The sequence below is a fragment of the Oncorhynchus tshawytscha genome, linkage group LG28, assembly GCF_018296145.1.
Source record: "Oncorhynchus tshawytscha isolate Ot180627B linkage group LG28, Otsh_v2.0, whole genome shotgun sequence".
NCBI lineage: Eukaryota > Metazoa > Chordata > Actinopteri > Salmoniformes > Salmonidae > Oncorhynchus > Oncorhynchus tshawytscha.
The window spans coordinates 22,004,889-22,076,977 of record NC_056456.1 but is presented as its reverse complement, the minus strand read 5'-3'; the positions used below and the strand labels follow the sequence as shown (position 1 = coordinate 22,076,977).

General features: G+C 41.3%; 1 protein-coding gene and 1 long non-coding RNA gene across 9 annotated transcripts; one reads left to right on the top strand and one right to left on the bottom strand.

The window, feature by feature from the left end:
• Positions 1-28,914: 28,914 nt before the first annotated feature.
• LOC112226922 lies at positions 28,915-30,856 on the bottom strand. Its single transcript, XR_002949796.2, has 3 exons — positions 30,771-30,856; positions 29,268-29,309; positions 28,915-29,051 (listed from the first exon to the last, which is right to left on the bottom strand). It is a non-coding gene; the product is annotated as an uncharacterized LOC112226922 (long non-coding RNA).
• Positions 28,928-46,616, top strand: LOC112226921 (E3 ubiquitin-protein ligase RNF152). 8 transcript variants are annotated; one of them, XM_024391594.2, is made up of 5 exons: positions 30,980-31,121; positions 31,961-32,023; positions 32,306-32,444; positions 41,660-42,989; positions 46,217-46,616. In XM_024391594.2, the coding sequence occupies exon 4, from the start codon at positions 41,863-41,865 to the stop codon at positions 42,388-42,390; it is 528 nt and encodes a 175-aa protein (XP_024247362.1). In that variant the 5' UTR covers positions 30,980-31,121; positions 31,961-32,023; positions 32,306-32,444; positions 41,660-41,862; the 3' UTR covers positions 42,391-42,989; positions 46,217-46,616. The 8 variants fall into 8 exon arrangements, with proteins under 8 accessions (XP_024247361.1, XP_024247358.1, XP_024247359.1 ...); XM_024391593.2 differs by lacking the exons at positions 30,980-31,121; positions 31,961-32,023; positions 32,306-32,444 and adding exons at positions 28,928-29,068; positions 29,209-29,428; XM_024391592.2 differs by lacking the exon at positions 32,306-32,444.
• Positions 46,617-72,089: the final 25,473 nt, after the last annotated feature.

Genomic DNA, 72,089 nt, shown 5'->3' with positions numbered 1-72,089 from the left:
AACACTCAGCTGTAATTGCTGTCAAAGGTGATTCTAACATGCATTGACTCAGGGGTGTAAATTCTTATGTATTCAAGATATGTTTTTATTTTTCATAAACATTTGTGTATATCTAGTGCATGTGGACACCCTTCAAATTAGTGGATTCGGCTATATCAGCCACACCCGTTGTTGACCGGTGTATAAAATCGAGCACACAGCCATGCAATCTGAACAGACAATGTCAGTAGAATGGCCTTACTAAGGAGCTCAATGGCTGAGCAGCCGCAAACAAGCCTAAGATCACCATGCGCAATGCCAAGCGTCAGCTGGAGTGGTGTAAAGCTCACGCCATTGGACTCTGGAGCAGTGGAAATGCGTTTACCATCTGGCAGTCTGACAGACGAATCTGGGTTTGGCGGATGCCAGGGAAACGGTACCTGCCTGAATGCATAGTGTCAAGTTTGGTGGAGGAGGAATAATGGTCTGGGGCTGTTGTTCATAGTTCTGGCTAGGCCTCTTAGTGCCAGACAAGGGAAATCTTAATGCTTCCTATTTCAGCATGACAATGCCCCTTTGCACAAAGTGAGGACCATACAGAAATGGTTTGTCAAGATCGGTGTGGAATAACTTGACTGGCTCAACCCAATCGAACACCTTTGGGATGAACTGGAATTCATTAATCGCCTGACTTCACTAATGCTCTTGTATCCTGTCCCACGAGGATTCAGCGTGGTTGACCAGGTGTCCTTGAACATCTGTGATGCATACAAATCCATCCCTAGCCCCCACTTCAGCCAATCAGATCACGTTTCTCTGTTCCTACTCTACGCCTACAAGCAGCAACTCGAGGGAGCCACCAACACAGAGAATAGTGAAGAGTACGACAGAGGAGGCAGACTCAATGCTGCATGATTGTTTTGAAAATACTGATTGGAATATGCTCAAAGATCCATCCACCCAGGACAAATCCATCAACATTGAGGAATAAACAGCGTCACTCACAGGCTTCATTAGGAAATGTGTTGTTGTCGCCACAACAATCTGGACATACCCCAACCACAATATCCGTACAATGCTGAGAGTGGCGCTTGCAAGGCAAATCAGGGCGGCAGGGTAGCCTAGTGGTTAGAGCGTTGGACTAGTAACCGGAAGGTTGCAAGTTCAAACCCCCGAGCTGACAAGATACAAATCTGTCGTTCTGCCCCTGAACAGGCAGTTAACCCGCTGTTCCTAGGCCGTCATTGAAAATAAGAATTTGTTCTTAACTGACTTGCCTAGTTAAATAAAGGTAAAAATAAAAAAATCTAATTTGATTGGTCACATACACATGGTTAGCAGATGTTAATGCGAGTGTAGCAAAATGCTTTTGCTTCTAATTCCAACAGTGCAGTAATATCTAACAAGTAATCCAACAATTCCCCAACAACTACTTAACACACATATCTAAAGGGGTGAATGAGAATATGTATATGGATGGCCGAGCGGCATAGGCAAGGTGCAGTAGATGGTATAAAATACAGTATATACATGTGATATGAGTCATGTAAGATATGTAAACATTAAAGTGGCATTGTTTAAAGTGACTAGTGATCAATTTATTAGTGTCCAGTGATTGGGTCTCAAAACAGTATATATATATGTATGTGATATGAGTAATGTAAGATATGTAACATTATTAAAGTCACATTATTTAAAGTGACTAGTGATCCATTTATTAAAGTGTTCAGTGATTGGTTCTCAGTGTAGGCAGCAGCCTCACAGAGTTAGTGATGGCTATTTAACAGTCTGATGGCCTTGAGATAGAAGCTGTTTTTCTCTCTCGGTCCCAGCTTTGACGCACCTGTACTGACCTCACCTTCTGGATGATAGCGGTGTGAATAGGCAGTGGCTCGGGTGGTTGTAGTCCTTGATGATCTTTTTGGCCTTCCTGTGACATCGGGTGTTGTAGGTGTCATGGAGGGCAGGTAGTTTGCCCCCGGTGATGCGTTGTGCAGACCACGCCAACCTCTGGAGAGCCTTGCAGTTGAGGGAGGTGCAGTTGCCGTACTAGGCGGGGATACAGCCCAACAGGATGCTCTCGATTGTGCATCTGTAAAAGTTTTTCAGGGTTTTGGTTGACAGGCCAAATTTCCTCAGCCTCCTGAGGTTGAAGAGGCGCTGTTGCGACATACTGTCTGTGTGGGTGGACCATTTCAGTTTGTCTGTGATGTGTGCGCCGAGGAAGTTAAAACCTTCCACCTCCACTACTGTCCCTTCGATGTGGATAGAGGGGTGCTCCATCTGCTGTTTCTTTCCTACAGTCCACGATCATCTCCTTTGTTATGTTGATGTTGAGTGAGAGTTTGTTTCCTGACACCACACAACGAGTGCCCTCACCTCCTCCCTGTAGGTGATCAAGCTCACTATTGTTGACTTGATGATTGAGTTGGAGGCGTGCATGGCCACGCAGTCGTGGGTGAACAGGGAGTACAGGAGAGGGCTGAGCACACACCCTTGTGGGGCCCCAGTGTTGAGGGTCAGTGAAGTGGAGATGTTGTTTCCTACCTTCACCACCTGGGGGCGGCCCGGCCCGTAAGAATGTCCAGGACCCAGTTGCACAGGCAGGGCCTCCAGCTTGATGATGAGCTTGGAGGGTAATATGGTGTTGAATGCTGAGCTGTAGTCAATGAACAGCATTCTTACATGGGTATTATTTTTATCCAGATGGGATAGGGCAGTGTGATGGCTATTGCGTCATCAGTGGACCTGTTGGGGCGGTATGCAGTGAATTGGGTCTAGTGTGGCCAGTAAGGTGGTGGTGATATGATCCTTGACTAGCCTCTCAAAGCACTTCATGATGACAGATGTGACTGCTACGGGGTGGTAGTCATTTTGTTCAGTTATCTTTGCCTTCTTGGGTACACGAACAATGGTGGCCATCTTGAAGCATGTGGGGACAACAGACTGGGTTAGGGAGCGATTAAATATGTCTGTAAACACACCAGCCAGCTGGTCTGCGCATGCACTGAGGATGCGGCTAGGGATGACGTCTGGGCCAGCAGTCTTGCGAGGGTTGACAAGTTTAAATGTTTTACTCACGTCAGCCACTGAGAAGGAGAGGGCCTTGAGATAGAAGCTGTTTTTCAGGGCCTGGATGACAGCAGTCTTTGTGGGAACAGCACTACTGGAGGGTTGAGGGCGGTGAGTTGCCATACCAGCGATCCGCGACCTTGGCACTGTATTATCCTCAAAGCGGGCAAAGAAGGTGTTTAGTTTATCTGGAAGCGTAACATCGGTATCCGTGATGTGGCTGTTTTTGTTTTTGTAGTCCATGATTTCCTGTAGACCCTGCCACATATGTCTCATGTCTGAGCCGTTGAATTGCGACTCCACCTTGTCTCTGTCCCGGCATTTTGCTTGTTTGATTTTCTTGCGGCGAGAATAACTACACTGTTTATATTCAGCCATATCTCCAGAACTCTTTCCATGGTTAAATGCGGTGGATTGCGCTTTCAGTTTTACGCAAATGGCACCATCCATCCACGGTTTCTGGTTAGGGTAGGTTTTAATGGTCACAGTGGGTACGACGTCTCCAATGCACTTATTTATAAACGCACTCACCGAGTCAGCGTATAGGTCAATATAGTCCTCTGAGGCTGATCAGAACATATTCGCGGCTTCCGATTGGTCAGACCGGTGTTGAATGGTTCTCGTCCCCGGTACATCCTGTTTGAGTTTCTGCCTATAAGCCGGGATGAGCAAGATGGCGTCGTGCTCAGATTTGATGAAGGAAGGGTGGGGGTGTGCTTTGTATGCATCGCGGAAGTTAGAGTAGCTAGCAGTGGTCGAGAGTATTAGTCCTACATGTCGTGCAAACAATATACTGATAAAATTTAGGGAGCATTGTTCTCAAATTTGCATACGAGTAGGTACGAGCTCCCAAAATCCATTAGGCATGCAAAAAGACAATTGACTCAAACTTGAATTGATGTTCAACAACTCCGACTCATCATGTGGCAAGGACAACAGACTATCACAGACTACAAAAGCAAATCCAGCTGTGCAGTGCCCACCGAAGTCTCCCTCCCAGACGTGCCAAACACATTCTATGCTCACTTCGAGGCAGACATTACAGAGCCAGCCAGGAAGACTCTCGCTGCTCCGGACAACCAGGTGCTTTCACACACTGACTCTGACGTGAGGAAAACTCAAATTAGTGAATACTCACAATGTCGGCGGCCAGATGGCACAATGCTGCCGGCCGCATCATCAGAGTGTGTTCTGACCAGCTGGCAGGCGTCTTCTCAGACATCTTCAACCTGTCCCAGGCTGAAGTCCCCACCTGCTATAAGGAAACCAACACCATCACAGTGCCCAAGAAAAACAAGGTCAATCAATGAATCACATATTTTTAAAGCTCTATTTACATCAGCAGATGTCACAAAGTGCTTATACAGAAACCCAGCCTAAATCCCACAAGAGCAAACAATGCAGATGTAGAAGAACGGTGGCTAGGACGAACTCCATAGAAAGGCAAGAACCTAGGAAGCAACCTAGAGAGGAACCAGGCTCTGAGGGGTCCCCTTCTGGCTGTTCCCGGTGGAGACTATAAGAGTACATTAAGGCCAGATTCATTGTTCAAGATGTTCATAAATGACCAGCAGGGTCACATAATCAGTGGTTATAGTGGGTACAACTTATCAGCACCTCAGGATTAAATGTCAGTTGGCTTTTCATAGCCGAAAATTCAGAGGTCGAGACAGCCGATGTAGTAGAATGAAAGAGAGAGGGTCAAAACAGCAGGTCCAGGTTAAGGTACCACGTCCGATGAAGAGGTCAGGGTTCCATAGCCACAGACAGAACAGCAGAAACAAGAGCAGCAGCACAACCAGTTGGATTGGGGACATGAACAGCCAGGAGTCATCATCAAGCCAGGTAGGTCCTAGGGCTCAGGTCCTCCAGGAGGGGAGAAAACGAGAGACAGGAGAATTAGAGGGAGAATACTTAAGATCACACAGGACACCAGATAAGACAAGAGAATTACACCCAAGAGGACAAACTGAGAGAAGACAGAGTATAGCCCACGATAATCTCCCCCCACCGCACGAGCCTGAGGGGGGCCCAAAACCGGACAGGACGATCACGACAGTGGCTCAACCCACTCAAGTTGAGTATAACGAAAAAATCCTGGCAAGACGTGACACACTCCTCCTAGGGACAGCATGGGAAAGCACTAGCAAGCCAGTTACTCAGCCCCTGTAATAGGAACAAAATCCCAGTGGAGAGAGGGGACCCATCTAGGCAGAGACAAGGGTGGTTCATCACTCCAGTCTGCGTCTCTCGCATGGATTGGCAGACTATTCCATAAAAATGTAGGTAAAGCCTTGCCTTCATCTGTTTACTTAGAAATTTTAGGAACAACAAGGAGACCTGCATCTTGTGACTGCAGTGTACTTGTAGGTATGTTTGGCAGGACCAAATCGGAGGGATGTGTAGGAGCAAGTAATGTAATTATTTGTGGGTTAGCAGTAAAACCTTGAAATCAGCCCTAGCCTTAACAGGAAGCCAGTGGCTAGCACCGGACCTAGAACTAGCATCTCCGTTTTGTCCAAGTTTAAAAGTAAAATAAATGCCGCCATCCATTTCCTTATGAAGCGAGGCGACCCTCCCTGTCCCCAGTCCAGCTCACTGGTCTTCATAGAGCTACAAGGCTAGTGGGTATAGTAAGATGGAGCTGACAGAGGGTCATATCGCTTCTAGTCCTTAGGAAACTATGCAGTATTTCATTTTTTTGGTATTATTTCTTATATTGTTAGCCCAGAAAATCTGAATTGTTATTACATACAGCCGGGAAGAACTATTGCATATCAGAGTGACATCAACTTACTAGCACTACGACCAGGTATATGACTTTCTCAAAGCGGATCCTTTGTTCGAACTATCCAAGGCATTCAAACTGATTCCAGAGGCTGACCCAAAACAATGTCGCCGCAGAAGAGTTAGACAGAGCGGCTTTCTGGTCAGACTTCGGAGGCGCGCACACCACCCACCGCTTCCGCGTATATTACTCGCTAATGTCCAGTCTCTAGATAACAAGGTAAACAACATTATGGCAAGGGTTACTTTCCAGAGAGACTTCAGGGATAGTAACATACTCTGTTTCACGGAAACATGGCTGTCTGGAGACTGTCAGAGTCGGTACAGCCACCAGGGTTCTTTGTGCGTCGCTCCGACAGGAATAAACATCTCTGCGGGAAGAAGAAGGGTGGGGCTGTATGTTTCATGATTAACGACTCATGGTGTAATTGTAACAACATACAGGAACTCAAGTAATTTTGTTCACCTGACCTAGAATTCCTCACAATCAAATCGTTGGTTATTGTCACAGCTGTGTATATCCCCCCTCAAACCGATACCACAACTGCCCTCAAGGAACTTCACTGGATTCTATGCAAACTGCTGTGGGGGTGCTTTGCTGCAGGAGGGACTGGTGCACTTCACAATATAGATGGCATCATGAGAATAGAAAATTATGTGGATATATTGAAGCAACATCTCAAGACATCAGTCAGGAAGTTAAAGCTTGGTCGCAAATGGTCTCCCAAATAGATAATGACCCCAAGCATACTTTCAAAGTTGTGGCAAAAAGGCTTAAGGACAACAAAGTGAAGGTATTGGAGTGGCCACCACAAATCCCTGACCTCAATCCTATAGAACAGAACTGAAAAAGCGTGTGCGAGCAAGAAAGCCTACAAACCTGACTCAGTTACATCAGCACTGTCAGGAGGAACGGGCCAAAATTCACTCAACTTATTGTGGGAAGCTTGTGGAAGTCTACCCAAAACGTTTGACCCAAGTTAAACAATTTAAAGGCAATGCTACCAAATACTAATTGAGTGTGTGTAAACTTCTGACCCACTGGGAATGTGATGAAAGAAATAAAAGCTGAAATAAATCATTCTCTCTACTATTATTCTGACATTTCACATTCTTAAAATAAAGTGGTGATCCTAACTGACCTAAAACAGGGATGTTTTACTGGGATTAAATGTCAGGAATTGTGAAAAACGCAGTTTAAATGTATTTGGCTAAGGTGTATGTAAACTTCCGACTTCAACTGTATGTAAGAATGCTGTTCATTGACTACAGCTCAGCTTTCAAAACCACAGTACCCTCCAAGCTCATCATTAAGCTTGAGGCCCTGGGTCTCAAACCCGCTGCGATTGGGTCCTGGACTTCCTGACGGGTCGCCCTTAGGTGGTGAAGGTAGGAAACATCATCTCCACTTTGCTGATCCTCAACACTGGGGCCCCACAAGGGTGCATGCTCAGCCCCCTCCTGTACTCCCTGTTCACCCATGACTGCGTGGCCATGCACGCCTCCAACTCGATCATCAAGTTTGCAGACGACAAAGGAGTAGTGGGCTTGATCACCAACAACAACGAGGAGATGAGGGCACTCGTTGTGTGGTGTCAGGAAAACAACCTCTCATGTCAACAAAACAAAGGAGATGATTATGGACTTCAGGAAACAGCAGAGGGAGCTCCCCCCTATCCATATATAAGGGACAGCAGTGGAGAAGGTGGAAATTTTTAAGTTCCTCGGCGGACACATCACAGACATACTGAAATGGTCCACCAACACAGACAGCGCCTCTTCAACCTCAGGAGGCTGAAGACATTTTACTTGTCACCTCAAACCCTGACAAACTTTTACAGATGCACAATTGAGAGTATCCTGTCAGGCAGTATCACCGCCTGGTACTGCAACTGCACCGCCCACAACCACAGGGCTCTCCAGAGGGTGGCGCGGTCTGCGCAATGCATGGGGCAAACTACCTGCCCTCCAGGACAACTACAGCACACGATGTCACAGGAAGGCCAAAAGGACAACAACCACCCGAGCCACTGCCTGTTCACCCCATTACCATCCAGGATGCAAGGTCAGCACAGGTGCATCAAGCAGGGACCGAGAGATTGAAAAACAGCTTCTATCTCAAGGCCATCAGACTGTTAAATAGCCATCACTAACACAGAGCGGCTGCTGCCTACATAGACTTGAAATCATTGGCCACTTTAACAAATGGATCACCATTCGCTTTATTAATGCCACTTTAATAATGATGTTTACATATCTTGCATTACTCATCCCATATGTACTGTATATACTGTATTTTATACCTATTGTATTTTATCTATTGCAGCTTGCCTATGCTGCTCGGTCATTGTTCATCCATATATTTATATGTACACATTCTTAATCCATCCCTTTACTTAGATTTGTGTGTACTAGGTAGTTGTTGTGGAATTGTTAGATTACTTGTTGATATTTCTACACTGTCGGAACTAGAAGCACAAGCATTTCAAAACACTCACAATAACATCTTCTAACCATGTGTATGTGACAAATAAAATGTTTTTTTATTTTGTCAAACACAGGCTTCCAGGGTAGGCAATTTTGGGGCTTCACCATCTTTCATCAAAATGTACAGCTGTGTTGTCTGCATAGCAGTGACAGTTGACATTGTGTTTCTGAATGACATCATCACCAGGAAGCATATATAGTGAAAACAATAGTGGTCCTAAAACAGAACCTTGAGGAACACAAACTTACCATTGATTTGTCAGAGGACAAACCATCCACAGTGACTAATTGATATTTTTCTGACACACAAGATCTTAACCAAGCGAGAACTTGTCCATGTAGACCAATTAGTGTTTCCAATCTCTGCAATATAATGTGGTGATCGATGGTGTCAAAAGCAGCACCCTTGTACTTGATTGATGAATTAAGGTCACTAATTAGTAAGGAACTAACCCCCCCCCTTCCCATAATTTGCTTTATAATGATCATTATCTTTTTGTCAAATAAGTTCATAAATACATCACTGCTGAAGTGAAGGCCAAACTCACTTGGGGAAGGCTGCTTTTTAGTTAGCTTTGCGACGGTATCAAAAATACATTTTGGATTGTTTTTATTTTCCTCATTCAGGTTGGAAAAGTTGGCTGATCGAGCAGCAGTTTGCCCTTTTCGATATTGCACGGTACTGCCTTTCCAAGCTAGTCAGAAAACGTCCAATTTGGCGGAGAGCCATTTCAGTTCCATTCTTCTGAAAGTTTGCTTCAGGGCTCAGGCATTTTATGTATACCATGGAGCTAGTTTCTTATGACAAATGTTTTAGCGGTGTGACTGTCTAAAGTATTACACAAGGCTAAGTTTAGATCCTCAGTTAGGTGGTTAACTGAAGAGACCCTACAAAAACAATGAATGCCACGCACCAGCATCACCATGGACAGTTTCACTTACGGAACCACAGCTTTGGACACAGTCTGTTTCTCAGCCATCAGCAGTCCCATGCTGCTTTCCGCATCTGTTGTAGACCCACTTAGAAACTAAAAGAATACGAACATAAAGTAAATGCCAGTAGAATTGAATAAATATTTGATCAGTTGTGATGTGTGTGTAGCATGAATGTATATGTGTGTGTGCATGTGTGCTAAGGTGCGTAGAATCAGAGCAGGTTGTCAGTCCAGTTCAAGTGTTCAGCAGTCTGATGGCTTGTAGATAGAAACTGTCTCTGAGCCTGTTGGTATCAGACCTCATGCTCCAATACCGTCTGCCCGATGGTAAGGGGGAGAACAGCTGGGTTGTGTGGGGTCCTTGATGATGCTGTGTGATTCCTCAGGCATCCTCACTCACTCACTCACTAACTAACTATTCAGGAAAGTGAAATCTATGAGAGCTCTTCCGTGCAGCAAATTCTTCCTCTGATTCCAGCCGGGATGGATTGTGAACTCCGTCAGATAGTCTCGAATGCAAACAGTACGTTCTGCAGGATCAACTCTGGAATGATTGCTTCTGTCTGAGTAGGAATTTGACTTCCAAGGAGATTGGATCATTCTGTTCAATTTCGAGTGGCCTCGCCGCAAAGAAACTTGATCCACTGTCTGTTAGCAAGTCCTGTAATTTATAGGGATATTCACAGAGGGCGGGCTCTGATAGGCCGGACACGGTGTCACGACCACCCCATAGATTCTGAGAATTCAGCACATCCCTATTGACACAAACCTGAGATTTTTACAACATGTTCCTATTGTACAGAAAACAGTTAAACTGTTCCTAGGATGAAATACGTGGCCTGTAGATTAAAAACATGCTTTGGGTAAAAGACACACTGTATATTCAATGTTACAGCAAATACACATTATATCCTTTTTAATGACAGAACAATGAGGATAAAAATGTTAAATTATGCTTCAAGTTATACTAACATGTAATGAGTCCTTTAATTTGATACACGGAACGTTATCGCACATTAAAACTTAAAACTAAAACTTGAACAGTGCGCTAACGTTCTTTGTTCAGCCAAGCAGCTAGCTAGCTAGCTAGCTAGCTATTTTGCTGCACATAGCTAGCATAGCTTGCTGATATTAACAATGGTATCCAGCTGCAGCCTGTGACTAAGACCAGCCTGTCAATAAAACTACTATATACTAGCCAGGGTTAATCCCTACAACATACATGTGAACTCCTCCTTTTTTCCCTCCTCGATTCAATTCTTCCTTCCCTTGCTCTTTCCTTGCTCCCTTCCCTTTCCTAATTTCCTTCCTTCTTTCCTAACTGTTTTTTCTTCCCTACCTCCATTTCCTTCCATCCTTTCCTAGCTTCCTTTCCTAATTTCCTAGCTTCCTTTCCTTCCCTACTTATATTTCCTCTCCTCCTTCCCCATCTCCTTACCTTTCCTAGTTCCTTTCCTCCTTTCTCTAGGTCCCATTTCCTAGATTCCTTTCCTTGCTCTCTTTCCTTTCCTCTTTTCCTATCTTAATTTCCTCCTATCCTTCCCTACTTACCTGTCCTCGCTTCTCTCCTGAACTTCCTTTACTTTCGTAGCTCCTTTTCACCTTTCCTAGCTCCTTTTATTTTTTCCTTTCCTAGCTTGCTTTCCTTTCTTAGCTTCCTTTCCTCTTTCCTAGCTTCCTTTTCCTCTGCTCCTTCCCTACCTCCCTTTTTTACTTTACTAGCTTCCTTTCCTTTCTTACCTAGCACCCTTTCTTTCTTCCTTTAATTTCCTCCTTTTCTTTCCTAGATTAATTTCCTCCTTCCCTAGCTCCCTTTCTTGTCCACCTTTCCTACAGTAGCTTCCTTTCCTCCTTTCCCAGGATTATCTCAGGCATTAGAGAGGAAAGGGAGATAGGAGCGGGAGCTAGGAAAATAATTGGGATAAGGAACGGGAGATGAGGAAGCTAGCAAGGAAGAAAGAAAGGGAACGTGTAAAGGAATCTAGGAAAGAAAATAACTTGAAGCTGGAATAGGAGTAAATGAACTAGGAAAAGAAAGATAGATAGGAAAGGAGGAAAGGAAAGGAAGCTATGAAAGCAGGCAAAAAAAGGTAGTGAGGATAGGAATATATGAAAGAAAAGGAGGAGTTCACATGTATATGGCAGTGATTAACCACCAGTAGAGAGGAAATGAAGTTAGGAAAGGAATGAGAGCAGAGGAATGTAGGAAAAGAAAAAGAGCTAGGAAAAGAGTAATGGAAAGGGAGCAAAGAAAGGAATCTAGTATAAAAAAGTAGGATTTCACATGTACAGGTAACTGCCAAAATAGAGGAAACACCAACATAACATTACTTAATATGGTGCTGGGCCACCACGAGCCGCCAGAACAGCTTCCGCCAGAACCATGGCATAGATTCTACAACTGTCTGGAACACTATTGGAGGGATGCGACATCATACTTCCACAAGAAATTCCATAATTTGGTGTTTTGTTGATGGTGGTGGAGCACAGCTCCAGAATCTCCCATAAGTGTTCAATTGGGTTGAGATCTGGTGACTGAGACACACACACACACACACACACACACACACACAGTTACCTGTATGTGGTAGGGATTAAATATGGCCAGTAGAAAGGAAAGCAAGAAGGACAATAAATTACGAAAGGAAGAAAATAATCTAGGAAATGAAAGGAGTTCACATGTATGTGATAAGGATTAACCACGGCCAGTAGATGGCGATAGTATTGGTTTTAATGACAGGCTAGGTTTAGTCACAGGCTGGTGTGGGGCTGCAGCTGGATGCATCTCGATATTTATCTGACAAGTCAAAAATGGTACCTTGTTTCTGGTGCATATATGTCATGACACTCGTTTGCTACAACACCTTGCTGCAACAACTGGCAACTTTGTTTCAACGTTTGACCACCTCATTGTAAAGAGTTACACAGTGGAAACTGCAAATATCGTCTCGTCTTCTTGATCTGAATTCCCCCGTCTTTAGTCAGCTGTTGTTGTTGATGTAACATAGTAAACTAAATCCGGGACACTCCAATTAGTCTGCTATGTTAGGTTTCGTATGGTATGTATTCATTTGTGGATGTGCATCATCTATTCCGTATGATATGTTCCAAATTCCAATTCGTACAATATGTTCTGAATTCCAATTTCTACAATATGTTCTGAATTCCAATTTGTACAATATGTTCTGAATTCCAATTTGTACAATATGTTCTGAATTCCAATTTTTACAATATGTTCTGAATTCCATTTTTTACAATATGTTACGAATTTGCAAAACTTATAATATGTAACGAATTCCAATCTGTTGTTGCTAATGTTGGCTAGATGTCTAACGTTAGCTAGGCAAGGGGTTAAGGGAAGGGTTACTTAACATACTAAGTAGTTGTTACTAATTAGCTAAAATGCTAAAGTTGTCCGTGATGAGATTCAAACACGCAAGCTTTGGGTTGCTAGACATTCACGTTATACACCCACCTTTCCACCTCAACCAACCACCCTATTTAGTTTTGCCTTAAGTAACCCTCTTTCTTATATAACCATACCAAACGTAACATATCATACTAATTTTGATAGTCCCAGATTTCCTTTACTATGTTACGTCTAGTCTATGAGACCAGGCTGGTTGTACAACACAACATTCTAAAACTAGCTAGTTTGATCTCCTCTCATCTCATGTCGGCTGTTGTATCTGAACTGGGCTTCATTACCTGATGTCAAAGCTCTAGAAAATATTTTTGAACTTGAAATGTAATTTTTCATTCATGAAAGGAAAAAATCAACATCAATACCTCGCAAGTCTGTGTTTCCAGAACCACCATTGTCAAGTATTGGAGCAGATTCAGCAACTGGTTTCCCAATAGCAATGGAATTTAGGCATATGAGTGTTTTAATGATTCATCTAAAAAATAAAATAAGATGTCACATGAAGATGTGAAACTTAACTATGTTGTTATAGGAGCTGTATGATTGATTCCAGAATATATAGGCTAAAGAGCTCTCTGTAGCTCTTAAATGTATTCAAAGTCATATTTTTTATTTTTTTTATCCATGAGACACAAATATTGAAGCGGCTCAGGTGTAACCTAATAGCTTAATACAGTATGTCTATCGATTGGTCAGACAGTTGAAGTCAGAAGTTTACAAACACCTTAGCCAAATACATTTCAACTTTTCTTTTTCTTCACAATTCCTGACATTTATTCCCAGAAAAATGTCCTGTCTTAGGTTAGTTAGGATCACCACTTTATTTACAAAATGTGAAATGTCAGAATAATAGCAGAGAGAATTATTTCTTTCAGCTTTTATTTCTTTCATCTCATTCCCAGTGGGTCAGAAGTTTACATACACTCAATTAGTGTTTGGCAGCATTGCCTTTAAATGGTTTAACTTGGGTCAAACGTTTCGGGTAGCCTTCCACAAGCTTCCAACAATAAGTTGGGTGAATTTTGGCGCATTCCTCCTGACAGCTGGTGCAACAGAGTCAGGTTTGTAGTTCTCCTTGCTCGCACACCTTTTCAGTTCTGCCCACAAATGTTCTGTAGGATTGAGGTCAGGGCTTTGTGATGGCCACTCTAATACCTTCACTTTGTTGTCCTTAAGCCATTTTGCCACAACTTTGGAAGTATGCTTGGGGTCATTGTCCATTTGGAAGACCCATTTGCGACCAAGCTTTAACTTCCTGACTGATGTCTTGAAATGAATGTCAATATATCCACATTATTTTCCTGCCTCACGATGCCATCTATTTTGTGAAGTGCACCAGTCCCTCCTGCAGCAACGGATGCCCACAACATGATGCTGCCACCCCCGTGCTTCACGGTTGGGATGGTGTTCTTTCGCTTGCAAGCCTCCCCCTTTTTCCTTCAAACATAACAATGGTCATTATGGCCAAGCAGTTCTATTTTTGTTTCATCAGACCAGAGGACATTTCTCCAAAAAGTGCGATCTTTGTCCCCATGTGCAGTTGCAAACCATAGTCTGGCTTTTTTTTATGGCGGTTTTGGAGCAGTGGCTTCTTCCTTGCTGAGCGGCCTTTCAGGTTATGTCGATATAGGACTCGTTTTACTGTGGATATAGATACTTTTGTACCGGTTTCCTCCAGCATCTTCACAAGGTCCTTTGCTGTTGTTCTGGGATTGATTTGCACCTTTCACACAAAAGTACGTTCATCTCTAGGAGACAGAACGGTAATCCTGAACGGTGTGACGGCTGCGTGGTCCCATGGTGTTTATACTTGCGTACTATTGTTTGTACAGATGAACGTGGTACCTTCAGGCGTTTGGAAATTGCTCCCAAGGATGAACCAGACTTGTGTTTACAATTGTTTTTCTGAGGTCTTGGCTGATTTCTTTGATTTTCCCATGATGTCAAGCTAAGAGGCACTGAGTTTGAAGGTAGGCCTTGAAATACATCCACAGGTACACATCCAATTGACTCAAATGATGTCAATTAGCCTATCAGAAGTTTCTAAAACCATGACATAATTTTCTGGAATTTTACAAGCTGTTTATAGGCACAGTCAACTTAGTAAATCAAATCAAATCAAATCAAATTTTATTTGTCACATACACATGGTTAGCAGATGTTAATGCGAGTGTAGCGAAATGCTTGTGCTTCTAGTTCCGACAATGCAGTAATAACGAACAAGTAATCTAACTAACAATTCCAAAAAACTACTGTCTTATACACAGTGTAAGGGGATAAAGAATATGTACATAAGGATATATGAATGAGTGATGGTACAGAGCAGCATAGGCAAGATACAGTAGATGATATCGAGTACAGTATATACATATGAAATGAGTATGTAAACCAAGTGGCATAGTTAAAGTGGCTAGTGATACATGTATTACATAAGGATGCAGTCGATGATATAGAGTACAGTATCTACGTATGCATATGAGATGAATAATGTAGGGTAAGTAACATTATATAAGGTAGCATTGTTTAAAGTGGCTAGTGATATATTTACATCATTTCCCATCAATTCCCATTATTAAAGTGGCTGGAGTAGAGTCAGTGTCATTGACAGTGTGTTGGCAGTAGCCACTCAATGTTAGTGGTGGCTGTTTAACAGTCTGATGGCCTTGAGATAGAAGCTGTTTTTCAGTCTCTCGGTCCCAGCTTTGATGCACCTGTACTGACCTCGCCTTCTGGATGACAGGGGGTGAACAGGCAGTGGCTCGGGTGGTTGATGTCCTTGATGATCTTTATGGCCTTCCTGTAGCATCGGGTGGTGTAGGTGTCCTGGAGGGCAGGTAGTTTGCCCCCGGTGATGCGTTGTGCAGACCTCACTACCCTCTGGAGAGCCTTACGGTTGAGGGCGGTGCAGTTGCCATACCAGGCGGTGATACAGCCCGCCAGGATGCTCTCAAATGTGCATCTGTAGAAGTTTGTGAGTGCTTTTGGTGACAAGCCGAATTTCTTCAGCCTCCTGAGGTTGAAGAGGCGCTGCTGCGCCTTCCTCACGATGCTGTCTGTGTGAGTGGACCAATGGAACTTAAAACTTGCTACCCTCTCCACTACTGTTCCATCGATGTGGATGGGGGGGTGTTCCCTCTGCTGTTTCCTGAAGTCCACAATCATCTCCTTGGTTTTGTTGACGTTGAGTGTGAGGTTATTTTCCTGACACCACACTCCGAGGGCCCTCACCTCCTCCCTGTAGGCCGTCTCGTCGTTGTTGGTAATCAAGCCTACCACTGTTGTGTCGTCCGCAAACTTGATGATTGAGTTGGAGGCGTGCGTGGCCACGCAGTCGTGGGTGAACAGGGAGTACAGGAGAGGGCTCAGAACGCACCCTTGTGGGGCCCCAGTGTTGAGGATCAGCGGGGAGGAGATGTTGTTGCCTACCCTCACCACCTGGGGGCGGCCCGTCAGGAAGTCCAGTACCCAGTTGCACAGGGCGGGGTCGAGACCCAGGGTCTCGAGCTTGATGACGAGCTTGGAGGGTACTATGGTGTTGAATGCCGAGCTGTAGTCGATGAACAGCATTCTCACATAGGTATTCCTCTTGTGCAGATGGGTTAGGGCAGTGTGCAGTGTGGTTGAGATTGCATCGTCTGTGGACCTATTTGGGCGGTAAGCAAATTGGAGTGGGTCTAGGGTGTCAGGTAGGGTGGAGGTGATATGGTCCTTGACTAGTCTCTCAAAGCACTTCATGATGACGGATGTGAGTGCTACGGGGCGGTAGTCGTTTAGCTCAGTTACCTTAGCTTTCTTGGGAACAGGAACAATGGTGGCCCTCTTGAAGCATGTGGGAACAGCAGACTGGTATAGGGATTGATTGAATATGTCCGTAAACACACCGGCCAGCTGGTCTGCGCATGCTCTGAGGGCGCGGCTGGGGATGCCGTCTGGGCCTGCAGCCTTGCGAGGGTTAACACGTTTAAATGTCTTACTCACTTCGGCTGCGGTGAAGGAGAGACCGCATGTTGTCGTTGCAGGCCGTGTCAGTGGCACTGTATTGTCTTCAAAGCGGGCAAAAAAGTTATTTAGTCTGCCTGGGAGCAAGACATCCTGGTCCGTGACTGGGCTGGGTTTCTTCCTGTAGTCCGTGATTGACTGTAGACCCTGCCACATGCCTCTTGTGTCTGAGCCGTTGAATTGAGATTCTACTTTGTCTCTGTACTGGCGCTTAGCTTGTTTGATAGCCTTGCGGAGGGAATAGCTGCACTGTTTGTATTCAGTCATGTTACCAGACACCTTGCCCTGATTAAAAGCAGTGGTTCGCGCTTTCAGTTTCACTCGAATGCTGCCATCAATCCACGGTTTCTGGTTTGGGAATGTTTTAATCGTTGCTATGGGAACGACATCTTCAACGCACGTTCTAATGAACTCGCACACCGAATCAGCGTATTCGTCAATGTTGTTGTCTGACGCAATACGAAACATCTCCCAGTCCACGTGATGGAAGCAGTCTTGGAGTGTGGAATCAGCTTGGTCGGACCAGCGTTGAACAGCGTGGGAGCTTCTTGTTTTAGTTTCTGTCTGTAGGCAGGGATCAACAAAATGGAGTCGTGGTCAGCTTTTCCGAAAGGTGGGCGGGGCAGGGCCTTATATGCGTCGCGGAAGTTAGAGTAACAATGATCCAGGGTCTTTCCACCCCTGGTTGCGCAATCGATATGCTGATAAAATTTAGGGAGTCTTGTTTTCAGATTAGCCTTGTTAAAATCCCCAGCTACAATGAATGCAGCCTCCGGATAAATCGTTTCCAGTTTGCAGAGAGTTAAATAAAGTTTGTTCAGAGCCATCGATGTGTCTGCTTGGGGGGGGATATATACGGCTGTGATTATAATCGAAGAGAATTCTCTTGGTAGATAATGCGGTCTACATTTGATTGTGAGGAATTCTAAATCAGGTGAACAGAAGGATTTGAGTTCCTGTATGTTTCTTTCATCACACCATGTCACGTTGGCCATGAGGCATACGCCCCCGCCCCTCTTCTTACCAGAAAGATGTTTGTTTCTGTCGGCGCTTCGGATAGCATCTCTCCAGTTAGCCATGTTTCCGTGAAACAAAGAACGTTACAGTCTCTGATGTCCCTCTGGAATGCTACCCTTGCTCGGATTTCATCAACCTTGTTGTCAAGAGACTGGACATTGGCAAGAAGAATGCTAGGGAGTGGTGTAGTGTATGTAAATGTCTGACCCACTGGAATTGTGATACAGTGAATTATAAGTGAAATAATCAGTCTGTAAACAATTGTTGGAAAAAGTACTTGTGTCATGCACAAAGGAGATGTTTTAACCGACTTGCCAAAACTATAGTTTGTTAATTTAACAAGAAATTTGTGGAGTGGTTGAAAAACTAGTTTTATTGACTCCACCTAAGTGTATGCAAACTTCCGACTTCAACTGTACATGGAAGTGATGTCAATATGTAGCCTAATCTAGCTATCATATAATTAGGTTCTCGGTTTACTACTTTTTTATGTAGTGGAGAGCCAATAGCCATGGTTAGTTGAGCCAATGGCCACCATACCCCATACAAATGATGATTATATTTTGTCCGTTTTATGCAATGTGTCATGCATATGAACTCAAGATAGGCCATTTATTATAGTTACAGAGCAGACATCACCATGTCCCATGTACACAGATGTAAAACAAGCAGGGGTCTAGCCCCCCTTGATGTTCTTGAGAGAGCAGCCAAGGAAATGAGAGAAAGGAAGAAGTCCATTCGAGGAGCAGCAAGAGATACATTTTTTTGACTGAATGACAGTGAAGAGGTACTGTACATTAACAAATAAGAAAATTAATATGTACATGTGCAAAAGAGATGCTATGCTAGAGTAGCAGAGACACACAAGGTCTTATCTGAGGACAGTCAGAGCTTGTTTTTTTTTGTTGCCTTTATTTAACCAGGCAAGCCACTTTCCTATTTACAATGGTGGCCTACCGCGGCCAAACCCTAACCCGGATGGACGATGCTGGGACAATAGTGCACCGCCCTATGGGACTCCCAATCACGGCCGGGTGTAATACCTGGAATCGAACCAGGGTCTTTAGTGACACTTCTCGCACTGAGATGCAGTACCTTAGACCACTGCATCACTCGGGAGCTAAACATGCTAAACATATCAAGAATCTCACAGACCAGTTTCATTGGCTTTGTTGCCTCAAATGCAGAGAACTTGCCTGCGAGTTGGCACATTGAAACAACATCCCCGTTCCAGACAACTGGCCAAGAGATATATCTGAATGTAGGCATAGGCAGAATGTAGGCATACATTTAAGATATACCACAGCCACATTCCATGAATTCAACTTTGGCCTACCAGCACACTTTACGCATTTTACTGATTATTCTGATTATTTCCAGGGATACACAGAATTCTGAAATATATGTAGATATCTTTATTAGAAATAATACTAGATTTCACTTGAGGTGGTGATTCTGAATGTAAAAAATGGGTCAGCTAACCCCACTCTCCCATATCCTTGTTTTTTAGAATATTAATATTAAATTATGACGATTTTGGCGCTAATAAAGACGGTTTGGGAAAACGTCTCGGAAAAGTTAAGATGCTCTTGTGAAGGTTCTAACGATGAACTTAGCTTTGAAGATGCTTTTGGGAAACCGGACTAAGAGCGGTAAGCACAGACTTAAGTGGGTGTGGCTCCTGTTGTCTGTTCCATCATTGTTTCCCCTAGCTGGCCAAGAACAATGTTTGACCTAATAACAAAGTAGACATCCTATAATGCTAGGCATCTACAGTGCATTTTCAATGCAAGTATTCAGAACCCTTGACCTTTTCCATATTTTGCCACATTACAGCCTTGTTCTAAAATGGATTAAATAAATAAAAAATCCTCATCAGTCTACACACAGTACCCCAAAATGCACATTCTTGCAAATGTATAAAGAATTTAAAACATAAATAGCTTATTTACATAAGTATTCAGACCCCTTGCTATGAGACTTGAAATTGAGATCAGGTGCATCCTGTTTCCATTGATTGTCCTTCAGATGTTTCTACAACTTCATTGGGGTCCACCTGTGGTAAATTAAATTGATTAGATATGATTCGGAAAGGCCCACATCTGTCTACAGTATTTAAGGTTCCACATTTGACAGTACATGTCAGAGCAAAAACCAAGCCATAAGGTCGAAGGAATTGAACCTGATGGTCATTCTGACAGAGTTCCTCTGTGGAGATGGGAGAATCTTCCAGAAGGACAACCATCTCTTCAGAACTCCACCAATCAGGCCTTTATAGTAGTGTCCAGACAGAAGCCACTCCTCAGTAAAACACACATGACAGCCCGCTTGGAGTTTGCCAAAAGGCACCTAAAGGACCCTCAAACCATGAGAAACAAGATTCTCTGGTCTGATGAAAACAAGATTGAACTCTTTGGCCGGAATGCCAAGCGTCAAGTCTGCAAGAAACCTGGCACCATCCCTATGGTGATGCATGGTGGTGTCAGCATCATGCTGTGGGGAAGTCTTTCAGAGGCAGGGACTGGGAGATTAGTCAGGATCAAGGGAAAGATGAACGGAGCAAAGTACAGATAGATCCTTGATGAAAACCTGCTCCAGAGCTCTCAGGACCTCAGACTGGGGCGAAGGTTCACATTCCAACAGGACAATGACTCTAAGCACACAGCCAAGACCGGACGTGAACCTGATCGAACATTTCTGGAGAGATCTGAAAATAGCTGTATAGCAACGCACCCCATCCAACCTGACAGAGCTTGAAAGGATCTGCAGAGAAGAATGGGAGAAACTCCCCAAATACAGATGTGCCAAGCTTGTAGCGTCATACCCAAGAAGACTCGAGGCTGTAATAGTTGCCAAAGGTGCTTCAACAAAGTACTGAGTATAGGGTCTGAATATTTATGTAAATGTGATATTTCTGTTTTTTGTTAAAACACCCCCAGAAATATCACATTTTGCAAACATTTCTAAGAACTCACTATGGGGTATTGTGTGCAGATGTATGGGGAAAATAAGCCATTCTTTTGAGTATTGATGACAATATTAGCTTACATTACAGATATTACTATGTTATTCACAATTTGAGCTGTCTGGCTGAGATGTAGACAGACCTAGCCCAAAAGCTTGGCTACACATGTATTGAATATAAGACTGTAACATGACAAAATAAAATGTTGATAAAAAAATAAAAGACTAACAAGACCTTATATTGAATGACTGGAAACATTCATTCTTCATTCTGCCTAATAGCTTCCTTCTGCAATGATGAAAAAAATATGAACTCCCTTCATCCTAAACTGAATAATAATACCCTGGAAAACTAAGACTGATGGTCATCAAACACAATTCTGTCATAGGCTGTGTTTACACAGGCAGCCCTATTCTGATATTTATTCCACTAATTGGCCTTTTGACCAATTACATCAGATCTTTTCACATCAGATATTTTTCAGAGCTGATCTGATTGGTCAAAAGACCAACTAGTGAAAATATCAGGATTAGGCTAGCTGTGTATTCACTGCAATAGATACAATCTAATTCCAAATCAGGATTTGGATTGATGGAGTTTTTTGATCTGTTGTCCATCAAGGTCAGGATGGGAATCCAGTTCTTGGGGGCTTGATTGGTGACACATTTTTGCCCCAGCCCCAGCTGACACACCTGACTCCAATAATCAAATGATCATGGTCTTCAGTTTAGAATGCATTTATTTTAATCAGGTGCTATAGCTATGGGCTGGGGGAAAGTCTTACGCTTATCAGGCATAGTGCTGCTTTTGATACCATCGATCACCACATTCTTTTGGAGAGATTGGAAACCCAAATTGGTCTACACGGACATGTTCTGGCCTGGTTTAGATCTTATCTGTCGGAAAGATATCAGTTTGTCTCTGTGAATGGTTTGTCCTCTGACAAATCAACTGTAAATTTCGGTGTTCCTCAAGGTTCCGTTTTAGGACCACTATTGTTTTCACTATATATTTTACCTCTTGGGGATGTTATTCGAAAATATAATGTAAACTTTCACTGCTATGCGGATGACACACAGCTGTACATTTCAATGAAACATGGTGAAGCCCCAAAATTGCCCTCGCTAGAAGCATGTGTTTCAGACATAAGGAAGTGGATGGCTGCAAACTTTCTACTATTAAACTCGGACAAAACAGAGATGCTTGTTCTAGGTCCCAAGAAACAAAGAGATCTTCTGTTGAATCTCACAATTAATCTTAATGGTTGTACAGTCGTCTCAAATAAAACTGTGAAGGACCTCGGCGTTACTCTGGACCCTGATCTCTCTTTTGAAGAACATATCAAGACCATTTCGAGGACAGCTTTTTTTCCATCTACGTAACATTGCAAAAATCAGAAACTTTCTGTCCAAAAATGATGCAGAAAAATTAATCCATGCTTTTGTCACTTCTAGGTTAGACTACTGCAATGCTCTATTTTCCGGCTACCCGGATAAAGCACTAAATAAACTTCAGTTAGTGCTAAATACGGCTGCTAGAATCCTGACTAGAACCAAAAAAATGGATCATATTACTCCAGTGCTAGCCTCTCTACACTGGCTTCCTGTCAAAGCAAGGGCTGATTTCAAGGTTTTACTGCTAACCTACAAAGCATTACATGGGCTTGCTCCTACCTATCTTTCTGATTTGGTCCTGCCGTACATACCTACACGTACGCTACGGTCACAAGACGCAGGCCTCCTAATTGTCCCTAGAATTTCTAAGCAAACAGCTGGAGGCAGGGCTTTCTCCTATAGAGCTCCATTTTTCATGGAACGGTCTGCCTACCCATGTCAGAGACGCAAACTCGGTCTCAACCTTTAAGTCTTTACTGAAGACTCATCTCTTCAGTGGGTCATATGATTGAGTGTAGTCTGGCCCAGGAGTGGGAAGGTGAACGGAAAGGCTCTGGAGCAACGAACCGCCCTTGCTGTCTCTGCCTGGCCGGTTCCACTCTTTCCACTGGGATTCTCTGCCTCTAACCCTATTACAGGGGCTGAGTCACTGGCTTACTGGGGCTCTCTCATGCCGTCCCTGGAGGGGGTGCATCACCTGAGTGGGTTGATTCACTGTTGTGGTCATCCTGCTGGGTTGGCGCCCCCCCCCCTTGGGTTGTGCCGTGGCGGAGATCTTTGTGGGCTATACTCAGCCTTGTCTCAGGATGGTAAGTTGGTGGTTGAAGATATCCCTCTAGTGGTGTGGGGGCTGTGCTTTGGCAAAGTGGGTGGGGTTATATCCTTCCTGTTTGGCCCTGTCCGGGGGTGTCCTCGGATGGGGCCACAGTGTCTCCTGACCCCTCCTGTCTCAGCCTCCAGTATTTATGCTGCAGTAGTTTATGTGTCGGGGGGCTGGGGTCAGTTTGTTATATCTGGAGTACTTCTCCTGTCCTATTCGGTGTCCTGTGTGAATCTAAGTGTGCGTTCTCTAATTCTCTCCTTCTCTCTTTCTTTCTCTCTCTCAGAGGACCTGAGCCCTAGGACCATGCCCCAGGACTACCTGACATGATGACTCCCTGCTGTCCCCAGTCCACCTGGCCATGCTGCTGCTCCAGTTTCAACTGACCTGAGCCCTAGGACCATGCCCCAGGACTACCTGACATGATGACTCCTTGCTGTCCCCAGTCCACCTGGCCATGCTGCTGCTCCAGTTTCAACTGTTCTGCCTTACTATTATTCGACCATGCTGGTCATTTATGAACATTTGAACATCTTGGCCATGTTCTGTTATAATTTCCACCCGGCACAGCCAGAAGAGGACTGGCCACCCCACATATGCTCTCTCTAATTCTCTCTTTCTTTGTCTCTCTCGGAGGACCTGAGCCCTAGGACCGTGCCCCAGGACTACCTGACATGATGACTCCTTGCTGTCCCCAGTCCACCTGACTGTGCTGCTGCTCCAGTTTCAACTGTTCTGCCTTATTATTATTCGACCATGCTGGTCATTTATGAACATTTGAACATCTTGGCCATGTTCTGTTATAATCTCCACCCGGCACAGCCAGAAGAGGACTGGCCACCCCACATAGACTGGTTCCTCTCTAGGTTTCTTCCTAGGTTTTGGCCTTTCTAGGGAGTTTTTCCTAGCCACCGTGCTTCTACACCTGCATTGCTTGCTATTTGGTGTTTTAGGCTGGGTTTCTGTACAGCACTTTGAGATATCAGCTGATGTTCGAAGGGCTATATAAATAAATTTGATTTGATTTGATCAGGCCCTAAGGAAGGAAGTTGCCAATCCCTGATCTAGGTCTTCATCTCAGCTGGAGTCCTTCTTTGCTGTCCCCTCTTCAGTCTATGAGGATTTGCTTTCCCTCCTCCAGTCTCTGGAGAAAAAGGTTTGTATGATGTAAAACCAAAAACTCATTACAATATACCGGTAATACTGTTATATTTTCAACAGATGACATTTCTATAGACAAAATACTCACCAAATATGATTCAATCTTTCAGATACAGGAGACTGTATCTAAGCATTGAAAACTGCAAAGGACTATACGTACACTATATATACAAAAGTATGTGGAGACCCCTTCAAATGAGTGGATTTGTCTATTTCAGCCACCACCTATGCTGACAGGTGAATAACATTGAGCACACAGCCATGCAACCTCCATAGACCAACTTCGGCAGTAGAATGGCCTCAGTGAAGAGCTCAGTGACTTTTAAGGTGGCACTGTCATAGGTTGACACCTTTCCAACAAGTCAGTTTGTCAAATTTCTGCCCTGCTAGAGCTGACCCCCTCAACTGTAAGTATTGTTATTGTGAAGTGGAAAAGTCTAGGAGCAGCAACGGCTCAGCCGCAAAGTGGTAAGCCACACAAGCTCACAGAACAGGGCTGCCGAGTGCTGAAGTGCATACCGCGTAAAAATCATCTGTCCTCGTTTGCATTACACCGAGTTCCAAGCTGCCTCTGGAAGCAACGTCGGCGTCGGCTGGAGTTGTGTAAAACTCGCCACCATTGGACTCCTGAGCATTGGAAACGCATTGTGTGGAGTGATGAATCACGCTTCACCATCTGGACGAATCTGGGTTTGGCCGATACCAGGAGAACACTACCTGCCCGAATGCAAAGTCCTAAATGTAAAGTTTGGTGGAGGAGTAATAATGGTCTGGGGTTGTTTTTCATGGTTTGGGCTAGGCCCCATAGTTCCAGTGAAGGGAATTCTTAACGCTTCTGCATACAATGACATTCCAGACGATTCTTTGCTTCCAACTTTGTGGCAACAGTTTGGGGAAGGCCCTGTTCCAGCAACAAAGTGAGGTCCATACAGAAATGGTTTGTCGAGATCGGTGTAGAAGAACTTAACTGGCCTGCACAGAGCCGTGACCTCAACCCCTTTGGGATGAATTGGAATGCTGACTGCGAGCCAGGCCTAATCGCCCAACATCAGTGGCCGACCTCACTAATACTATTATGGCTGAATGGAAGCAAGTCCGTGCAGCAATGTTCCAACATCTAGTGGAAAGCCTTCCCAGAAGAATGGAGGCTGTAATAGCAGCAAAGGGGGGACCAAATCCATATTTATGCCCATGATTTTGGAATGACATGTTCGACGAGCAGGTGTCCACATACTTTTGGTCACGTAGCGTACATCCTTGATCGTTAAAGAGCAGTGTCGATAAGAATGGGCTCTCAACTGGGACTACCAAGGAGAATGATCTTAAGATCAGATCACCCGAGACTCCCTGAAGTGCCACCACCAACATTGGCTGAGTTGCTACAGCTTTGATGAAAAGTCGCCACGCAACACAGGATGCAATTAGCACACCTTTGAGCGGGAAGGACCTGCACTTTCTCTGTTGTCAGACTTCCCGGGAAGTCTGAATACCTACAGAGTACTCAGAAATGTTGTTGAAAGTGGTGGGCCTACAACCAAACATATAAATTCTATGTAAATAAGGGAAGTTTGTGTGGGCAACAAACTTGTGCGAGAAACAATATTTGTGGATTCTTTATCTAGCATATAGGCATCATTATTTTACTTTTGGAATGGCTTCAGAATTATTTACTAAACAGTACAAAACAACTCGGTCCGATTACACAGATCAGGTCAGATAAAGTCTTATTAGGGAGAAAAACAAGAATACAAGGTAGTCTTTGTAACCTCCTCCGAATAACAAAAGCACAGTGTAAGGGAAACATTCTGATAAAGTATTGAACTGAAATCACCTAGACTGAAGAAAAAAATAAAAATAAACTACTCTTAGATACAGTATTACCAAATGGAATATTTTTCATAATTGGGATCCAAATGAAGAATAAAGTACAGTGTAGTCGTGGAATGTGTTAAACTTAATGGCAGCAGCTGTGGGTTGTAAGATCATGATCATGCACGCCACAAATTACATGTAACTAACTATAATTTCCTTGCATTTTCTTTTGCGGGTGCCTCTTCATTATCTGGATAGACACTTGTGCTTTTTAGCTAACGTTACCACCAATCAAAGCAGTGCAGCGTGTAGTGAAGCAAAACTATAGTGGTCAAAAACATTCATTTTGGGGTGATGAGGGAGTGGGTCTGCAAAATACTATCATATAAAGCAATTATCCCATTTAAAAAAGGGTCAGATATAAAAAAAATATATATATATATATTAGATATTTTATCCAATGGATTATAACTTTCTGGTAAAAAAAAAAGTGGAGGTGCAAAACCGTAAGATTTTATCCCCTATGTCAATTTGCTCCATGACTCAGATGGCCAAGTGGACACAAGGCTGTTTGGCTCATCTCAGTTGCGAAGAGGAAGAACTTTGCAGCTGTTTCTGATTAATAAACAATGCCATGCTGGTGGGTGGTAACAATGAAATAAAACCTAAAAAGAATGTGTATGTCATATCATAGAAAAAGACAACACATTCACACAGATTTGCACGGAGTGGGCCATTCGGATTTGGCTCTTCAAGCCCAAAAACACTGAGTTTACAAAACATTAGGAACACCATCCTAGTATTGAGTTGCATCTGTTTTTGCCCTCAGAACAGCATCAATACGTTGAGGCATGGACTCTACAAGGTGTCAAACGTGTTCCACAGGGGTGCTGACCCATGTTGACTCCAATGCTTCCCACAGCTGTGTCAAGTTGGCAGACTATTCTTGATACACACGGGAAACTGTTGCGTGTGAAAAACCCAGCAGCGTTGCAGTTCTTGACGCACTCAAACCAGTGTGCCTGGCACCTACTACCATACCCTGTTCAAAGGCAATTAAATACTTTGTCTTGTCCATTTACCCTCTGAATGGTACACACACACAATCCATGTCCCAAATATTTTGAGAATTAAAAATCCTTCTTTAACCTGTCTCCTCCCCATCTACACTGATTGAAATGGATTTAATAGGTGACATCAATAAGGGATCATAGCGTTCACCTGGATTCACCTGGTCAGTCTGTCATGGAAGGATCAGGTGTTCCTAATGTTTTGTACACTTGGACTAAAATGATGACTAATTGACTTAAATCATTGTGCAACATCATGGGTAAGCTCTGGCCATCGTCTTTCAACTCTAAAAAGTTTCAACTTCATGAATTAAGCTATATTGTAGTAATGTTTGGCTTCATGTAATATTTTGCTTTCAAATTAAAGCTCCATCCAGGTATTCACAGAGCCAATGTCCACTTTTCTTTTCAGGTGATTATCAACTTGGGTTGTGTACATGTTTTTTTTTCTGTAGAATTACAGCTTAGAAGAGCCACTGACTGTCCAGGGGCACAGGCTGGGTTGCAGAGATGATTGGACCGGAAGACCGACTGCAAGGAGAGGCTGACGGAGATGAAGGTTAGTAAATATCTTTCACCTGTGGTACTGTTTCCCGTTTCACAACATTGAAATCACACCACGCTTGCACTCATTTGCACATGCTGTATATAGATTTTCCTACCGTATTATTGATTGCATGTTTGTTTATTCCATGTGTAATTCTGCTGCTGTATGTGTCGAACTGTTTTGCTTTATCTTGGCCAGGTCAAAGTTGCAAATGAGAACTTGTTCTCAACTAGCTTACCTGGTTAAATAAAGGTGAAATAAAAAAATAAAAAACACAGCATTTGGTTGCATTCTGTAATTTTATGTTGCTTTTTTTTATCATTACAGGCTAAATTACAAGGACTGTCCTTGGAAGAAAGGGGAGAGGTGCTTGATCTGGTTACTTCCAGTATACGTTGAGTGATTTTTGAATACTGGAGAGGCATCCCAGGGTCTCCAGAAATCCCAGACCACGGACAACCTCGCTGGTGCAACTGCCTGAATTGCAGGGAGACTTCTACACCTTCTACGACAAACAACTGCTGCCATTTCACCGCTGCACTATTCCATGTATTTATTAACAAGCATGTTTACATAACAGTTGAACTTTCCACTACTACACTGTACTTTATTCTTCATTTGGATCTCAATTATGAAAAATATTTCATTTGGCGATATCTTTGTAAATATTTTTTTGTGATTATTATTTCCCCCCCAGTCTGGGTGGTATCAATACAGTACCTTACACCAGGGGTGTCAAACACATTCCATGGAGGGTTTAATGTCTGCAGGTATTGGGTTTTTCCTTTCATTTAGGACAACCAGTTGAGGGAAGTTCTTTACTAATTGGTGACCTTAATTAATCAATCAAGTACAAGGGAGGAGCGAAAACCCACATACACTCAGCCCTCCATGGAATGAGTTTGACACATGCCTTACTGTGCATTTTTTATTTGGAGAAGGTCACAGAAATTACCTTGTATTTTTGTTTATCTCTCTAGTAAAACTTTATTTGACCTTATCTGTGGATCAGACCGACTTGTTTTGTACTGTATTTTCATCAGAGTAGTCCATCCATTTTTTCTGGATATATACCCAAATGTAGGTCTGCTAATTTGAAGTGAAAACTGTCAATAGTATAGATATCCAGAAAAAGATAACAGCTTAGTAAATAATTTGAAAACCATTTCAAAAGTAAAATAATGATGCCTATATGCTAGATAAAGAATGCACAAATATTGTTTCTCACACAAGTTTGTTGCCCACACAAACATCCCTTATTTACATATGATTTATATGTTTGGTTGTAGGCCCACCACTTTCAACAACATTTCTGAGTACTCTGTAGGTTTTCACACTTCCCGGGAAGTCTGACAAAAGGGAATGCTCAGGTGTGCTAACTGTGGCGTGGCGACTTCTCCTCAAAGTTGTAGCAGCTCAGCCATTGTTGGTGGTGGCACTTCAGGAGTCTCGGTTCATCTTATCTCAGGATCATTCTCCTTGGAAGCCCCAAGTGAGAGCCGTTCTTCTCAACATTGCTCTCGTTCAGGGATGGATGTGTAGTCCTATGCAGTTTTCAATGCGTAGACACAGTCTCATGTAGCTGAAAGAGAATATTTGGTGAGTATTTTGTCTATACAGTTACAGAATTGTAGTGTTGATATCTGTTGAAAATATAACAGCGATAACATGTATTATATTGTAATGAGTTCTACTAATTGATATTTGGGGGTTTTACATCATACACATTTTTTCTCCAGAGAGTGGAGGAAGAAAAGCAAATCTCCATAGACTGAATAAGGGAAAGCAAACTGCATACATGTGTATGTAGATCAGGAAGGACTCCAGCTCAGATGTAGACCTAGATAGACAACAAATCAGAAAACTCGTCATCTGGAATAAGCTTTTAGCATTTGACAACTATGGCTGCGTAAAATGCAGCCTATTACAGAATTGCCTTTGAAGATCCAACCTTTTTACGTGAGTAAAGTACATAACGGATGAACAAATATAATGACAGATCTAAGAGAAACAGGTAATGTGTCTGTAAACTTTCCAAATGTCGACAAAAGAAAAAACCTAGACAAGGTGGGATCTTTTTGTGTCGGTTGAATCCATTGTGCGAGAAATGCAGGTGGAAACACATTTATGCACAAATATTGATATAACCATCATATAGAAGTAAACTTGGAGTCATATTCCACTGGGTGTCAATTCAACATTTATTCCACTTTGGTTCAGCGTAACAGTGATGTGTAAACAACGCTGATTTAACCAGTGTGTGCTCAGTGGGATGTTGTGTGGTCCTCCCACTACAACTCAAGAAAGCATGCAGTTTATTAGGCTACAGATGATAGAAGTTATGATGAACTTCACAGGGTGGTGAAAGTGCATGGTGATGAGCTTGATGCTCCTTTCCAATAAATAACGAGGGTCTTATTCTGGCGACAAATATTGATGCTTGGCTGCGGTTTGACAAATAAAAATAATCTTGCTATTTTGTCCATAATAATCTCAATATATCTGCGAGATGTTGGCTAGAGCGCATGTGCCAAGACCAGAGACTGGCTCATAACACAACATTTATTTGTGACAAAACCATCAGTAGAGTTGAACATGCGATGGGAGCCCATTTAACTTGTATTTTCTATTCAGTACATGGGGAATTTAACCGTAAAAGTATTTTTTATGTACACTACGTCATCATGCAAATACTTTTATCTGCAACAAGTCAATTTGACGGAAACACATCTCTGGTGGAAAAATGTGCATTTTGTTTTTATGTGGATTTTAGAATATTTGCATTAAATCTGTCACCAATAGGATAACAATCCTAGCTACCCACTCAGCACAGATGTCAATGTAATGTCTTTTCCATATTGGTTCAGAAACAATGTTGATTCGACCAGTGTGTGCCCAGTGGGTAGTCTCAGATTTCCAGGGTACATTCAGTTTAGGGTGAAGGGAGTTAGTCTTTTTCCCCCCCATTTTTGGAGTTAGTCTTTTTTTTCCATCTTTGGAGAAGGAAGGTACATGGTAGAATGTGGTGTGGTGGAGGTATTTGAAATGAAACATTTGAAATGTGGATGGAAATGGGGATTATGATCAGTGAGGTATTTTGGACTCCAACTGATGACAGCTGAATTCTATAAACACAACACTTCACAGAAGCAAGATTTATTCACTATTGGTTGCAAAAGGCACTGCGGATTCCTTGTCTAGTAGTCCCAAGTGAGGAATTTAAATATTTACATAAAAATTGTCATCTAAAAAGTATCCAATACTCATCCTGATAAATAAGGTTGTGAAATAGTTTACTCACCATGTAGTAGGTAGGCGCGGCTAACTTCAGACAGAACAATGAGGGAGTTATATTAACCTGAGCCGCGGTGCACCTGCCTATTGCCAATGACGTGAACTGGCAAAAGCACCGAGGATATATTATCTGGCCCGGGTTACCCCGGTGGGAGGAGTTTGCTAATCACTTTTCACCACTAAGCAAACTCCTCCCACCGGGGTAACCCGGGCCAGATAATAGAATCCTCTCATTGTTTTGACTGAACTGGAGATCGAGGGTGTATGTTTAACTTGGTCAAAACAAGCAGGCTACTACAAGAATCACTGCAACAAAACAAGGAACATATGTTCTGTAGGACTGGCATCACAAAGTACGGTAAGACGGTCTGCATCTCGGTTCTTTAGTTGCTGACTGATATGTGGGTTTGCGGTGTAGTTTCAGTTTGCATGTGCAATTCCGAACCTTGTTCAGTAGGGTGTCTACCTTCAAAGGTTGCCTGTTTTCTATGCTCGCCTCAGTTCAAGTTCAAAGCCGATTATGTCTACATGCTCGAATGCCACAATTCAATACAGCATTAGCACTGCTTGTATCAATTGAAAAATAAGCCTACTTTTTATGGCATTCAATGTTTACATAACCTTTAAATTAGAGACATGCCTTTTAACTACTATTATAAAGCCTAATGTGTGGCTTCATGTAATATTTTGCTGTCAAATCACAGCTTCATCCAGGTATTCACAGAGCCATTTTCAGATGAATTTCAATTTAGACTTCATATTTAACCATTTTGGTTGCGTATCTTGCGTATGGAAAGTCCACGGACTTTGTCCTAGAAGGCTAAGTTGGCTAATTAAAGTTAATGTTCTTTGTGCAAAGTTTAGCACTTGGGATAGGCCACTGTAGTAACTGTGGTAACCAGGTTACAGCACGGTATCCCTACTGCTGATAGAGGGATAATTAGAGAAGCTGGTGAACTGGTTTGGTTGGTATGTCAGTACTAACTATTTTCATGTGCTGTTTTGGAGGAGGGGGGGTAGACATGCATTCTGGAACTCACGACTGCTTCTTCAACTAAACTTCAACCTGAACTAAGCCCATAAGATTGCCTTGTTAAAGCTACATTGCATGTGTAACAATGTGTGTACAGGTGTTTTTGGAGACCCCTCTGGCAATAATGCAGTTTTTTCGTTGTCTATTTGAACGCCGTTTTCCAGAAACCCCAGCGCTCGTTTGGCAGGGAGAGATGGCGAAAGTGGATGCCGAGTTCGAATCAAAAGGTGCATGTGTAACAATGTGTGTACAGGTGTTGGTGAAGATGAATGTCCTGAATGGACAATAGTCCAAAAATGGAACAAAAAGAAAATTGCCTAAAATTGGAGTGGAGTATATGTTGGATAATTAATCGTTTCTTGTTGGAATCTGTTTTGTTGAGTAAGAATGCATATGCGGGAGACTGGTTTGAGGTGTTGAATGGTGAAGTATGTGCTGGGAGAGGTGGAGTCTGTCAGAGTGACCAGGAGTGTGGTCTTATTCTGATTAGTTTTATTTCTGAAGAGCAGAGGAAGATTGCAGTGAGCCTCAAAAGAATCCGGACAACAGAAGTATGGTGCTTTGAACTTCGGAGCAGAGCGCTCATCGAAGGAGTCATCTCAGGGGTGACGACTGATGTTCAGGTTGAATACCTGCAGAGAAATCCTGGTATGGTTTGTGCCTGGCGTCTGACTCGCTGGGTGAATGGGGAAAAAGAAGAAATTCTGTTGGCCCTGATGTATGATTTGTATTTTTTTATATATATAAAGAGAACCTGCTTGGTTGTGTAAGATACGCTGTAAGAGTTTTCGTCCCCAAACCATTGCAGTGTAAACATTTGTAGGATTTGGCCATCTTTCATGTGTGTGCAGACGAACGGTATGTATGAGGACAATAGTCAATTGTGGTGGGGATCATGATCCCGAGTTCCTGGGGTGCCTTCTACGGGTGAATGAAGGAGATTGAGTTAGCAAAAGTTTGAGCGGTCAATCTAATCTCATGTGGAGGCGATTTTAAAAGAGTTGAGAAAACAAATGACGCTAGTAAAAGATATGGTAGTGGATGCACCACAGCCTGTAGTAAATGTTTGCTGCCAGTCAAAAGGTACACTGTGTGTTTAAAAATGTGGATTTCTGTGGTGTTCATTGCCGGTGTCAAAGAAACGGGATATTATTTTGGCTGCGGCAGAAAAGTTTTTGGGACTTCAGGAGTTTACGTTGGAAAACTTTCAAAGGGTACTGGCGCCGGAAGATGGCCCTCCCTCCCAGGCTCCCCTTGAGCCTGTGTAGGGATCAGATCTGTTTTTACTTTTAACAGAAAAGTAATTTGATTTTAATTTATTTTTGGTAGTTTGTATGAATATATCTCCACCCCGTCCCCACATCGGTGGCAGCATGCACGCTAAATTTTGCGAATGCCAATATACCATGGAAGAACCCCAGCTTCCAGAGTAGTCTCCTGTGCTCAAAAGTGCTGTCTGCGGGAAGGAAAGATGGGCGAAATGGATGCTCTGTTTGATACTGACGGCGTGCCGGAAGATGATGAGAGCACAGAGAGTGAGAATGAGTGGTCTACAGTGGTGAAAAAGACAAGAAACGAGAAGTGAAGTTGTGGTGGAAAATATGAAATGTTTGCTGGCCGATTCCTTTGTCGTCTTGAGGAAAAACTGTGTAGCGTTGGAGGATAATGTGGCAACGGTCAGTCACAAGAAGTGGTCCTATTTACATTTTTCGTGAGTCTGTGGAGCAGAAAAAGCGTGTTTTATGCCTCAAAGATATCAGAATGGAATGTTTTCTGTTTTGATTTTTGAAGAAGGGCGTCTATCAAGGGGGTTATCTCTAGGGTGTTCTAATTATCATTGCAGGCTAAATTGCAAGAGCTGTCCTTTTGCAGAAAGGGGACAACAGCTGGTTGCTTCCTGTCTGTCTGGAGTGATGTTTTACATCATGGAGAACCAGAGAGATATCCCAGGGTCTCCAGACATCCCAGACCACAGACAACCTCGCTGGTGCGCCTGCCTGAATAGCGCATGGAGACTCCTGCACCTTACAACACACAACTGTTACCATTTCACCACTGCACTATTCCATTCATTTAAGTACCAAATACTTTCCATGACTACACTGTACTTTATTCTTCATTTGGATCCCAATTATGAAAGATATTCCATTTGGTGGTATCTCTGTAAGTACTTTTATTTTTTTCTTTGTCTGGGTGATATCAGTTCAGTGCTTTACCAGTTCAGTAATTTTTAAGAATGCTTCCCTTACACTATGCTTTTGTTATTTCGATAAGGTTAGACACACAACCTTGTATTCTTGTTTATCTCCCTAGTAAACACACATTTTATATATAGGGATGCACAATATATCGGTGAACATATCGGAATCCGCCGGAATATTTTCATGCGAATATTCTAAATTCTAAAGAAAATATGTGCATTTTCCCACCAGGGTTTCCAACAAACTGACTTGTTGCCATAAAAATCAGTGCATGATGACATAGGGCACACAAATTGCTTAAGTTGTCAGCTTACTGAATACAAATCTAAAGTTCAATGCGTTTCCATCGCATTTTCTACCCTACCGATTAGTTTTGGTACAAAGACTGATGGGTTAAATAGCAAATGTGCCTACTCTGGTCTTGGCATGTACCTGCGAGCTGTTGGCCAAAGCGCACAAGTAAAGATCAACATGTCACCAAAATAAGACCCTCAATATTTATTGCAAAGGAGCATCAAGCTCATCACCATGCACTTTCACCACCCTGTGAAGTTCATCATGATTTATAGGGTGTCCAATCAAACACGCATCTTTTGACCAATGGGTAAAATATTTTAATTGTGTAGATAATCCTCTAAGAGAGCCAATGGTCCAAAACTCATGTCTCTATCATTATCAGTTAAGTTATTATGGTGTTTACCTTTGTAGGATGGCCAAAATTATTGTGACTAAATCAATGGAGGGCCAGAGCAGGGGGAAAAAAGTAAAGTAAAAATTAAGATTTTTCTTCTTCTTTGATGTCAGCCAATCAGATCAGCTCTGAAAAAGAGCTGACTTGAAAAGAGCTGATGTGATTGGTAAAAAAGCCAATTAGTGGAATAAATATCAGAATTGGGATGCCTGTGTAATATGCAGCGTTTGATAGAATTGCCTTTGATGACCATCAGTCTTAGATTTTCACGGTAAATATTCAGTTTTAGGATAAAAGGAGTTAGTATTTTATTTTTTATTGGAAAAGGAGACTATTAGGCAGTATGAAGAATGAATGTTTACAGTCATTCAATATAATGAGCGGCAGGTAGTCTAGTGGTTAAGAGCAGTAACCGAGAGGTCGCTGGTTCATACTAGGTGAAACATCTATTGATCGAATCTAATTTTCTTTGTCACATGTGCCAAATACATGGCTTACTTACAAGCCCTTAACCAACAATGCAGTTCAAGAAATGGAGTGAAGAAAATATTTAATAAATAAATGTAGGTAGATGATAAACAGTGAGTAGCAGCAGTGTAAAAACAAATGGGGGGTCAATGTAAATAGTTCGGGTGGCCATTTGATTAATTGTTCAGCAGTCTTATGGCTTGTGGGTAGAAGCTGTTAAGGAGCCCTTGAGCAAGGCACTTAAACCTTAATTGCTATAGGGTTGTCGTCAATGGCAGATCCCTGGCCGTGACCCCACTCTCAAGAGGAGTGGGCTATGCAAAAAAAATTCAATTCATACATGCTTGTAATGTACTGTATGTACACTTGTACTAGCAACGTGCATGCCCCAGCTACCTTAGATCTGTCTTTTTCAGCCATCTCTAGTTCCTTGCTTAAATTTTACGCTTGTGACTCTTTCATACACGTGCTTGTGCCTGTCGTTTTTTCCCTTTAAAGTTGCGACCATGTAGATGTTTGTAATGTTCTGTCAAACACACCCCGGTAATGGCTGAAATTGGGTCAATGTCTTTCATCAGGGAATCGTTTAATACAGTTTAAATATTTACAAGTCATATGCGCTGAAATGAAAGCATCTTCCGAAAAATGACTTATATTGTTTGATTTCACAAGAAAACTTCAAGTTTGTATAGATGTGTGTAATCTAAAGCCAAGCATGTCAATTTTTAATCCAAGGCCATCCTGCTATTGACACAGAATGTGACAACAACAGTAATTAATGAGGCAGTGTAAACCGGGCTGGTGAGTAGGTAGGCAGGTAGGCCTAGACAGCACATTTTTGGTGGTTGCAAACCTTCTCCACCCATTTGTTAATATATGCAAATAGCCCCTTTATTTTAAACCAAAATATTTTGAATTCCCACCCAAGTCCTTCATACATTATTTGCCTGTGCAGTAAAATGTTTTAAAATCCAATTTTATTGGTCACATACACATGGTTAGCAGATTTTAATGCGAGTGTAGTGAAATGCTTGTGCTTCTAGTTCTGACCTTGCATTATCTAAAAAGTAATCTAACAATTTCAAAACAACTACACACAAGTGTAAAGGAATGAATATGTACATATAAATATATGGATGAGCGATGGCCGAGCGGCATAGGCAAGATTCAGTAGATGGTATAGAGTACAGTATATACATATGAGATGAGTAATGTAGGGTATGTAAACATTATATAAAGTGGCATTGTTTAAAGTGACACGCTTTATTACAGGGCTTTGTATGCGTTGTGGAAGTTAGAGTAGCAATGATCCAGAATGTGTCGCGCATTCAATATGCTGATAAGTTAGGGAGCCTTGTTTTCAGATTAGCTTTGTTAAAATCCCCAGCTACAATAAATGCAGCCTCAGGATATATGTTTTCCAGTTTACATAGAGTCCAGTGAAGTTCTTTCAGGGCCGTCGAGGTATCTGCTTGGGGGTGATATACATGGCTGTGATTATAATCGAAGAGGATTCTGTTGGTAGATAATGCGGTCGGCATTTGATTGTAAGGAATTCTAGGTCAAGTGAACAGAAGGACTTGCGTTCCTGTATGTTGTTATGATCACACCACAACTCGTTAATCATAAGGCATACACCCCTGCCCTTCTTCTTACCAGAGAGATGTTTGTTTCTGTCGGCGTGATGCATGAAGAAACCGGGTGGCTGTACCGACTCTAACATATCCGGAGTGAGCCATGTTTCCATGAAGAAGAGAATTACAATCTCTGATGTCTCTCTGGAAGGTAAACCTTGCTCGAATTTCGTCTACCTTGTTCTCAAGAGACTAGACATTGGCAAGTAGTACACTCGGGCTCTTCGCTCACCGCTCCTGTCTACGGAGCCTGACCAGAAGACCGCTCCGTCTGCCCCTTCTGCGGCGTCGTTGTTTTGGGTTGCCTACTGGGAGCCGATCCATTGTCCTGGGTGGTGGTCCAAACCGAGGATCCGCTTCAGGAAAGTCGTATTCCTGGTCGTAATGTTGGTGAGTTGACGTTGCTCTTATGTTCAATAGTTTTTCCCGGCTGTATGTAATAAGACTTAAGATTTCCTGGGGTAGCAATGTAAGAAATAATACATAAAAAAACAAAATACTGCGTAGTTTCCTAAGAACGTGAAGCAAGGCGACCATCGCGAACGTGAAGCGAGGCAACCATTATGTGCTATCATTCAGTCAATATCTGATAGATTTTCTGTTTCTAATTGTACATGTGTGAAATAGGACAAATGTAAGCACCTACCTAATATTGTTATTATGAAATGTTAGTTTTGTACTCGATACATGTGTACCATACCTTTTTTTTGAGCTTGCTCAAATATGGAATAACATAATCTGTGCAGTAGGCTAGAATTGGGATGGTATGTCCTCAATACTCAAAGTAAATCCTGGATAGTTAATTTTCCTTAACAGCTGAGCTACATAGATGCATATCATTATAAGAAGTCTACTTTGTTATTTGTTATATTATTCCTCTTCTTGGCCAGCTAGGTGAAACAAAATTATGGAACAGACAAGGTAAAAAATACTTCGCTAAAGTCTGTGCTTACGGATCTGATTCTGCTCCTATACTCGACAATGGTGGGGCTGGAAATGCAGGCATGCCAGGCATTGATGTAGATTTATTTATTTTATGACTGAAATTATATCTGAAAATATATCTGAAAATATATTTTCAAGAGCTTGAACATCAAGTAATGAAGCCCAGTTCAGATTCAACTGCCGGCATGAGACCAGACAAGATCAAAGTTAGTTTTAGAATGTTGTGTTGTAGGCTACAACAGCTCAAGACGACGAGCAGTGTTGCCAATTATTTTTGTTGCAGAAATGCGGTCCCCAATGTAGCATTTTCGCCCCCTCTCCCGCAGCACAATCCCATCCCTTGTGTTTCTCTGCCGGTGTGTGCACCTGTGCTGTAAGGTGGTTAAATACTTCAATAGAAACTCTCGGTGTCAACACTCCCCAAGATGTCGCTAGCCTCTTTTACCAATAAAAGTCACTGGAGGGGCCTGACACCTCCTTAAAAAATATAGTGACAAAGTCGCAAAACTGAAGACAAGACTTTCAGTTGAGACAGTTTGTAGCAAAGGAGTGTCATGAAATACACACATTAGATAAATAATGAGATGCATCCAGCTGCAGACCCACAGCAGCCTGTGACTAAAACTATCCTGTCATTAAAACCAATACTATCGCCATCTACTGGCTTTGCTTAATCCCTACCACATACATGTGAACTCCTTTTTTTCCTAGAATCCTTTCCTCACTCCCTTTCCTCCTTTCCTAACTTCCTTTCCTCTCTACTGGCTATGGTTAATCACTACCACATACAGGTAACTGCCAAAATAAAGGGATAAAAAGTATATTGAAAGCAGGTGCTTCCACACAGGTGTGGTTTTGGAGTTAATTAACCAATTAACATCCCATCGTGCTATCATCATGCATAAAAATGCCCCTTTGACCATTATTTTGGTTACCAAGACTAGAAGAAGAGATTTCAGGAGCTGATTGTGAACTACAAGTGGAACCAGGCTGGACACTCACCTATCCTCATCAAAGGGGCCACTGTGGAGAAGGTCAATAACTTCAAATTCCTTGGCGTACACATCTCAGAGAAGCTGACATGGTCTAACGGTCAAAAAGATCAACAGGGACCCCAGCCACCCAAACCATGCCTGGTTCTCCCCGCTTCAATCACTTAGATGTAGGCAGTACAGGAGCATCATGGCAAAAACTGAAAGCGTGACCAATAGTTTCTATCCTCAGACCATCAGGCTGCTGAATAGCCCACACTAGTCAGCTACCACCTCCCCCCTCCTGCTACTTCCCCAATGGACATTATTTGATTTCAGTTAGTCCTGAATGTTGGAGCTCGAATACTACCATTTTCACACTGTACCTTGCAATCACACCTGCAACCCTGTACATGTGACTATTAAACAAGGGGTCTCAAAGGAGCATAGGGAATTTAAAGGGTATGTGTCTCAGTCATCAGATTTCAACCCAATTGAATACTTATGGGAGATTCTGCAGTGCCACCACCATCAACAAAACACGAAATGATGGAATTTCTTGTGGAAGGTTGGTGTTGGATCCCTCCAATAGAGTTTCATACACTTGTAGAATCTATGCCAAGGCGCATTGGAGCTGTTATGGCGGCTCGTGGTGGCCCAACACCCTTTTTAAGCCACTTGGTTGGTGTTTCATCAATTGTATTATTTTACCTGTTACATGTGAACTTATCCTTTCCTTCTTCCTTTCCTCTACTGGCCATGGTTAATCCTAGGAATGGAGGAAAATATGTTGGAAAAGGGAGCTAGGTAAGGAGTCTAGGAAAGGAATCTAGGAAAGGATGAAAGGATTAAAGCAAATTGAGTGTGGAAAGGAGCTAGGAAAGGAGATGATAGAAAGGGATTTACGGGATGGAGGAGAGAAAAGGAAAGAAGGAAAAAGTGCGCTAAGAAAGGAAAATAGGAAAGGTAAGGAGATGAAATGGAAGGAGGAAAATAAAGCAGGAAAGGGAGCAAGGAATGGAATCTAGGAAATAAAAGGAGGAGTTCACATGTATGTGGTAGGGATTAACCACTGCCAGTAGATGGTGATGTATTGGTTTTAGAGACAAACTGGTTTTAGTCACAGGCCGCTGCGGGGCTGGATACTATTGTAAATATTAGCAAGCTAGACTAGATATGTGCAGCTATCGCTCTGCTTGGCTAGCTGCTTGACTGAACACAATGTTTGTGCACTGTTCTTTGATTGGCTAAATGGATCCGTCTTGTCGTAAGACTTCGGCTAAAGATTTGAATCTTGGAAACTCCAACCAAAGACATCACACGTTCTAAAACTAGACTGCTCAGATTAAACAAACTGTTGGGTCGTGTCTCAATTTACATATCTGAACTGGGCTTTATAATCATGGCTAGGCAATTCCGTGCCCGTAGACTAGTGTGAAGAAAAGTAGCTAGCTAGAGCTAACCAATATCAACATGACTTTCAGACCAGACTTCAGAAATATAACAGGTCAAGTAACGTTATACACAAGTTGGCTAGTAACAACTATCTTGTGAAGCCACATTTTATAATCAAATTAAACAAACCAATGTCAGTCAGCTAACAACCTAGCCACAATAGCTAACATTATCAAGCTAGCTAATACGAACTAATGGATGCGTGTCTTGAAAACAATAATAAAAACAAGTAATCTAAAATAGAGCCCTAGCATGAATATTTACAATTAAATATAAAAACCGACATTTAACTTTTATCTAGAAATCTATTATATCTAGTTAGCAATATTGTACCTTTTCAGCAGAAAATATGCAAACTCTGTCGTTTTTGAATACCTTCAATCAAATGTATTTATAAAGCCCTATTTACTTCAGCCGATGTCACAAAGTGCTGTACAGAAACCCAGCCTAAAACCCCAAACAGCAAACAATGCAGTTGTAGAAGCACGGTGGCTAGGGAAAACTCCCTAGAAAGGCAGGAACCTAGGAAGAAACCTAGAGAGGGACCAGGCTCTGAGGGGTGGCCATTTCTTTTCTGGCTGTGTGGGGTGGAGAATATAACAGTACATGGCCAAGATGTTCATAGATGACCAGGAGGGTCTAATAATAATAATAATTAATAATCACAGTGGTTGTGGAGGGTGCAACAGGTCAGCACCTCGGGAGTAAATGTCAGTTGGCTTTTCATAGCCGAGCATTCGGTTAGAGACAGCAGGTGTGGTAGAGAGAAAGTGTGAATGTAGATCCGAGGTTTACTCTCGTCTTGGCCTGTGCTTTATTGCTTTCCGTTTTCGCCTGTCTGCTCTCCAAAGTTCTCTGTTTCTTTGGCGTATATAGAGGAGTAGCTGCTGCTGGGTTAGGTCGTTGGCCCCTCACGTCTGCCATGTCTGTAAGATAGCTATCTCTGCTCGCCAAGTCTAGACATGGGCTCAGCTTGCTAGCTATCATACCCCTACCAGTTAGAATATCCCTAAGCTACGGAAACATGTCACTTTATCCACAGCACAGAATATGTTGGGAAAATCTGACCCGACAGGGAAAATTGTTGTCAGGCAGGCTAGAGGCGTAATATTATTACTTTTGCTTCACATTGGATGAACACTAGCGACTTACTGGAGCAGAAAAAAGTTACAAAATGCCGCTTTAAGAAATGTGCAGCAATGTCATGCAGGAACTTTGCCATGGGGCTGCTGAGTGATAAAGATCTAGTGGTCAACATTCTTGCCAGTCCAGATCAGAAACAGGTTTGCTCATTTGCTTAGTTTCTTTTCCTGTTTTGGTTAATGACAAAATAGGCTTATTGTGCTTTATTCTTAGTCACAGGGTCTTGAAGCGGACACACACAGAGAGCTCAGTGGGCAGGACATGACCAAGTAGTCTTTTTGCTTTTTCAGTATGAGTTATTTAATGAGGATTACGGAATCACACACTGACTTGACAAATGTCTTCTCTCTAATAGGGTTGATGGAGCCAGACTTGGATTAAACTAAGTACTGTGACACAACATCTGTAAAGAAGAGAGGAGGAGAGACGTCAAGAGCAGAAACATCTGTAAATCTCTAAGGGTTCCCTAATCTGCATATTCATACCACGGGAACCACAGACTGTTTGTGGTTTGACATCTTGTGACTGTCATTGACACAACAGACAAAACTCATCATAATGGAATCTCTCTCACAACAAGAGTCCATTCTAGATTGTCAGATCTCACAACAAGACTCCATGTTAGAATGTCAGATCTGTTTCAACTATTACAGTTTGTGGCGTAGGCCCAAGCTCCTGGACTGCCAGCACACCTGCTGCTCAGTGTGCTTGACCCAGATGAGGATGAGCCAGAGTGAGCTGCGCTGCCCCTGGTGTCGCTTTGTCACCACTTTGCCCCCAGGGGTCTCTGTCTCCCAACTCCTAGATGACCCGGACACTATGGCCATCATCTCTGTCCCATACACACCTGTCTTCATACGGCTGCCGTGTAACGCCTACCTTCCAGTAGAACACCATGAGAGGGCTACAGGGATGGAGGAGGAACATGGAATGATGGAAGGGGAGGAAGGTAGTTGTACGAGTGCATTTGGGACCAGGTTCTGCTTAGTGGCTGTTGTGGGATTTGTCCTACTCTTACTTGTGTACATTATACTGCACAGCATGACCTGCAACTCAGAACGGTTCACCATGATATCCTGTGGCTGAAAGACTTGATGATGATAATAATAAGCTATTTGGGATCTTTATATCTCACTCCCCAAAATTCCAGGACATTGTCACAATGCCAACATTCAGGCTATTTCTTAACCACAAATAGTACTGCCATACTGAGTAAGGAAATGGTTGCCATACATTGTATTTCAAATGTGTTCAGATATATTGAGTCATTATTTATTTATTTTTTTCAAATGATTTCTCATGTCTTTGTGCAATAGACAGTTAAAAAATTAAACCAATCACCATTATGCTTCTCTGTTGTGATTCACCCAGAAAAGCACAAATCAAATGTTATTGTCACATACACATTTAGCAGATGTTATTGCGGTTGTAGCAAAAGGCTTACTTGTGTTAATTCATATGAAAAACATAACTGACCCATTTTTAGAGGTCTGTGAATTGTATTTCTTCAAGTCTTCCTTTTCACCTACAGGTGATGCTACTTGACTTTTTTAGTGACATTTTAATCTTTAGGTCCCACACAATCAAGGCTCTAAATTAATATTTTTAAGATGGAAGAACTGTCAGAAAAGCAAACACTTTTTTGCCCATCAAGATCAGGGTTTACTCTAATCATTTCATTACTGGTAAGTCAAGTCTAATCGATTTCAAGTTTAGTTTCACTGTTTTGCTAACCATGTGTTAACCAAAATTAGCTAGGCTGGATAGCTTGTAGTCTAGTCACAAGCATGTGTCGCTTGGGTTTCAAGTTTTGGGGAAGCACTTTTTTTACCATTAAAAATGCCCCTTTTTAACATGCCTCTAGCATTGCAGTTGCCGACTAATGTAAGCCTACTATTCCTAATGTGATGAATAGATTGGATAGTGATGATTTATGCTATTAATAAGCACATAGTGGCATAGGCTATATCAGAGACGTTTCTTTCCGTTGCACTGAAAACATTTAACATTGTCAAACATTTAATGCAATTATACTACACTTTATAGGACTGGGGAGTGGAGACATTAGCAGAATCTTTTTTTAATAATACTCTAATGACACTGATAACAGATCAATAAAAATGACCTCGTCTTGATCGTCTTGAAAGAAACCATGTAATCTAGGCCGAAAAGGGGTCCTGGCTAAAAGGGATCCAGCTTTTGTCAAATGAATGTAGAAGGTTTAGCTAAAATACAACAACTTTTTTTCTGAACCTTAACCTAATTCTCCTAACCTGCTGTGTAAATTCTCCTAATCTGCCATGAAATGTCAAATATTACATTGATTTGACCACAGCTGGATCCCTTGAAAAGGGGAGATGCAAATTGTACAATATGACATCCATATCAAAAATTGAATCAAATTTTATTTGTCACGTGCCGAATACAACAGGTTGCCTTACAGTGAAATGCTTACTTACAAGACCTTAACCAACAATACAGTATTTAAGAAAAATAAGTGTTAAAGTATTAACTAAACAAGTAAAAAAATATAATATGTGTGTGTGTGTGTGTGTGTGTGTGTGTGTATATGAAAGGGCAACAATAAAATAACAGGCTATATACAGGGGCTACCGGTACAGAGTCTATGTGCGGGGGCACAGGTTAGTCAAGGTAATATGTACATGTAGGTAGAGGTAAAGTGACTATGCATCGATAATAAACAGAGTAGCAGCATTGTAAAAATGGGAGGGGGGCAATGCAAATAGTTTCTGTAGTCATTTGATTAGCTGTTCAGGAGTCTTATGGCTTGGGTGTAGAAGCTGTTAAGAAGTCTTTTGGACCTCAATTTGGCAATCCGATACTGCTTGCCATGCGGTAGCAGAGAGAACAGTCTATGACTAGGGTGGCTGGAGGCTTTGGCAATTTTTAGTGCATTCCTTTGACACCGCCTGGTATAGAGGTCCTGGATGGCAGGAAGCTTGGTCCCAGTGATGTACTGGGCCGTAGCACTACCCTCGGTAGTGCCTTGGGGTCGGAGGCCGAGCAGTTGCCATACCAGGCAGTGCTGCAACCAGTCAGGATGCTCTCTGGTGCAGCTGTATAACTTTTTGAGGATCTGAGGACCCATGCCAAAACTTTTCAGTCTACTGACTGTCTTGGTGTGTTTGGACCATGATCGTTTGTTGGTGACGTGGACACCAAGGAACTTCCCTCTCAACCTGCTCCACTACAGCCCGGTTGATGAGAATGGGGACGTGCTCGGGCCTCCTTTTCCTGTAATTCACAATCATCTCCATTGTCTTGATCACGTTGAGGGAGAGGTTGTTATCCTGGCACCACACTACCAGGTCTCTGACCTCCCTATAGGCTGTCTCATCGTTGTCCGTGATTAGGCCTACCACTGTTGTGCCATCGCAAATTTAATGATGGCGTTGTAGTTGTGCTTGGCCATGCAGTCATGGGTGAACAGGGAGTACAGGAGGCGAATGAGCACACATTCCCGAGGGGCCCCGTGTTGAGGATCAGCGTGGCAGATGTTGTTACCTACCCTCACCACCTGGAGTGGCCCATCAGGAATTCCAGGATTCTGTTAAGGAGGAATGTGTTCAGTCCCATGGTCCTTAGCTCAGTGATGACCTTTTGAGGGCACTATGGTGTTGAATGCTGAGCTGTAGTCAATGCACAGCATTATCACGTACAGTAGGTGTTCCTTTTGTCCAGGTGGAAAGGGCAGTGTGGAGTGCAATAGAGATTGCATCATATGTGGATCTGTTGGGGTGGTATACAAATTGGAGTGGGTCTAGGGTTTCTGTGATAATGGTGTTGATGTGAGCCATGACCAGCCTTTCAAAGCACTTCATGGCTACAGATGTGAGTGCTACGGGTCAGTAGTAATTTAGGCAGGTTACCTTGGTGTTCTTGGGCACAGGGACTATGGTGGTCTGCTTGAAACATGTTGGTATTACAGACTCGGTCAGGGACAGGTTGAAAATGTCAGTGAAGACACTTGCCAGTTGGTCAGTGCATGCTCGGAGTACACCTGCTGGTAATCCATCAGGCCCTGCGGCCTTGTGAATGTTGACCTGTTTTAAAGGTTTTACTCACATCGGCTACAGAGAGCGTGATCACACAGTCATCAGGAACAGCTGATGCTCTCATGCATGCTTCAGTGTCACTTGCCTCGAAGCAAGCATAGAAGTTACTTCGCTCTTCTGGCCGGCTCGTGTCACTGCGCAGCTCGAGGCTGTGCTTCCCTTTGTAGACTAATAGTTTGCAAGCCCTGCCACATCTGACGAGCGTCGGCGCTGGTGTAGTACGATTCAATCTTAGTCCTGTATTGACATTTTGCCTGTTTGATGGTTTTGTCGGAGGGCATAGCGGGATTTCTTATAAGCGTCCGGGTTAGAGTCCCGCTCCTTGAATCGGAAGCTCTACCCTTTTAGCTCAGTGCGGTTGTTGCCTGTCTTCCATGGCTTCTGGTTGGGGTATGTACGTACAGTCAATGTGGGGACGACGTCATCGAGTCACTTATTGATGAAGCCATCGGAAAAATCCCAGAACATATTCCAGTCCGTGTGCTAGCAAAACAGTCCTGTAGCTTAGCATCTGTGTCATTTGACCACTTCTGTATATCCTGGAGGACATTATTTTCCCACAACTCCAATGGTAATAACCCAATGATAATTTGATAAGTTTATTCATAAGAGGAGGGAAAATGTATGGCCATTACAGCATATGACAAAAGCCACAATGGGATATGACAACCTAATTTCTTGACTTGGTTGTTACAGTCCAACAATAAATGATATCCATATGACATTAAAACACCCATTAAAAACAACCAAATACTTAAGAGCCCTGATTGTATATGTGACCTGAATAAGTGATTTTCTAACATCAGGTGTGCTTCTCATTTGTTTATGTACTGTAGGTTCACCAGCTGACCTCTATCAAGACACCCATGTCAACTGGATTCCTACTGTGAAGAGGAGCAACATCAGTTTCTCCTTCAACTTGATACTTTTCCAAATATGAAAGGAGACATCCCTCAGTTATATGAGATGGTTGTCATATGCTGTGCTTTGGACAATCTGAATGATTCTGTTGTGTCAGATATGTAGAGAGCACCTTCACCTTGTCGTCATGACTAAACTGCCCCCTCAAAGTGTGTGTGTGTGTGTGTGTGTGTAATTTGGAACTTGTAAAAGACTATCGTTTGTATTGTAAACATACTGTACTTAAATAATATATTGTTGTATGGGTGAAATGAAAGTATTTTACTATCTCTTCTTTGCCTAGCCCCATTGAATAAAAAGCATTTCTTAGCCCAACTATTGTCTTTATTTTACCATTTAAACACATTTCGCTTAGACAATGTAATTGTTGTGGTAGTCTTAGGCAAACAATCTTCATTATCACAGTGGCACCGCCAAGTGCCACTCAGACCTTCTGGGAGAAAAGTATCTGGCATTGAACTTGGTGGTAGTAGTTGTATGTTTGAAGAGAAGGATCCCATCTCCTACTTCCAGATGTTTCACCACCTAGATTACAAGGGTTGGATTTGCAATAAACAATTTCATGTCAGCACAAGGCATGTACCAAATCTAGTATTATGGTTAGCCTCATACATTATCTACTGGTATTGTTTTTATATTGAGAACATATATCTGAAAAATGTGCGAGTTAAGCTATTCTCTACTTCAGATGCACAATGTCAAGTGGTGCATTGCAAATTCCCATAAGGTTAATGCCATCATACTGTAGGGCAGTGGTTCCCAACTCCGGTCCCCTAGTACCCCCAACAGTACCATTTATTATAACCCCGGACAAACACACCTATTTCAACTTGTCAACTTCAGGCTCTCTGAGTTGAATCAGGTATGTTTGTCCGGGGCTACAACAAAAATGTGTGCTGGGGGGGTACCATTGCTGAAGGCCTATGGTTGAATTGGTGTTGAATGCCATTATCATCTGTGAAATGGGTTCACATCGCTGATTTCCTGAAAATTGTGACAATCAAAACTAATTGGAGAGCTTTTGACTGAACAAAAAAGTTATATTAATTTGAAAATACAACACAGAAACAGACAAATTAGAGACAGATTCCCTTCCCCTCTTTATTGCAGGATTGTGATCTGTGATTAATCAACACCAACACTAGTTAATCTTCAATAATTGTTCAGGTTAAACACAACTTCAAAGAATCAACACTATTTCATATAATTTCAAAGTGTACGAGTACGCTAACTAATATGTAGAGGTTAGAAATTTTAGTAACAAGTAGGCTATTACTACTAAAGCATAATTTCAGGGGAACAAAAAAAAGTCAATACCAGAGGTGGCCAACCTCACTCCACTGATCCATGATCTACTGGGTGAGCAGACTTCTGTTCCAGCCCAGCAATAGCACACTTGATTATTAACTAATTAGGTTTGATACATTGAATCAGGAGTGTTAATGCTGGTCTGGAACAGAATCGTGCACACCCAGCAGGGTTGGCCTGCTCCAGTTGTAATAGGTTTATACATTTGTGTGTGACTTTTAAACTGTATTTTTTTGATTACATATAATCTCTTGGGAAAGTCATTGGGACCTCTTCATCTGCAGACACAGGACAGAAAACATAACAAAGAACAGGCTGCATTATAATAAAATTAGACGGCCCTGAATATTATGTTGCTATACATCTCTGTCTTCAGTTTTTCTCACCTAGGGACAGGAACTGGAGAATATTTTCATAATGTCCTCCCACAAACGTACATGCTCTATCCTGAGTAGCCTACTCTCCCTTTCTCTGACAGCTGGAACTACTAGCTAATCCTTTCACCCTCTTCCATGGGTTTTAGCTAACTACCTAGCTTCAAATGCATTTAGTTAAAGAATAAATACATCAAGATGGCTAACTAATATGAAGTTAGCAAGCTGGTGATATTTAATTCAATTAGCTAACTTTACATACTGCTAGCTAACTACTGTAGCAAATATTACATGAGCAGCTAATTTGAGTTAGTTTCTGCAGCAAGCTAGCTAAAAATACATTGTTTTTGATCATTTCAAAATATATTTACTTACTAGCAAGATGGTGCCGACAGAGATGGTCGCCTCGCTTCACGTCCGTAGGAAATTATGCAGTAATTTGTTTGAGATTGTTTCCGTGAAACGTTCTCTGTTTCACGGAAACATGGTTCACTCGGGATATGTTGTCAGAGCCATCGGGTTTCTTAATGCATCGCGCCGACAGAAACAAACATCTCTCTGGTAAGAAGGGCGAGAGTGTATGCCTCATGATTAACGACTCATGGTGTAAGCATAACAACTTACAGGTACTCAAGTACTTTTGTTCACCTGACCTAGAAATCTCAAGGCCATCAGACTGTTAAACAGCCATCGCTAACATAGAGAGAATGCTGCCAACATACAGACTTAAATCACTGGCCACTTTAATAAATATATTTAATAATGGTATCACTTGTCACTTTGAATAATGCCACTTTAATAATGTTTACATATCCTACATTACTCATCCCATATGTATACTGTCACGGTCGTCCTCCTCTTCATCTGAAGAGGAGAGGCGAGAAGGATCGGAGGACCAAAATGCGGCGTGGTATGTGTTCATGATCAATATTTAATTAAAGAAAGTACTGAACACTGAATACAAAAACAAATAACGACCGTGAAGCTATAAATGAGACCTGTGCTGACACAAGCAACTAACATAGACAAACACACACAAACAAACAGTGCAACCCAGGCTACCTAAGTATGATTCTCAATCAGAGACAACTAATGACACCTGCCTCTGATTGAGAACCATACTAGGCCGAAACATACAAATCCCCAAATCATAGAAAAACAAACAAAGACTGCCCACCCAACTCACGCCCTGACCATACTAAATAAATACAAAACAAAGGAAATAAAGGTCAGAACGTGACATATATACTGTATTTTATGCCATCTATTGCATCTTGACTATGCCACACGGCCATCGCGTATCCATATATTTATATGTACATATTATTATTTCATCCCCTTATATTGTGTGTAATAGGTAGTCATTGTGAATTTGTTTGATTACTTTTTAGGTATTACTGGACTGTCGGAACTCGAAGCACAAGCATTTCGCTGTACTCGTGTTAAAATCTGCTAACCATGTGTATGTGACCAATATAGTTTGATTTGATTTCTCCCACTGCTTCAGTTTTCTGGCTCCTTAGAAAAAATAAATAATGAGCAATCTTCCCAAAGTTTCTGGTGGTAGCAGAATGCAGCCAGCCATGTGGATGATTGGAGGCATCCAACAAACTGACTCTGGTCTTCCAACATGGCGCATGATGTGGTTGCTAGGTGATTTGTGACGCAATACCAAGCCCTTTATAGAGAATATTTCCAGATTCTTGATATCCTTTGGTCTGTGTTTATGGACCACAGGTTTTCAATGGGGTTCAAGTCCGGAGACAAAATGTAGATTTTTTGGGTAAATTAATTATTTTGATGTGTGTTTGAGGTCATTGTCTTGTTGGAACATCCAGTTTCAGACTCCTGGCAGAGGCAACCAGGTTTTTGGCTAAAATGTCCTTGTACTTGGTAGAGTTCATGGTGCTGTTGACCTCAACCTCTCTAGGGGGTGTGGAATGCTACCGTCCCACCTGGCCAACATCCCGCGAAATTGCAGAGCTCCAAATTCAATAACAGAAATACTCATTATAAAAATTCATGAAACATACAAGTGTTGTACATCGGTTTAAAGATGGACTTCTTGTTAATCCAACCACGGTGTCAGATTTCAAAAAGACTTTACGGCTAAAGCAAACTATGCGATAATCTGAGAACAGCGCCCATATGATTGCACTCCGAAGACTCCATGTTGCACAATAAATGTTCATTTTGTCCGATAATGTCCCTCTTTATATTCAAAAACCTCCGTTTTGTTTGTGCGTTTTGTTCAGTAACGAAGCATGCAGACGACAAATCAAAAAAGTACCATAAAAGTTCGCAGAAACATGTCAAATGATGTTTATAAACAATTCTCAGGTTGTTTTTGTCATAAATAATCGATCATATTTCAACCAGACAATAGCTTCGTCAATAGAAAAGGAGGCACACTCCCGGTCATGCGCTGGACTCATGTCTGGAAATTTCCACAGTCCACTCATTGAAAGTGCTTTTTCTCCCTCATTTTTCAGAGTAAAAGCCTGAAACAATGCCTAAAGACTGGCCACATGCTGTGAAAGCCATAGGGTCGTGAACTGTTCCATAAGTCTTTGTATGGTGGATAGGCTTTCAATGGAAAAACAGGCTTTTCAAAATAAAGGCACTTCCTGGATGGATTTTCCTCAGGTTTTGGCCTGCCATATTCATTATTTTATCGGTTTTGGAAACTTTAGAGTGTTTTCTATCCAAATCTACCAATGATATGCATATCATACTTCCTGGACCTGAGTAGCAGGCAGTTTACTTTGGGCACGCTTTTCATCCAAAATTCCGAATGCTGTCTCCTACCCTAGTGAGGTTAACAAAGACCCAAGGACTATTGGAAGCAAAACAGCCCGTAACATAAAAGATCCACCACCATGTTGTACAGTAGGTATGAGGTTATTTTCTGTATATCCATCCTCTGATCATAGCATCTGTTTCCAATCCAAGTGCCAATGCCGTTTAGCAAATTCCAGGCTTTTACATTTGTTGGTTGCTCTCATCAATGGCTATTTTCTGGAAACCCTTCCAAAAAGCCTAATGCCATGGATGTGGCGTCTAATTGTAGATTTGGCGACTTGGTGACTCCACGATGCGATCAAGTTCTGTAATTCTCCACCTGTGGGCCTTCGATTTTCCTTTGCCTCCCGAACCTTCTTTTTCAATGTGTGTGGGGACAAGGTACACTTGCGTCCTTTACCAGCAAGTGAACCACTGTTTCAGTGGTTTTAAACATTTTAATTCTTGCCCTAATAGTGGTAAGTCATATATTTATTTGTTTAGGTATTATTTTGTGCCCATTGCCTGATTTATGAAGGTCAACAACCATTTTTCTCATTTCATTTGTGAGTTATTTGCTTTTCCCCATGGTGATAGATGACAAATTCATTTTACACCTGTGTTACCTCATTTTTATACCCCAGTGAAACAAAAAGCCATGGAAGGCCACAATACAGTTCCTTAAGCTGAGATGAACATACCAAAAAAAAGTACATTGTTGATGCAGATTCAATAACTGTTATTTAAAGAATCATTAGTGGGGCCAGTTATTTTGACACCTATTTATATATATTTTTTTTTTATTATCATACCATATAGCTCAGCATTTGTATTACTTATATACTTTTATTTTTACTTTTTTGCTCATCTTTATGGAAAGATGTAGGCAATGGTGACTATCTATTTTTTTTTACAATATTGCGGACATGCAGAGAATTAAATTGGATTACTTCAACGTAACTTTAGATTACTCCCAAATCATCCTCTTCAACAGTGTTCCATTATAGAGCTTTCCTTTGGTGTGGATTTAGGCCTATACATTAATATCAGTTGTGTTCTTCCATTGTATTCACATTTCCTTATTTCTATTGTGGATTGTGTTTCTGTGCCCCAATGGAAAGTCTACAAAACTATGAACAAACCAACCTTTGTATTGAATGCTTGGAATTGGATTGTGATGATACAGATTAATTAATCCTGCACACAATGTGCTTATTTTTCATGACTTTTTTTCTCAGGAAAAGTTTTTTCTTTGTGTATGAAATTGTTTGGGGAAATATGCATAAATGGAGAGGACTTGCCCATAATTCTGCACCTTTGCATAGTTATACTTACCATTTTGATCATCATGATTTAGTGACTGGAATAAAAATGTATTGATCTACAGGGATGTTTTTTTTTTACACCGACTAACATTCTGTTTTGTCTGCTTGGACTCAAGATATAAGTATGGTTGCATTAATATTTTTGCAGGCAGTCATGTCATTGATGAATGTATTTTCAATTTTAATGGTATAATGTAGTTTTGATGAATGTATTTAAGTTTTGAGAAAGCAACTACATTTTGAAAACAACTGTTTTGCAAAAAGCCAGTGAGTTCTGTGTCTTATGGATAACATTGTAAAAAAATATATATTTGCACGCAATTGAGAAAAACTGTAAACACTTTAATAACCCTTCAGTTGATACAATTACCAAACTACAGCATCAATGTTTGCCTACTTTTAACATTTCTATTTTGAAATGCATGAAACTATGACATTTGAGAAATTATATAGATTTTTTTTAAACAATTCTCATTGTCCTTTTAGATAGGCTACATTCATGTTGTACACTAATAAAATTAATGTAGAAATAAACTGGCTACAGTATAACGCTTTCCTGATACACTGGAATACAAATAATATGTATATATATTTATAGAAAGGACTGTATTTACACAATACAACATTTGAGAACAATTAGTGTGTCTAGAGATACAGTATATTTTGGTTATGACCTTTTTTCCTCTAAATGTTTACAGTTGATCTGAGCCACAATCTGATTCATAAAGTGCTCTCAACCTTATTCACCAAACCCTGATTCATAAAGTGGTCTCAAACCTTATTCACCAAACCCTGATTCATAAAGTGGTCTCAACCTTATTCACCAAACCCTGATTCATAAAGTGGTCTCAAACCTTATTCACCAAACCCTGATTCATAAAGTGGTCTCAAACCTTATTCACCAAACCCTGATTCATAAAGTGCTCTCAACCTTATTCACCAAACCCTGATTCATAAAGTGCTCTCAAACCTTATTCACCAAACCCTGATTCATAAAGTGGTCTCAACCTTATTCACCAAACCCTGATTCATAAAGTGGTCTCAACCTTATTCACCAAACCCTGATTCATAAAGTGGTCTCAAACCTTATTCACCAAACCCTGATTCATAAAGTGGTCTCAAACCTTATTCACCAAACCCTGATTCATAAAGTGGTCTCAAACCTTATTCACCAAACCCTGAATCATAAAGTGGTCTCAAACCTTATTCACCAAACCCTGATTCATAAAGTGGTCTCAATCCTTATTCACCAAACCCGGATTAATAAATTGGTCTCAATCCTGATGCAAAACTGGCTACAGTATAACGCTTTCCTGATACACTGGAATACAAATAATATGTATATATATTTATAGAAAGGACTGTATTTACACAATACAACATTTGAGAACAATTAGTGTGTCTAGAGATACAGTATATTTTGGTTATGACCTTTTTTCCTCTAAATGTTTACAGTTGATCTGAGCCACAATCTGATTCATAAAGTGGTCTCAACCTTATTCACCAAACCCTGATTCATAAAGTGGTCTCAATCCTTATTCACCAAACCCGGATTAATAAATTGGTCTCAATCCTGATGCATATATCATGATCACCACGACCAATCTCCTCCAACAGGTAGTCCACATCCTCTGTCTGAGTGGCTGGATGGAGAAGACATTGGAAGAGGCATCCCCTGCTCCATATTGGCTTTGATATTTGGTGCCACCTTAGAAACCAAACAGTTATTTAGCTATAGCTTTATAGATTATAGCTTTATAGAGGATGAACTGAAGTCATGATGTGTTGCTGCTAGTTATGAGTACAGATGCAGTATCTAATGGATAAAGGACCACTAAGGATGAATTAAGACACATCTAATATATATCACTTGGTTTTTCCCTTTGTTCATTTATCAACAGTTCACTGCACTTTTAAAGGGAAAGTGAGATTTTGGCAATTAAGCCCTTTTCTTAGTACCCATAGTCAGGTAAACTTTTGGATACCATTTTTATGTCTCTGCATGCAGTTTGAAGGAAGTTGCTAACTAGCATTAGCGCAATTTCTAACTAGCGTTAGCACAAATTCTAACTAGTGTTAGTCATACTAGCTGTTCCTGTAGACTTCCAGTCATTGCGCTAATGCTTGTTAGCAATGTCTAGCAAAACTAAACTTCCTTGCTCATAGAGACAACTGCTCATAGAGACATACTGTATAAATTGTATCCATGAGCTCATCTGACTCTGGGACAGTAGAAAATCTTGTACTATCCCTTTAAGGTCAGAGTGAGAAGTTATAACACATATTTGTAGCAAACGGAGCGAACAGTGGCACAGCGCCACGAGTGCACAGCCACTGCTTGCTCCTCATCATCTCCCTACTGTGCAGTGGCGTGCATCAGTTATATTTCAGATGGTGTCAACGTAATTTACACTCACCCATTATGCAGCTGAACCTCACTTCACTTGAGAACTGTGAACCCACCAAGGAGAGACATGATGATCTTAACCGCTGCTGTAATGAGTACTGTGTGTGGACCAGACCAATGCTGTCCCAACTTCCCTGCCTGGTGTATCTTGATGTACACTCAATCTCCAGAATTCAACCTGTGCCCTCGGTTATCTCCTGCTCCTCATGTGCTGCTTTCACCTGAGGATATACTCACTGCAACGCATGGGCATTTCCTGACAACATAGACTCCCCCTTTATAGCCAAATCACTCATTTGTGACATTTGAATAACAGCCTCCGGTAATCTGTCTCCCAGTTACCAGTTACCAAGCCATGTGGCATGAGTCCTCTTAAACTGATATTCCAACAATGCTACTAAAGTAACCCCTACTACTACTGACAATGCCCATGATGCATACCTCAAACTCCATAATTTGCGCCTTAGTCCAATTACATGCTGTTACTATAGCCTCCTTTAATTACTGTCCCTACAGCGACTGCCGTGAGTAACTACTTCATGGAATCTGTCAAGTGTTCACTGGCTGTTAGAAATTGTTAAAGAGATGAATGAAGTTGGAAGAATATCCAACCTAATAAAACTCTGAGTCAAAGGTTTCTTGAAGGTTTACCATGGTCTGAAATGCAACCAGTATCTCTTCTACTCTCACCATGATCTGGGTATGTGTACCGTTCAATTTAACTTCATAATAGTCACTATATTGTACAGTTAGCTCAGAGGAGAGGGAGGACAGTTATCTCCTGTAACAATATACATAGTCTCTGGGAATGATACCACTCTACCACCACAACCTTAATTTCTAAGCCACCACAGATCTCCACCCGTCACATTCCATCCCACTTAACAGCCCTATGTAAACATTCTGTCTCAACCACAGGCCTCATGTGTACCTCGCCTCCTGCTACAGATACATTTGCACATGTATCACTCCATCTAACCCATAACACAATAGTCACTAATCCTAATGCACTCCTACAGTTATAAACGTACTAAAACATTCTCAAATCAATTAGTCAATATACATCAGTCCCTCCTGTCATGTCTTTGGCATCATTAAAGTGAAGACTGTTATTTTATCAAATCAATTCTCTGTAATTATTATTACATGATTAAACTAATCATGTAAATGTAATTAACTAGGAAGTCGAGGCACCAAGGAAAATCTTCAGATCACAAAGTTATAATTTTCCTAATATCACTTTTCAGATATTTTAATATCTGACCAATTAGTATTTTAATTAATTAATTATTCTTTAGTCTCATTCCAAACGTCGTAAATTGTAAGGAACCCAGTCTTTGCTACGAATCATCCATACATCAATTGTCTTAATCATTTATTTACTAACTAACTAAATAATCACAGAAATGCACAACAAACAAACAAACAGTTGGTATGGTTACAGGGAAATGATAGGGGATGTGCCCTAGTGGGCTAAACTGGTATGGCGGCTTGGTAGACAAAGGGACTGAGAAGGGCGCGAAAGACAAAAGACACTACACAGTTGATAATTATAATAATTGAAATGCTAATCCTTTGCACATGAATGCTCACTCATTCAGGAATAATTGCAATCAATCAATATATTTACGCTCAGTGTGTAGTCATGATCTCTGTTGGAATCGTCCTTCTTTCTGTTGAAAATTCATCTGAACTTCTCTCTCTCCCATGAAGTCTTTCGTTGTTAGAATGGCTACTTCAGAGTCCCATTCAGAAATGTTCTTATAGAATAGATGTTTCGGCGGTTTTGTTCTTCGCATTCAGTCGACATAAATTCTAGCTGCAGACTAGTAATTAGTATCGAAGATTTGCTCTTATTCTGTCGGTATCGATAGTCTTAGAGTTTAACAACCATTACAACTTTAGCTTATACTGAAGGTCCGCATGTTCTCTACTCAAACCTTAGCCCTCTCGGTAATCGAGGTACGCATGGTCTCTACTCAAACCTTAGCCCTCTCGATAATCGAGGTACGCTTGGTCTGAAGATGATTTCTCCAGGTGGGGGTTTTATGGAAAAGCTGTCCCATGTGGCCAGATCGACGTCTGTGCTCATGGGGGCGGGCCAATGACTTAGTGAAACTTTAAACAGAAATACAATTCTCTCACGGTTTAAAATCACATTACACAATTTCACAAATAGTTTCATCTTTACTCATTCATTTTATACAATAATTAGATGCAAGCCTCAGAACGGAGGCTCCTGTATAAACAGAGTTATGGTATTGTGGCTGTATTGTCTATCCTGAGGTCACAATCATAAAACAAAATGGACCGGTCGTAGCTGGATTCTCCACCTACCGTTTTACACATTCTCCAAAACATGGATGTTGTTCAGTTCTCAAGTTCTGTGATGTTTGAAGAAGTTTGTTTGTTCTACTGTGAACCTCTCTCTCTCTATACTGCATGAGGGAGAGAGTCTCCTCCGGGAATTTACGACCTGGGATAACAGAGCCTGGGTGTAGGGGGAAGAGAGAGGTGGTGAGAGAGAGAGTTGGTGCTTGCTATATCCAAAGAGGGTCACGTCATGACACTCCTCTGGAACAATGATCACTCTTATGTTCCATGAAACCTAGAAACATACTGACTTGAAAATTAAAGAAAAAAATGACATGTTTAATCATTTCACACCACCCTTGATGCGACTAAAACTTGGGAAAGAACCGTCCATCCATTACGTTCTATACCCATGTGATGCTGGTCTCCATGCCCTCTCCTTCATTTTCATCCTTGAGTGTTATTGCAAAACACATACTATGAGCCTTGTATGCAATTAATTGTACCGTATCATCCAGCAATCTCTATGTATCAATGCAATTTAACATGAAAATTCTGATGACATGGTAAGACAAAAGAAAACAAAAAAATCTTTGTGGTTGACTCAAGCTATCATCCAGTGAGTTCTCTAATAACCTCCCTGTTGGAGGACACTTAAAGAAAATGTTTCTAGAGCTTCCCTAGGCCTAATAAATTTGAGCAGTGCCCCCATCATTTGAAAGCAACTCTCTCTCTATCGCTGTATCCAAATCATGTATCAAAAACATTTGATAAATTATCCAACCCAAATTTAGAATGACAGTCTTTAGTGCTTTACTTTGAGTATGACTCGAATTCAAGTTTCTCAACCTTACACACACACTTAGTTTCTCAACCTAGCACACATCATCCCGTTTAGAATGTACATTTATAAACGGAACTTTTTCTTGCCCATAATAACTCTTATTTTCTCAGCCCCCCTTTGTCCCTGTTTTCCTGTCGCGAGTGGCCTGGTAAGATCGGCATACTTAGTCTAAATTGTTTGCAGTGTGTAGACCCCCTCCCGGCACTTATCATTCTAGCGTGTCTTCTTCAAATAGCGTTACAGTTCATCTTCCCAACGGCACATGTAACTCTTGCCTGTCACATTTGATGGCCCTTGATCATGTCCCGATTTCAATATCCAAATAGATACATCTGTTTTTCCCACGTACACAAGTCTCTCACCTGAGCCTCTATCACCCTTCTCTATCACCCTTCTCTATCACCCTTCTTTCTGGTCTATTTCTCCCACCAGCACCACAGGAACATGAGAGAAATTATATGTTATCTCTCTCCACGCTCACTCCACATGCGTGGTCTCAAGACTCTGGTGCACTCCTTCCGCTGGTACCCAGGTTAATGGTTCAGACTCAGATAGGAGTGTTAAAAGTCACTGTCGCATTGAACGCCTTTGTCGCTCTTTCTTCAGCTGGTTAGGGAGGGTTTTGAGGTTCACACACTGTTTGTGGCCAAATTATTCCTTTGGAATTGCAACTCTTGATAACACCATAAGGAGATAATAGTATCTCATAAAGTAATGGTAAAATAGAATAGAATCTGGTGTTTCTCATTCATTTAAAATTAAATCCCACCTGTTTCATTCATTTCTAGTGAAATTGATCAGGCCTCACCAGAACGTCAGGATACAGGGCATTCGACACCATTAAATATTTCCTTTCCCTTTTCTTTCCCTGTCTTTCCGAAACCATTTAAAAATATTTTAAACACACATGAACAGGCCTTACTTATCTGGAAACTCCATTTATGGCCTAATCCAGATACTTTTATACTTAAATCTGCCGAATATCACTAACTACTCTCCCCAATACCACAGTCTCCAGGAGTATTCCAACGAGAGATAATGACCCCCCCTCCTCTTGGAAAAGAGTGCAATCCACAAGTATTAAACATGATCATGGTAAATCCACTATCCTTACTCCAATCATTAAACATTTGTTTTAACCTGTCTAAAACCTCGTTCCGCTAGCGGAACCCCTCGCCAACAGCCAATGAAATTGCAGGGCGCCAAATACGAATCAACAGAAATCTCATAAATCAAATTTCTCAAACATACAAGTATTAGGCACCATTTTAAAGATACCATTCTCGTTAATCCAGCCACAGTGTCTGATTTCAAAAATGCTTTACAGCGAAAGCTCCACAAACGGTTATGTTAGGTCACCACCAACTCACAGAAAAATCCAGAAAAACCCAGCCATTTTTCCAGCCAAAGAGAGGAGCCACAAAAAGCACAGATAGAGATAAAAATGAATCACTAACCTTTGATGATTTTCATCAGATGATACTCATAGGACTTCATGTTACACAATACATGTATGTTTTGTTCGGTAAAGTTCATATTTATATACAAAAATCTTATTTTACATTGGCGTGTCATGTTCAGTTTTTCCAAAACATGCAGTGATGTTGCAGGGAGCCACATAAATTCACAGAAATACTCATTATAAATGTTGATGAAAATTCAAGTGATATGCATGGAACTTTAGATACACTTCTGCTTAAATGTAACCGCTATTTCAGATTTCAAAAAGACTTTACGGAAAAAGCATAATCTGAGAACGGCACTCAGAGCCCAAACCAGCCAAAATAAATATCTGCCATGTTGCACAGTCAACATTAGTCATAAAAAGCATTATAAATATTCACTTACCTTTGATGATCTTCATCAGAATGCACTCCCAGGAATAGCAGCTCCACAATAAATGTTTGTTTTGTTCGATAATGTCCATCATTTATGTCCATTTATGTCCAAATATCTTCTTTTGTTAGGGCATTTGGTAAACAAATCCAAAAGTGTGTTCAGGTCCAGTCGGACAAAAAGTTCAAAAAGTTATATTACAGGTCGAAGAAACTTGTCAAACTAAGTATAGAATCAATCTTTAGGAGGTTTTTATCATAAATGTTCAATAATGTTCCAACCTGAGAATTCCATTGTCTGTAGAAAACCAATGGAACGAGAGATACCTCTCATGTGAAATGCGCGTGAGTGAGAACGAGGCTGCTGGCAGACCCCTTCAAACAGTCAAACAGCTCCCATCCGGCCCCCCTTCACATGAGAAGCCTGAAACAACATTCTAAAGATGGTTGACATCTAGTGGAAGTCTTAGGAAGTGCAAAATAACCCATATCCCACTGTGTATTCGATAGGGGCTGAGTTCAATAACTACAAACCTCAGATTTCCCACTTCCTGTTTGGATTTTTTCTCAGGTCTATGCCTGCCATATGAGTTCTGTTATACTCACAGACATCATTCAAACAGTTTTAGAAACTTCAGAGTGTTTTCTATCTAATAATAATAATAATATGCATATATTAGCATCTGGGACTGAGGAGGAGGCAGTTCACTCTGGGCACGCTATTCATCCAAAAGTGAAAATGCTGCCCCCTATCCCACCTTTATCCTTTATTTAGCATGTATTGCCCTTAGACACTGCGATTTTATCTCGCCACTGAGTCCAATGATTTACTGGTCTCGTTTTCCCATGACTCTCCATAACCACCGCACCACAATGTTCTGAACTAAAAAAATGAAAAGTTAATTTTAAGTTTAGTAAACCCTTTGCTAATTCCTCGTTACCCCTCCACCCTTTCGTCCATTCTATAAATCTATTTTCAGAATAAGACCACATAAAATGTCTCTGAGGTCAAAAAACCCCCCAAGGTTTTCTGAGTTTGCAAGGAGTGTTTTGCCAGATAATTTTAATTTGTTACCTCTTCAGAATCCATTCCCCTGGCATTTCGCCTAGATTCTTCAACCCAAAATACTTTTTTCCTGTGGCAAATTTAGCCAATTTCTCATCATAAGGAATCCACAATATTTGATCCCTGTCCTCTATTAAAACGTTGTACTTTCGATCAAACTGAGGCCACACACCGCTATGTGTAAGTTTCCTGTCCTGCTAACGCTTCCATGGCAGCATTTCCTATGAATGCAGTAGGCTCCATTCCTACTCTACACTCATTCTTCCAATGTCCGATTGTCCCACATCGAAAACAGAGAGCTATCTCCCTACGCTTTGATGTTTTTCCGCTGTTTCTTTGTCTTACCTTGGCCATTGAAACCACAGTTAGTGAGTTTCACATCTGCGAAGTGAGTGGAGTCGTATTCCACTCTCAAAACATCTTGCTCTATTTCATCCACAACCCCCCACAATTGCCATTTGGATCACAGGTTTCAAACCTGCCATCAAAGCCGAAGTGCAAATTCTATCAATGCACTCCCGTACCGAGTCTTTCTGTGGCTGAGTACTTCAACTAATTCCGGGTTTATCAGTTTGTACTTTTTGTTGATAGAATGCTGACATCAAATCCCTGGTATATTGAGCTTTTGATTCTGTTTTTATGTAATTGTGCCAGGTCATATATGCCTCCCTGAATTCTTTATTTGATTTCAATTCTCCATCAGTGGGGAAATGTTGCCCAATTCTATCCAGTTTGTTAAATTTTTCAGATATTCTGAAAATGTCACCCTATATTACAGCAGCGTACCAGGTCTTACCCAATAGGACTTACCCTTTGCAGATACCAGCCTGCTCGGGCTTACCTTCCGGGACTCACCCAATTCTTATAGTAGTCACATGACCTAACCCTCTTGAAATTTACCCCCTAGGAATTACCCTACAGGTACTAGCCTGCTCGATCTTACTTTCCGGGACTTACCCTATACTTTATAGTACTAGAAGGAACCAACCTACTCCCTACCCCCTAGGACTTACACGGAACCCAAACCGGCCGCGAGCCTGCTCCATCGTGCATAAATGTATTTTGTACCCCCACACCAAATGCGATCACAAAATATTTTTAAAAACTGAACCAATTATATTAATTCGCGGACAGGTTGAAAAGGATTAAACATGTATGGCAATTTAGCTAGCTAGCTTCCACTTGCTAGCTAATTTGTCCTATATAGCTAGCTTGCTGTTGCTAGCTAATTTGTCCTGGGATATAAACATTGAGTTGTTATTTTACCTGAAATGCTCAAGGTCCTCTACTCTGACAATTAATCCACACATAAACCGGTCAACCGAATCGTTTCTAATCATCTCTCCTCCTTCCAGGCTTTTTCTTCTCTTGACTTTATAATGCGATTGAAAACTTTCATAAATCAGGTGCATTACCGCCACTGACCTCATTCGTCTTTCAGTCACCCACGTGGGTATAACCAATGAGGAGATGACACGTGGGTACCTGCTTCAATAAACCAATGAGGAGATGGGAGTGGCAGGTCTTGCAGCGCGATCTGCGTCAGAAATAGAATTGACTTCTATTTTAGCCCTTGGCAATGCAGACGCTCACGAGCAGTGTGGGTGCAATAATTCAATAACATAGATTTCTGAATTATTTTGCAACGCACGCGACGCGAGTGGTGTAGTCAGCCTGTTACCCTCTTCGGGTTTACCTTCCGTGGCTTACACTATACCATAAATCTACGACTGGTTATAACACAATGAGCCTACTGAATAAACTCAGGCTTTTTAGGTCCTGTATCCTATAATTATTTAGCCTACAAATCTCCAGTACACTTTGGTCCAGTACTAGACACAAATTATGTCTTGTACTGGACTAAAAAGGATGCCTAATTGAAATATATTTTTAGTCCAGGATAAGGCTTAATCTGTGTCCAGTAAACAATGATTTATAGATAGATGCTGTAAGGTAAATACAACAACATGCAGCCAGAGTCCATGGCTCTTACAGATGTCTACGATGGCATTGAAAGGATCAAAGTCTCAGTATGTACACAGTGGTGCCTGCTGTGGCATTGAAGTAGAATTGGACACAACCCTGAAGAGAGAGAGAGAGAGAGACGACAGGAATTATGATGAGTGTGTTGACCTTTTCCTGTCAAATAGTCCCTGCCAATGCACTGGAGCTCTAGTATCTCATTTTATGCACCGAACAATGTTATTGACTTGAAAACAGAAATTTTGATTTGAGTGTGTTCTGTTGGGGGTATCTGTTTCTTCCTTATTTGACTAAATCGTTCCCTGGCTAAAAATATATGCTAATTTCATTCACAAAGCCCTCTATCCCTCAGTTTGGCAAGAGCAGACTCATTCAACCATTACCTGATTTTGGCAGTTATGATACTGGACTCCAATTCTGCAGGGATCATCTTTCCCGTTGAACAAAAAGGAAACGACATCACTCATCTAGCTCTGATGATATTGTCAACATTCACGATCAGCAAATGCAAATCACTCTGCCCTTTTTGCTCACCGGGCATCACATTTCACCACCGCCACAACATTTTCATTCCCTAGCCCAAAGACAGCTGCAGCTTTCTTGACTGAATAATGACTCCAGGGGAGGGGGGAATAGTATTTGTCAGTACATGTTTATAGATAATATGAATAAGCATGGTCTGAAGTGAATACTAGTCATGCGTACATGTGCTGAGGTGAAGAGGATTAGCCTGGGCAAAGCAGTCATGCCTTTGACCTTCACTTCAGGGAAGAAGTGGTATCTGGCCAGAAATACACTGTACAGATTGGATATGGTCCCTTCTGAGTAAATACATACATATTACAGATAGATTTCTCAGAGATGATCTTGATCTTATAATTGCATTTAACTTTATAACAACAAAACAATCTAGCCAATATTAGGATGACAAAATGACCAAATTCAATGGAATTAACAAGGATAAATGTATCACAGTATACTGTACAGTATGTTTGCAATTGTCTAAATTGTTTGTATTGATAGTAAGGTCAGAATGTAGCTAACACTGTACCGGCACAGAAAACACAGTAACACTTTACTTGACACCCAGGGTCATAACACGGTATGACACAGTCATAATAATGTCATAATATGTCATAGCAGCTGACATAACTTGTCATAACTTGTCATAATATGTTCATAACACTGTCATTACCCATACATTTACACCTGTTGTGACATATATTGCGTTATTTTATGGCTGGTTATGAGACCTACATAAGAGTCAGATTTATTCAAATGAGTTTCTTCCGTGCCAAGAAGTTTCCTTTTGTTTGTTTCTTAAATCCTTTTTGTTGTTGTAATGGATTCTTTACAGTTATGTTTTTTTCATCATATTTTAAATAACTTATAGAAAATAGTTTTGCACTATATAGGGCAAAGGGTGCCTTATGGGACATAGACCTGAGTGCATTTTAACCAATGAATAGGCTAGCAGCAATGGCCTTCATCAGCGTCATAATGCAACTTTTGTTGCATACAAAAAAATACAGCCTGTATTTAACAGCTTATCTTGAGATTTTGTGTCACTGGCCTACACACACATTTTTTTTGTAATTAAAAAATCTTAATTTGAAAAAAGTCAATAAGTGTTCCACCGATTTGTTATGGAAAGACTAAATAAGTTAATGAGTAAAAATGTGCTTAACAAGTCACATAGTAAGTTGCATGGACTCACTCTGTGTGCAATAATAGTGTTTAACATGATCGTTGATTGACTACTTTATCTCTGTACCTCACACATACAATTTTCTGTAAGGTCTCGCAGTCAAGCAGTGAATTTCAACCACAAAGACCAGGGAGGGTTTCCAATGCCTTGCAAAGAAGGGCACCTATTGGTAGATCAATCTGGTCTCATAGACTACACATAACATAGTAAATGTAAATCCGGGCCACTCAAATTAGTATGTTATGTTTGGTATGGTTACATAAGACAGATGGTTACTTAAGACAAAAAGTAAAGTAGGGTGGATGGGTGGGTGGGCGTATAACGCAAACGTCTAGCAACTCAAAGGTTTCAACTTTGAATCTCATGACGAACAACTTTGGCATTTTAGTTAATTACCAACTTTTCAACTACTTACTACTTTTGATCTACTTTGCAACTACTTAGTATGTTAACTATCCCTTCACCTAATCCTAACATGAACTCTTTTAGCCAACCATTCCCCTAACACTAACCGTAACACTGTAAGCTAACCCTTCCCCTAAACCTAATCTTAACCCTGTAACCTAACTCCTAAACTCAACCCTAACCTTAATCCTAACCCCTAGCCTAGCTAACATTAGCCAGATAGCTAGAATGCGTAACATATAATATGTTTTTCAAATTCATAACATATAGCATGTTTTGCAAATTCAAAAAATATTGTACATTTTGCAAACTGTGACCGACGGGATCAAATCGGTCTTGCAGTATGTAGCAAAATCAGATTTTTTTTAAATATTTTTTTTACAGTGGATAAAAGTAGAGACTCAGAGCTACAAAATGGTATATCATACACTACAGTTTATGAACAATGGAAAAGTAATTCTGTTTGAAAGTTGATAAACTTGTAAACTCACTTTTGAAAAAATTGCCTTTGAATGTTTTGGTACTACTACTGGAGAGCCCTTTTTGTCTATACCCATTCAGCATTATTCACACCCTCTTAAGTTTTAGCTGCACCCATCTCTTTAAGGGTTTATCCAAGCGTTCTGTACTAACAACAGCACTCAAGCATCCAAGCTAACTTGCTAGCTACTTCCAGACACAAATGAGAGAAAAGCTCACTGAACATTACTCACCCTAGGAGAGCTGGTTAGGCTGTTATGTTATCCAGAGCTTTGGTGACTATAACTGGGCTGTCAGATTTTCCGTTCGTAAATTCAGAGCGTTTTGCTCTCGGAGCATTCAGAGCGCACACTGGACGTCCTGGCCGATGAGTAGGGTTGATCCGAACGTTCTGATCTGACAATGGCAGTAAAGCACCCAAGCTAACTGGCTAAAGTTGGCTAGCATGCTAGCTACTTCCAGACACTTGGTGACTTTAAACAATTACAGAGTTTAATGGCTGTGATAGGAGAAACCTGAGGATGGATCAACACCATTGTAGTTACTCCAAAATACTAACCTAAATGACAGAGTGAAAATAATGAAGTCTGTACATCCTGTTTGCAATTCGGTACAAAAAAAAATGTGGCAAAGAAATAACTTTGCCCTGAATACAAAGTGTTTGGGGCAAATCTAACACAACACATCACTGAGTACCACTCTTCACATTTTCAAGCATGGTGGTGACTGCATCGTGTTATGGATATGCTTGTCATTGGCAAAGACCCTAGCGACTTTTTTAGGATTCAAAGAAACAAAATAGAGCTAAGCATACCCATAAGGTGCCTACAGTAGGAAAACTTGGTTCAGTCTGCTTTCCAACAGACACTGGGAGACACAGCAGGACAATAACCTAAAACACAAGGCCAAATATACACTGGAGTTGCTTACCAAGACAACATTGAATTTTCCTGAGTGCCCTTGTTCATTGGCGGACAGTGACGTTTAAGTCAAGGGAGGACGATTTATTTTAATGAGCATGGCCTTATTTCTATTACAGGATATTGGATGACTCTCATTCATATTCGAATTATACCGATTATATCGGACAAATTCAGGTATGTTTATCCCTGTTTTGTTCCGTTAGCTTCCGTTTAAGAAAGTTTTTCAACAGAATCGGCAGAATGAATACACCCCTGATCACGCATAAACACTTCACTTTCATAGCAGCTACGTTGTATTAATTCTCGCATCTATGCATTCTCCTCCTATCACCTCTTCCCTTCGCTTGTGGACTTCACTACAACACATCAACTGTATGTGACCAGGCGAAAAAAACATTCCAAGCCAAACCGCTACACACAGCCTACATAAATGTGTCACCATATTAGCTAAAGTAACGTCATAGTTGGCATAGCTAATAGAACTAGCGTGTTAGTATACCCACTACAATCATGCAGTAACGTTATAGTAATATTTATTTAGTAATACCAAAAGCTTACCTTGACTTGGAAGAGTTCCAGTGTTATGTTGGACAATCATAGCCCTCTAGCTAATATAGCATCCCTCTGTCTGAGCAGAGTTTTTCAGTAGGCTAAACTTGCTAGCTGCATTTGCTAGCTAAGTAAGTGAAACTGAAAAAAATGACAATCTCTCTTTCTATTTCTCTCTTGCTTCATCCTTCATTTTATACACTGCAGTGGTAGCAAGCTGTAGCTTATGCTTCCAGTACTAGATTACTTATCTGATCCTTTGATTGGGTGGACAACATGACAGTTCATACTGCAAGTGCTCTTAAAGGCTGGAGGATCCTCCGGAAGTTGTCATAATTACTGTGTATGTCTATGGAAGGGGTGAGAACCATGAGCCTCCTAGGTTTTTATATTGAAGTCAATGTAGTCAACGGAGGATGGAAGCTAGCTGTACTCCGGCTACACCATGGTGCTACCCTACAGAGTGCTGTTGAGGCTACTGTAGACCTTCTTTGCAAAATATTGTGTTTTAATCAATTATTTTGTGACGTGATTATATTTAGTATAGTTAAAATGATCACTCTTTCAATGTTTTACAGTAATAAAAAATAAAAGAAATTCACTGAGGATGGTCTTCCTCTGAGGAGCCTCCACTGGCCTAGTTACAGTTTTGACTTAAATTGACTTGAAAATGTCACGTCTGTTGAAGGATGAGGACCAAGGTGCAGGGTGGTGAGCGTACATTTTACTTTATTTAAGAATGACGCCGACAAAAAACAATAAACCATACAAAACAAACCGTGAAGCTTAAGGCTATGTGCCATCAAACAAAGTTAACGTCCCACAAACACAGGTGGGAAAAAGGGTACCTAAGTATGGTTCCCAATCCGAGACAACGATAGACAGCTGTCCCTGATTGAGAACCATACCCGGCCAAAACATAGAAAATCATAGAAACACAAAACATAGACTGCCCACCCCAACTCACGCCCTGACAAACCAAAATAGAGACATAAAAAGGATCTCTAAGGTCAGGGCGTGACAGAAAATCTATGGCAAGACTTAAAAATAGTTGTCTATCAATGATCAACAACCAACTTGACAGAGCTTAAAGAATTGAAATAATTAAATGTCCTATTATTGTACAATCTAGCTGTGCAAAGCTCTTAGAGACTTACCAAGAAAGACTCACAGCTGTAATCACTGCAAAAGGTATTTATAACATGTATTGGTGTGTGAATACTTATGTAAATTGGATATTTATCTATTTGATTTTCAATAAATTTGCTAACATTTCTAAAAACATGGTTTCACTTTGTCATTATGGGGTGTTGTGTGTAGATGGGTGAGACAAAACATATATTTAATACATGTTGAATTCAGGCTGTAACACAAAAAAATGTGGAATAAGTCAAGGGGTATGAATACTTTCTGAAGGCACTATAGGTGTTATCACTTGCCTGGAGCATTGATATTGCCAGAGGAGCTTCTCTGTTTACTCTCTGCCAAAACCTGCACACCTGGTTTAGAATTTGCTAGGATGATTTCTGCAACAAATAAACCCAGTGTACATGATGATCCAATACCAATATTGACATGTCTATATTGTCGTGAGGAGTTCTTTGAATTTTTAACATTTAAATTCATGCAAAGGCCTGTAAAGTAAAGATTAGAGACTGAAGATTGAAGGAAAGCGTTGTAGTCAAGTGGGAAGTGGGGGTGTGAGGGCAGGGTGAGAAGAAGCATAATAGTAATTTATTGTAATCTGCATAAGAATCTAATTGTTACCCGTATATTCAGGCCATGTCATCTGGAGCAAAGTTTTTTGCGTTACCCAGTCTGCCCATTTGAAGAATCAGAATGTAACCAAGGTCCAGGTCAGAGAAATAAGCAGACTGCTAAGAGATGGTGAGACCGGCCTGGAGGGACGTTTGTGTGTGTGTGCAGCTATACAAAAAAAATGTAGAACTGCAAAGTAATTGGTACACATTAAACCAACTAAGAAGTAGAGTTCCCAACAAGATCATGTTGGATTTGCATTTACTTACCATGTGTACCATGTGAGTCCGAAATGTTGTGCAAATAGATAGATATGCTACAAATAAATAGTCTTGCTCATCGATATCATAAATGAGAAACCTGAAGAAATAAATACATAAATACATATGCACATATAGTATACAAAATATGTAATTATGACATAATTGGCATAACTCCATACAGATACATCTAAATATTGGATTTCATGCTCATTTGACTCTTACCTGGCAGCTGCAAGTAATCCATAATGAGCCCATATATGATTGAGTTCTGGGAGCTATGTTTGTCCTGTCTCTGCACATCCATGAGATGCACCTGGCATGGTTCTGTCGATTATATAACCCCCTGGAGGATCTACAGTAGGCATGGTTCTGTCGATTATATAACCCCCTGGAGGATCTACAGTAGGCATGGTTCTGTCGATTATATAACCCCCTGGAGGATCTACAGTAGGCATGGTTCTGTCGATTATATAACCCCCTGGAGGATCTACAGTAGGCATGGTTCTGTCGATTATATAACCCCCTGGAGGATCTACAGTAGGCATGGTTCTGTCGATTATATAACCCCTGGAGGATCTACAGTAGGCATGGTTCTGTCGATTATATAACCCCCTGGAGGATCTACAGTAGGCATGGTTCTGTCGATTATATAACCCCCTGGAGGATCTACAGTAGGCATGGTTCTGTCGATTATATAACCCCCTGGAGGATCCCTGGAGGATTATATAACCCCCTGGAGGATCTACAGTAGGCATGGTTCTGTCGATTATATAACCCCCTGGAGGATCTACAGTAGGCATGGTTCTGTCGATTATATAACCCCCTGGAGGATCTACAGTAGGCATGGTTCTGTCGATTATATAATGGTTCCCCCTGGAGGATCTACAGTAGGCATGGTTCTGTCGATTATATAACCCCCTGGAGGATCTACAGTAGGCATGGTTCTGTCGATTATATAACCCGCTGGAGGATCTACAGTAGGCATGGTTGTGTCGATTATATAACCCCCTGGAGGATCTACAGTAGGCATGGTTCTGTCGATTATATAACCCCCTGGAGGATCTACAGTAGGCATGGTTCTGTCGATTATATAACCCCCTGGAGGATCTACAGTAGGCATGGTTCTGTCGATTATATAACCCCCTGGAGGATCTACAGTAGGCATGGTTCTGTCGATTATATAACCCCCTGGAGGATCTACAGTAGGCATGGTTCTGTCGATTATATAACCCCCTGGAGGATCTACAGTAGGCATGGTTCTGTCGATTATATAACCCCCTGGAGGATCTACAGTAGGCATGGTTCTGTCGATTATATAACCCCTGGAGGATCTACAGTAGGCAACAGTAGGCATGGTTCTGTCGATTATATAACCCCCTGGAGGATCTACAGTAGGCATGGTTCTGTCGATTATATAACCCCCTGGAGGATCTACAGTAGGCATGGTTCTGTCGATTATATAACCCCCTGGAGGATCTACAGTAGGCATGGTGGCGGGCATATAATGACACAAGGATTTTCAATCACTAGCCACCCCATCAATTAATTGTCGCCGATTTGGTCCTTTGTTGTGCTTTTGTGTGTAATGATTTGGCTCAAAATTTGTTTGTGTGTGCTACTCAACCTGCATAGAGACACTGTGACCTTTCAAAAAGAGACTGTTGGGAAGCTTCCCTTTTTTTTGGTCTGAGGACCCTATTTCATTATTCTATTCAAACTGGCAACTGAGTTCATAGGACAGCAAAATAATGATTATTTTGTGATATTGCATGTTTAATAAATATAGAGTGGAATTTCTTTCTTGATACACGTTGTTTTACTCAGACGAATGGATCTGTTACTCTTGGAATGTTGGTAATCTAGATTCTCACTGAGAAGAGCATTACAACGTGGTAGCCTCTTGTTAAAGGCTGTAAAACTCACTTGGAGATAGGAAGAGCCATTTAGAAAAATAACATACTGTAATAACTAAATACAGTATATGGCTCTGGAGAATCTGTATGTTTTCTCCACCCAATGCATATGAGTCTTATCAGGTCTCTCAGAAAAGGAGATTGAAAACCTCAAATTATCTCCATGTAGTAATAAAGGTAAGACTGATAAACTCTTTGAAAAAGCTATTCTTCCACCATTGCTTTTGTGATGTATTACCATTGATGTTGCAGCCATGTACAGCTTCTAAGGGCTCTATTAAATCTGTATCGCTGAAGCCGATTCAGCCGACGTATGCAGCGTTTACCGTGAATGTAATCTCCGCAGTTTGAACATTGCGAATAAATTCCAATTGGGCTTTAGTGCTGAACTTCTGAAATAGGGATTGAAGTTGGCCTTGTTCATGAGCACACAAAAGAGAAAGGACAGTGCCTTTCTTTCACCAGCTTTCCCCAGCCCAGAACACAGAAACTAACTCCACCCTTGTATCAAAACAAAGCAGAGAGTCACTGACAAAGCATGAATTAGTAAAATATCAGAGGAAAAACAGAAGGATACTAAGGATTCTAAAAATAGGGATATTTCTATGTACATGAATGGATGGGTGCTGCTGATGGATTATATGAGTCCCCTGAAATGATCAACCTGTGGATGGTTTAGCAGATTCTTGGAAAGTGCCCACATCGCCCTGCAGCCATGGCAACTGACTGGAACGATGGAGGGTTTCTGTGTTAACCCTTTAACTGTTTTCTAATTCGGCTGGTAGAGCATGTTTTGACAGTGGATATGAAAAAAAAAAATCACCTGAACTTGATTGTTCAACTCACCAGCCCTCCTGCATCAATTTACATCATGTGTACCTTTTGGATTGAGTGTTGTGGCAATCTAACTTTGCCCGCTCAGAGGGCTGTATGAAAACTCAAAATCAGTCGCCAAAGATATGGGATAAAAAACAGGAATTCAGTTGGTGAGGGGTAAATATTGCACCATTCCTGTTAGTAGAGACCTTGAAGAGTAGGAATGTGTAAATAAATAGTTAAACATTTGTTAAAAGGCCAAAAAGTATGAATTCTGGATGTGCTGAACCAGGTGGTTGATCAGTCAATATAAGGTACTAACTGTCATTAAAAAAACATTGTCATTAAAATCTCTTTGGTGAAAAATATGATTGAGTGGTTGACAACACAGTATTATGCAACAAATTGGATAGACAGCATTTCATGACTGAATTAAAAAATAATTCCTAAAATAGCAATTCAAAAATGTAGTCTGAATATATCTCAAAAGGTAGTCAGAATATGTGTGAAATATGGTGAAAAAACCTTGATGATTTCAAATGTAAGAGAACTGTTTTGGGGGACATTGTATTATACATGAATATTCATGTTAGGACACACCAAATTACCATTATTTGTTCTAATTTCAAATCTGCCCTCATTTAACAATGCTTACCCTCCTATAAAATCCATTAAAGCATATCTATAGTAATTTATGCAATATTGAGATGAGTACAAATGCTATCCAAATGACCCTT

Bases quoted from the DNA above. Each gene is read 5' to 3' on its own strand.
- LOC112226921 (XM_024391593.2), top strand. From the start codon at position 41,863: ATGGAATCTCTCTCACAACAAGAGTCCATTCTAGATTGTCAGATCTCA.